Genomic DNA, 72,089 nt, shown 5'->3' on the forward strand with positions numbered 1-72,089 from the left:
GATAAGCAATCGTAAGCTATTGACTTCCTCCAGTCGGCGTTGAATTTTTGCATATCTGTTCCCACCAAGGTGAGACTGTCACACAAAATGTCGATGAATTTCATTACGAATATGCCGCAATCATAACCATTGTCCTGCTTCGGCACCGATCCATCGACTCTGATGGTCCATTTCTTCCCTTCAAGCGCAGTACTGTCTCCAGTGGCATGAAAAAGAATGGGGAGTACATCAGTCATATTCTTCATCTTCTGCTTGTACTTTATTAATGGATTTGTGCTTAAGCTATCCACAATAACGATTTATCTTTCTCTAGGATAGATGACCAGAAAAAATTAATGTGAATTTTCATGATTTATGGGCGCATACACCTGTCCATGATTCAAAAGATAATATATTAGTCAAAACATGATAAAACACAACAATCAGAGATGATGTTCTATGATGAGTGCATTACCCGTTCATCACCAAATCGCTTTTTTATATGATTTATCTCGCTGTTTGGCAATTGCGTAAGTTGTGGTCAGCTCGTCTATTAGCGAGGCCCATTCTGACGCCCATTTAGAGGCCCTGTATGCGATCAAAACTGGCAAACACGCCTCAAGGCTTTGCTGTTACAAACATGATCAAATATTAATATATGTAACTATATATATATATATATAGGATTGCCGAATTAAACAGTTGCTGTAAAGAACGTGTGACAGAACTTGCAATTCTGAGGATATGCAAGTGACAGGTCGGACTGCCTTTTCTCAAGGAAATCAATGTATTTGTCGATAACCTAATCAATAGGATAGTACGAATTAGTCATATATTAATATAACAATTAATTATATGTCAATCAATGCATATAAAGAATAAATTATTAATGATTATCTCGCTATTAACCCGCGCATCCTTCATTCATATCGTACTGAACCATTTCTCCGCTGCTATATCCTTGTTTGCTTCATACTTGTCTTCTGCCTCTTTCACTTCTTGCGTGGATAGTATCCTGAATGGATCCATCTGCAGAGGAAATGGTATCGGAGAAGTAGCAAAGGTTGTTACTTGCTCGGGTTCACGAACCTCCCCAGGGATTGTATTGAATGTAGGTAAGGACAAGTATGAAGAAACCTTGAAATATGACGGCTTTAGTACCCTTTTGGTTCTCCTTTGATAAACAGGATGAGAAGTGGGATCCCTCAAATTGTTGAGTTTTTACTTAGTAATTCTTCATTCACAACCTATTGACCATACGACCATTTAATAGTAGTCTATTTTTTCTCATGATTGTCTAGGTTTAAAGTATTGTCAAGACCACGGCCATTTCATCAGCATAGTCTCTTCTACTTATTTTTCCTTTTGCCAATTAAAAACAATGTAGCATTTCATGAATTGGAATAAGCTTCATATGAAATCGAGATAGAAATTGAGCAAGGAAATACCAAAAATTTTGAGAGACAAACTATCAAAATAAGCGAGACAAACTAGAATTTAAGCGTGGCAAACTGCAAATTGAGGAGGTCAGGGCAAGCATGAAATCCAGTGGGGCAAACATGAAATTTAGTGGGGCAAACTTGAATTTCAGTGGGAAAAACATGAAATTGAGCAGGACAAACATGAAATTGAGCGGGGCAAGCATGAAATTAAGCGGCGTAAACATGAAATAGAGCGGGGCAAACATGAATTTCAGCGGGAAAACATGAATTTTAGCGGGGCAAACATGACATTGAGCGGGGCAAACATGAAATTGAGCGGGCCAAACTTGAAATTGAGCGGGGCAAATATGAAATTCAGCGAGACAAAATGAAATTCAGCGGGAAAAATATGAAATTGAGTGGGGCAAACATGAAATTTAGCAGGCTAAACTGGAAATTGAGCGGGGCAAGCATGAATTTGAGCGGGGTAAACATGAAATTGAGTGGGCCAAACATGAATTCTTAATGTCAACGGGGATCTTATAACTCAAGGCTTGAAAGGTTATATAAGCGATCACATAAGTTTTCGTACGAACTTGGTAAGCCTGTAAGTATCCTTATCGAAGTTATTTTGTTAGGGATTTACAAGCTACCTCTAAGTATCCATAGTTAAGCCCGTAAGCTATTTTGGTGAGCTTGTAAGTATCCTATAGAAGCCTGTATGTTGCTAGCTATTTTGTTAGGAATTTACAAGCTACCTGTTTCGTTACGAATTTACAAACATGACATCTGCTTTACTCTATTGTCCAAACTGCTATGGTACAATATCATGTATTGGAAACTGAGTCAATAACCTTATTAAATTGAGCAGGGCAAACATGAATTTCAGCGAGGAAAACATGAATTTCAGTGCCGCAAACATGACATTGAGCGGGGCAAACATGAAATTGAGCGGGGCAAACTTGAAATTGAGCGGGGCAAACATGAAAATCAAGGGGGTAAACATGAAATTGAGCGGAGGAAACACGAAATCCAGCGGGGAAGACATGAAATTCAGCGGGGCAAACATGAAATTCAGTGGGCCAAACTGAAAATTAAGCGGGGCAAACATGATATTCAGTGGGGGCAATCTGATTATTGAGCGGGGCAAACTGATAATTGATTGGGACAAACTTAACAGATAATTTCATGGCTTGAGACCCATAATCTAAACACGTCCAATGTTCAAATTGACCACACCACATGAAAATTTTGCATTGAACTTCTACTGTTGAAAATTTCTTAGGAGCCACAGAAGTTTTGAATCAAGCCAATAATTGTTACTTGTTCGGGTTCACGAACCTCCCTAGGGGTTGTATCGAATGTAGACAAGGATAAGTACGGAGAAACCTTGTAATATGACGGTTTCAGTACCCTTCTGGTTCTCCTTTAATAAACGGGATGAGAAGTGGGATCCCTCAAATTGTTGAGTTTTTACTTAGTAATTCTTCATTCACAACTTATTGACCATACGACCATTTAATAGTAGTCTATTTTTTCTCATGATTGTCTAGGTCTAAAGTATTGTCAAGACCATGACCATTTCATCAGCATAGACCATCTTTAGTAGTCTCTCCTACTTATTTTTCCTTTTGCCAATTGAAAACAATGTAACATTTCATGAATTGGAATAAGCTTCATATAAAATCGAGATAGAAATTGAGTGAGGAAATACCAAAAATTTTGAGAGACAAACTATCAAAATAAGCGAGACAAACTAGGATTTGAGCGTGGCAAACTGCAAATTGAGCGGGGCATGGCAAGCATGAAATTTAGTGAGGCAAACATGAAATTCAGCGGGGCAAACTTGAATTTCAGTGGGAGTACATGAAATTGAGTGGGGTAAACATGAAATTGAGCGGGCCAAACTAGAAATTGAGCGGGGCAAATATGAATTTCAGGGGAAAAACATGAATTTCAGCGGGGCAAACATGACATTAAGCGGTGCAAATATGAAATTTAGCGAGCCAAACTTGAAATTGAGCGGGGCAAACATGAAATTAAGCTGGGCAAACATGAAATTCAGCGGGAAAAACATGAAATTGAGTGGGGCAAACATGAAATTTAGCGGGCCAAACTGGAAATTGAGCGGGGCAAGCATGAAATTCAACGGGGTAAACATGAAATTGAGCAGGCCAAACATGGATTCTTAATGTCAATAGGGATCTTACAACTCAAGGCTTGAAAGGTTATATAAGCGATCACATGAGTCTTCATACGAACTTGGTAAGCCTGTAAGCTACTTCTAAGTATCCATAGTTAAGCCCGTAAGCTATTTTGGTAAGATTGTAAGTATCCTTATGGAAGCCTGTAAGTATCCATAGAGATCTTACATTCATGTTGCTAGCTATTTTGTTAGGAATCTACAAGCTATTTGTTTCGTTACGAATTTACAAACATGACATATGCTTTAGTCTATTACTCAAACTACTATGGTACAATATCATGTATTGGAAACCGAGTCGATAACCTTATTAAATTGAGCGGGGCAAACTTGAATTTCAGCAGAGAAAACATGAATTTCAGCAGAGAAAACATGAATTTCAGCGCGGCAAACATGACATTGAGCAGGGAAAACATGAAATTCAGCGGGCCAAACTTGAAATTCAGCTGGGGAAACATGAAATTCAGTGAGGGAAACATGAAATTCAGTGGGCCAAACTAAAAATTGAGTGGGGCAAACATGAAATTGAGCGGGGCAAACATGATATTCAGCTGGGCAATTTGATAATTGCGCGGGGCAAACTGATAATTGATTGGGACAAACTTAACAGATAATTTCACGGCTTGAGACCCATAATCTAAACACATCCAATGTTCAAATTGACCAAACCACCTGAAAATTTTGCATTGAACTTTTACTGTTGAAAATTTCTTAGGGGCCACAAAAGTTTTGAATCAAGCTTATAATTGTGTTTTCTAGTAATCCATGTCTGTATGATCTTATGAACAGGATTGATAGCGAACAAACATCACTGTTCGGCCTAGTATAATTTGGATGGTGGAAATCATTATCCACACTATTTCCCGTGGTATGATCCATTTGATCTTTTCATATGCTTCAATTCGAGGCTCAACCCCTTAAATTAGATGGAAAAACGGATGTACTACATACATTCAAGGTGGGCTCAACTGAGTTTAGTTGGAAAAACGGATGCACTACATACATTTGGGGCTCAACCCCTTCAATTAGGTGGAAATCATTATCCCCATTGTTTCCCGTGGATATACTACATATAGTCAAGGTGGGCCCTACTGAGTTTACTCACTACGATAGGAGCGTACTAAGTAACTTAGTATGCAATCTGATTTCGCTGGCTACACCCCACAATCATGCTCATCCAACAAACAATATATTAAAATATACATGTAGTGTGTGCTTTCTTCACTGGATCGACCATTTTTAGAAGATAACAAAATGCTGATATATGGAGAGAATGCAATACAATGCTGATAAAGAAGGGGTCCTCAAAAAATAGATTTTTTTTTTTGTCTTTCTTAGTGGAAACAGAGAGAGGAGAGGAAAGGGGGTGAAAGTGAAACAGTACAAGCAAGGGGTTGGAAGAGGAGGGGTATTTTCGTCCGAATATTTTTGGCCGTACGTTGAAGTCTAAGTTCGTATGGTAAGTTTGTTTTGCTTCCGAAAAACCACTGGATGAAAGGTGGGGTCCACAGTCATAAATTTCTCCTTTTTCTCGCGCGAATCGCTTCCGCGTTTCTTACATTCATCTTCTCCTCCGTTGTTGTCTACCCCGTAAGCGACCCCCTCTCTTGCTTTCTCTCTCTCTCTCTCTGAAGCCCTAACTCCTTCAGTTCCCTTCTCATTCCAACTACAAACTTCGATTCCAGAATCCGATTTCAATAGCACGAAATCATATATCTCTCCTTTCGAATCTCTTTTCTCTTCCTCAGGAAAATTAATTTCGTTTTTTTTTTTTTTGTGGGCGGGGTGGATTTTTTTTTTTTTTGAGAAAGGGATAGAAATCCAACGGAGAGAAGCTATGTCGGAGAAATTCTCGCCGACCCTGCGCCTCAGCGATCTCAACGACTTCATTGCTCCGTCGCAAGCCTGCATCGTTTCGCTGAAGGCGGCCGCGTCGAGGCCGGAGAGATCAGAGGTATGTGATTATGTAGTTAGGGTTAGAGAAAAAATGAAACTCTGGCGGAGTGTGATGGATGATACGCAGCCGCTTAGAACCGTGGTAATTACAGTACCTAGTGTTCTGAACCAAATTAAGCTTATTTCATTATCTGATTATCGGATTTTGGTGTGCATTTGTTTGGACGGTTAAAAATGAAATATATCCAACGTTCTGATTTCCACAAAAGTGGCTCTGAATCAGAGGTTAGGATTGTGATTGTTCAACCTGTTAGTGGCCCTTAAATCAATGATTAAGGACAAGAAACAGCAGCAGTCCATATTTTATGGGGAAAAGATCAAATAGTAGATGGAAACATGGTTTATGTACAGAAATAAAGATGCTTTATTCTCAGTGAATTCGGTAACCACCACAAACAATTCCATAGAATAGAAGGAGAGAACCATAATAAATTATGTGGGCTGAAATTTTTGCTATGTTACGTTCAATTAGAACAAGAAAACAAAAAAAAAAGTCAATTGCTATTGAAAATATCATCTAAAATTATAAAAAAGGTCAATGGCTATTGAAAATATCATAAAATTAAAGATGAGTGTTGTAGATGCGATTGAAATGTATGGAGTGAAATAGTGCGGCGAAGATGAGGACGGCCATGGCGATGACGACGACGACCATGGATGACCCCATACAAGTAGACCTAACAGATAACAGCACGGCCATTACTATATCCTCGGCCGAAAATGGAAAGGAAAGTCAGAAGGGGAAGAAGATGGACGAATGGATACAGGTAGGAAGAAAGAAACAGGATCAAGGGAAACGAAGCTCCCGTTACGACTCTTTTCCAACCCTTTTCGTCAAAGGCTACCCCCCACTTCTGGTTTCCTTTAAATCTCCAAAGGGTTTTTGGCCGTGCAAGGGCAGTCATGGACGTGATAATGCCCAGAGACAAAGATAGCAGAGAATACAGGGGTTTCGCACTTATCAGGATGAGCTCGGAGGAAGAGCTATCCCTAGCTGTTTCGATGTTACACGGCCAGAGCTTCGGAGGAGAAAAACTGCTAGTGCAACGTGCTAGATTTGGGCCGGAAAGGAAAGTTACAAAGGGAAAAAGATCAGCTAGATCGGCACGTCAAGCTATGCCGGACACAAACAACTCTCTGCAACCAATGGCGTCATACTGGGATGTGCTGGTGAAACATCCTGTTGAGAGAGGAATTGCGAATGTTCAGACAGATACCGAGAAAAAAGGAGAAAGGATGAAGGATTTAAGCGAACCAAAGGAAGCATGCAAGATTAAGATCAGTGCAGAGCGCATAGCTCAATCAAAGGAGTTGCAGGATTCCGTGGTGATAATAACGAGAAAAGGGGCTTCTCTACCCCAGGTCAAGGAATGGGTGAACAGTGTCTGCAGAATCCGAGCTGCTCAGTTCTCCATCAAACCAATAGGGTATAATGAACTTTGGGTTAAGCTCACGTCGAGCCTGAATCCGGATATTCTCAGAATTGTAGGGGCTCTTCACAACGATGGACATGTTCGTTCCGTCCTCAACTGGGACGAATTCTCCATCTTTGGGTATGAGGAGGTGTGGATCCTCATAGGGGGGATTCCTTTAGAACTCTGGTACGACGAATTTTTCATTCTGGTGGCGAAAGAGTTAGGGCAGCTGTTAGAGTTGGATTAGAAAACAAAGCTTGGGGAGGAAATGGGAGTTGCAAGGATGAGGATCAGAAGGAAGAAAGGTGAACCTAATCCCCTTCAGATCAAGGTAATCGTTGAGGACAGGGAGATTTTTCTCCCAATCTAGCTGGAGGATAAATCCTCCCAATCCCCAAGATGGGGTGATTTATGGTGTGCCAAGGAACTTCTCGCCTCCAACTATTGTCCCAGAGCGGAGCATGAAGGTTCTTCTCTTCAGTATTCTCGTAGAGTACCAAACTATGTGGCAGCGCCTTTGCAGACGGGAATTAATGGTTCGGGTAGTCCTTTCTCTCCTGGCCAGATGCGTGGAGCCCATACGCCCGTCCATCTTGCTAGAGGAACTGATCGTGCGACAGGCGGCACGATATCTTTATCTCGAATGACGTCCCCGCCAAAAGACGTTTCTGAGATTTACATCCACCATCCATCGGGCGGGAGCAAAGGCGAGATGGTGACACGTGGACACCTACTCCCGGAAGACGCGTCGTGGAAGGATCGCGAATCCCTTGAGGCTCGGAAGTGCCATTCGGATAGCGGACCCATATCCGCTATTTCAGTTCGGTCGGGTAGTGGTCCTTCGGGTCCATCGAGTAGTTTTAAATACCCTTTAGGTCTGAGGGTATACGGATCCATGGAGTTAGGCCTGGCATTCTTCAATTTAAACTTTCCCCTTTTACCTAATCAGCCGACAGATAGATTACATCCCCCACCTATCCCGACCGACGCCCTCATCCTTCACCCAGCCCCTTACGGAGAATCGATTCACTACGAAGAACACCATCAGCCGGAGCTACCCCTCCCACAACCCCATTCTAGTCCAAGGAAGATGATCTTGGGAGCCGAAATCGATCAAGGCTCCTTCTATTCCGAAAATCTGCCATCACAGGAGTCTGCTCCATCCTCTCCCGTGTCCTCAGCATACCGCTAGTCCGATCACGGTCTCCTTGATCTGTTCCAGGAGCATCCAGACCTAGAGGTTCTTGAGGCGGAACCTCTCCACACTAGAGGGGGAGTGATTTCGACATGCATGGAAGGCACTTCCCAGTAGCTGAAAGGTGCTAGATGTGAAGACGTTATTGAGAAGATTCCGAACAAGAAATGGATAAAAGACGCTATGGGACATGTGGGCAGAGCTTTAGGGCTATCCTTTGGGGATTGTCCGGAGGACTGCATAGCGTTATTCCAATGTGTTGAAGCCAGTGGTAGACCCCTTGCAGAGTAGAAATCTCCCAAGGTGCGAAGATTAACGCCAAGCTCCAACAGGAAAGTGCAGAGTAATCGCAGCAACAGGGAATTGCAAAACTTATTAATAGGGCAAGGATATTCAGTCACTCCTTCGAAAAGGATCTCCTGCCAGGGTACTCGAGGAAGCTCGGTTTCCAAATGAAGTTGATCTCTTGGAACGTTCGGGGTGTGGGGTCCAAATAGAAAAGAAGCATCATCAAGGACACCTGCGACAAATATAAACCAGATATTATCTGCTTTCAGGAAACCAAGTGCTTCAACTTCAATGACAGACTGATGAGTTCTCTCTGGCGGGCCACAGATGTGAATTGGGTGCCTAAGGATTCTATGGGCAGTGTAGGAGGTATTCTCGTAGCTTGGAAGACATCTATTTGGCAGGTCCTCAGCAGCTGGACTGGTAACTTCTCTGTCTCGGTTATCCTTCAGCATATTAAGTATGGCTTCACTTGTTCTTTTTCCTTTGTTTATGGGCCAAGTCAGGACGGGGACAAAAAAGCTTTCTGGGAAGAGCTATCCCTCTCCAAGTAGAAATTTGTGGGTGCGTGTTGTATAGCCGGGGACTTCAATGTTTTTAGGAACAGTTAGGAAAAGTCGCATGGCAGATCGTCTTCTCCAGCCATGAAGTAGTTCTCTGATTGGATCGATGAAGAGGAGCTTGTCGACTTACCCCTTCTTGGTGCTAGATTCACCTGGTCTAATGGGAGAGAGTCCCCAATTATGTGCAGGCTAGATAGGTTTCTTGTCTCAACTGAGTGGTTAGATCAATTCCCTTCAACTGCTCAGACTGTGCTCCCCAGAACCACATCCGGTCACAGTCCAATATCCCTCGAAGTAGGGGAGCAGAACTGGGGGCTAAAGCTTTTTCGTTTTGATCTTTCATGGCTCAATATCAAGGGTTTTACCACCAAGATTGCTGACTAGTGGAAAGGCTTCAAGGTTCAAGGCTTTGCTGACTTTAGATTGTCTGTCAAGTTGAAGATGTTCAAGAAAGAGATAAAAGAGTGGCATAGGAGTGATATCCAGAACAGAGATCTCGATTCTGCTAAGCTTCTAGCTGACCTGTTAGCCTTAGATGCGCAGTTGGAATCAGGCAGGTTCTCTCTAGATTTGCAGGCCAGAAGAGTGCATTTGATTCAGGAAATGGCTGATAGAATTATTCAAAAATAAATCTCATGGAAACAAAAGGCGTGTCTGAAATGGCTGAAGGAAGGCGACAGGAATACTCGTTTCTTCCATATGATGGCAAATTGGCACGCATCAAATAACAGAATCAGCAGTATTTTGGTGGAAGGGGTTTGAATTGAGGACAAAGACGACATTTCCGACAATATGATATCGTACTTCAGGTCGCTTCTCAATGGAAAACAGTGGTGCAGACCAAAGCTTGATGATATATACTTCAATGTTATCTTGGAAGAGGAAGCATCTTCCCTCGAAGGCCTTTTTACGAAAGAGGAGATAAAGCGGGCTGTGGATGCTCTTGGAGCTGATAAGGCCCCAGGCCCGGATGGCTTTCCGATTGCTTTCTTTGCTCACTTTTGGGAAGTGATCAAAGCAGATGTCTTAGAGTTTTTCAAAGAGTTCCATAAAAGAGGCAAGATCTCTACTAGCCTAGGGGCAACTTTTATTGCGTTGATTCCGAAGTTGGCAGGTGCCGTGTCTCTCAAGGACTTCGGGCCCATTAGTTTGTTGGGGGGCCCATACAAGATTTTGGCAAAGGTTTTGGCTACTCGCCTGGCAAAGGTCATAGGGAATCTAATTTCAAAAAATCAGTGTGCGTTCAGTGCAGGAAGGCAGATTATAGATGCAACTTTAAGTGCCAATGAAATTCTGGATTCTAGTGCTAGATCGGGTCGAAAGTATATTGCTTACAAGTTAGACATCGAAAAAGCCTACGATCATGTAGACTGGGTCTTCCTGCAGTAATTGTTAAAGCGTATGGGGTTTGGGGACAAATGGAGGGATTGGATGAGAGAATGCACAGGATCAGCCCATTTTTCTATCTTATTAAATGTCTCTCCTAAAGGTTTCTTCAAAAGCAATAGAGGCCTTAGGCAGGGAGATCCTCTCTCCCCTTTCTTATTTCTTTTAGCGGGGGAGGCTTTGTCTAGAATGCTTTCGAAAGGGCAAGAGGAAGGTCTTCTATGTGGGATCGAAATCAATGGCTTGTCGCGCCCAATCACGCACATCCAATTCACAGATGATTCCCTCGTTTTTTCTGAAGCGTCGAATGAGAAGGTGGTCAACTTGGCCACTACCATCCGCTGCTTTCAAGCTATCTTCGGCCTCAAGGTGAATATGGCTAAATCCAAGATTTTTGGGATCAACCTGGAAAGTGAGGAGGTGGATAGCTTCGCTCTATCTCTTGGCTGCTCCGCAGACTCGTTGCCGTCTTCATTTGTGGGCTTACTGCTATGCATCGGAAAACCTCCTATTTCTTCTTGGGACAAAGTCATTTGTAGATTTCAGTCCATTCTCTTGAGATGGAAGAGCCGATATTTGTCTTTAGGTAGTTGTCTCACGCTAATCAAAGCCGCTCTTTCAAACCTGCCCGTTTATTTCATGTCTCTTCTGAAATGCCCGGCTACGGTTAGAAAGTCGATCGACAAATTGAGATGAGATTTTCTTTGGTAAGGAAAGGAAGTAGGTAAGAAATTCCATCTTCTTAAGTGGTCGGAGGTTTGTACCCAACTGTCACAAGGCAGAGCAGGGGTTAAAGACCTCAAAGATATGAACAAAGCTCTCCTTGGGAAGTGGATTTGGAGGCTTGGGGCTGAAGAAGGCAGTCTTTGGTGTTCCATTATAAGGAGTAGATATGACAGCTGTTCTGATGGTTGGTGGGTGAAAGAGTTATCGTCTAACAAAGTCACTCACATATGGCAGGAGATTATGAGAATGAAAAAGGAAGTCCTCCCAAACATTGGTTTCCTGCTTGGCAATGGTGAAAAAAATCCATTTTTGGGACGATGTTTGGATAGGAGATCAACAGCTAAAACTCAGGTTCCCCCTTTCCTATTGGATTGCGACGTCCAAAAATGGTTTCGTTGTTGATTTCCTCTACGTAGCTGGGGGGAAATTTGTCTGGAATGTGACCTGTAGAAGAAGTCTCGAAGACTGGGAGGTTTCTGATTATAGCAGGGAAAAAGAAAATTCTGACCATTGACAATCTCAAGAAGAAAGGTATGGTCCTTCCCAATATATGTCTATGCTGTATGCACTTGGAAGAGACTGTAGATCACCTTCTGCTTCACTATCAGTTCATCCAATCCATCTGGGCAGAGATTATGAACAATTTTAACTTATTTTGGTGTTTCCTGGGAGAGGCAAATCACTTCCTCCTAGTGTGGCACAGGATGTACTTTGTTAAGACAAAAACCACAATATGGAGAATGGTGGTCCTAGCAGTTTGGTGGTCAATGTGGGGGGAAAGAAACAATAGATGCTTCAGAAATCTCTCCAATTCGGCTGGGTCTGTGGCATCTTCGGCTAAGCGTCTTATCATTGAATGGGCTCTGAATGTTAAGGATCTGTCGGGTCTCGATTTCTTGTTCTTAGGCGTGTAATTTGAGGCCCGCTTTCTCAGCAGCCTCCCCTTTTGTTTTCTCTCTCTTAATGAAATCTCTTCATCTTTCAGATATATATATATATATACACACACACATATATATCATAAAATTTTTGAACTCTAAGCGCAACTCTAAAATTCAGTTTTATTATTTCAATACATTCCTAACTCAACTCACTACCACACATGGACCTTCTGGAACTTCCACTTCTGAAAAAATAGAGGAAATTTGTGATATTCTGGCAGAGTTTGATAAATGATTTGCAGGTGCTTATAACTTACTTAGAAATTGCATATGCGGAATACCCAGTTCCAATCAAACCGTCCAATTTATACAAGGTTTTTGTTTTGGAAGGATGAACTTTATTAAAACTCCCGAAAGGCGAAAACAAGAAAACATAAAGGAGAAGTAGAAAAAAGTAGAGAACAGTAAATATTATCCCCCTCTTGCGGAGATTGTCCATGGTAAATATTGTATTTCTGCCCACTAACCAAGCAGAAGGCCCTCAAGCCAGATGTCATCCCAGAACTTCACCTTGCCCCCATAGCCAAGTGAGAATCCTATCTCAGGAAGAACCTTGCATGCCTTTCGAGAGATGGATTTCCAGTAGTAAGAGGCCCTGTACAAGGCCGACTCTTTGGTCTATCTACCTGAATTAGAGATACCATATTTGTCCACAATAACCTTTCTCCATAGGTTGTCCTCCTCAACCCTGAACCTCTCCATGCACACTTTCCCAAGAGCACAGAGTTAACCTCCAACATTTTGATATCGGCCCCTGCCTCATCAAAAGGTCTGCACACCTTGTCCCATCCGTGCAGCATGTCGATCCTCTGGAGGACAGACTTAGGGCAACGAAAATAGATAGAAGGTAGACAGGAAGATTAGTAAGTGTCATTTGATGTAATTCTGCCACCTGAAAAAAGCAGTTTCCCCTTCCAAGGCACCAACTTTCTTTCCATCCTCTCAATGACCATGTCCCAAAGAATTCACATGGTCATTGAGAGGATTCACTTTCAATGTTGAGTGAAAAGAATTCACTTTCTTCTTGTTGAGTGGGCTTTCAATGTGTTTCTTATCAGCGACTGATAATCTGTTTTCGTTTTCTTAGGTGTTGGCCCACTAACTCAGGGGGTCAATTTCCTCTTTTGTAATCCTTTTTTCTTAATATAAATCTTCTGTTACTCTTCAAAAAGAAAAGAAAAGACCATGTCCCGAAGGAAAGAGGCTGCTTTACTGAGATACAAAGGAAGGCCCAAGTAGGTTGTAGGGAATGAACCAGCCTGACATCCCGACATGCCCACTAGGGACGCAACATCCCCATCCTCCAAATTGACCCCCAAGAGTTCAGATTAGATTTGGCCAGATTCACTTTGAGACCAGAAACTAGTTCAAAGCACCGAATTTTTTTTTACATAAGTTAACAAACTTGGCCACCTCCACTTCATAGAAGAGAAGAGTGTTGTCTGCGAATAGTAGATGGGAAAACAGGGAAGCAACATTAGAGACCTAAAAACCCTGAAATAGGCCCACTGCTTGACACCTGATAAGCATCTGACTGAGAGCCCTAGACAACAATAAAAAGAAATGGGGAAAGGTGGTCCCCCTGACGGAGGCCCCTAGATGTTTGGAAATATCTTACTAAAAGGTTTAAGGTTGTCCACAATAACCTTTACACAAGTTTACTCGTATCATAGACTTAAAATTACACTCATTTGACAATCTTATTATTAGATCTTTGAACATTTGTTGGGCGATAAAAAATGAGAAGTATGTAATGATCTTATTTCAACAAACAAGTGTCCACAAATCAAAGGTTGGGATTGTGCAACTAAACTAATTTTTGGACTATAACTTAGTGACACTGAGTTCCACACTTTTGCCTGTTTAATATGACCTACTGCTTACCATGTGTACCATTTTGAAGTGCCTGTGTATTACTGTATTAAGTGTCATACACAGCCTTCAACCGGAGTATCAAATCACCTCCCAACAATTATATACGTAAAGGCTTGTGTGTAAAACTTGCTACAAATAAATCCACCTACGTTTCCAAAGGTCAACCAATTCATAATTCGACTTTCACCCCACAACAGCTCAAACATTGCACCAAAATAATTGTTTGTGTCCACTGTACATGTTGGACATGACTCAAAATCGATACTAGTTGTACATATTCTAGGATAGTTGCAGGAAGTGTTCTAAATGAACCGTATTGTTTGAATATATGATAATTTTCTCATATTCTTGTCAAGTTTGTGCACACGTCTATTATAAGAATTCTACGGGAAAGGTACTTTATTGTGGTATAGCTATTTCAAAAATATTTCAAAAATAAAAATTGTAAATTTTAACAATGTCATTAATGTTAGCATGCTAGAAAGATTAAAATATAATACCTCTGGTTAATAAACCTAAACCATGATAGAAAGGGTCGAGTAGTTCATCTTGAAACTGAACATGACCATTATGTTACAAATGGGACACCCAAATCCTCCGCATGCGTACCTTAAACTTTTGAGAAATGCAAAGTTGTATCCTTGTTACCTTATGTCTTCATATCATATAACACATTTGGTATAATCATTAAGGACCACCTTTTACTATTTTATCCCTCTCCTAGGTGAGGTGCATATGCACTAATGATGTTAATTATCCCCTTTCCTGAAACCAATTGAACTTATGTAATTCTATTGTTCATACTTTTAACCTTTAGAGTTTTATTCCCTGAGTATTTGTCTCCAAGTATTTGTAATCCTATTCCCCATTCCTTGTAGTCATCTAATCTGTTTGGTTTTTGCTTATTTCTGTTGTCTCCTGCATGCGTGCCATATTAATCCTCCCTTTTACTTTATCCACCAAGGCTATACTCTTAACCGATAAAGTTCGAACCCTATGCTTGAAGTGGTGAGGCAAATTCTCCTCACCATGGACTTCTTTACTGACACTTGTCCATGCTAGTGTGGGAACCCATGGCCACTGTTGCACAACCACGAATCATTGCAGAACATTAATCTTGGGGAGCACCCTAGCACACCCTTCAACACTTTCCACGACAACTGAGTTCAAGTCGTGGCAACTTGCTCCCAAGGAATGGATTAGCCAATCACCCTTGCAGACCATCTGGTTCCACCACAACGGGGTTTACAAGTTGTGGCATGTTGCTTCTAGAAAATGCTTTATCTTGATTAAGATTGGAAATAGTTCTTGTAATTTTCTCTTGCTCAGTAGAAGTTTGACAACCAGTTGGGCACCCGGCATCACTCCTCCTTTACTCTGGCTGGGGACCAGCTGCTGCCTAGCTACCAAGCATTGGTACACGAGAATATAACCTTTTTTTGCCTTCCAGCTGAAGATATTAAAAATAAAATACCTTGAAGGGGAAGTGCATGAGATGTTTTTGTAACATCAGTTGTCCAACACATGCTCATATCATTGAAGCTGTCAGTGGATTGGATGAGCTTCTTTCTGGAAGTCCATGGTTATGCATTTCAGTAATCAGTGTGATAGTCATGTTTTATACGAGTCTTTCATGAAGTGTCAATCACATTGAAGCGAATACCAAGCATGTTGAAGTGGATTTTTACTTCGTATGGGATAAGGATTCTGAAGTAAAATCTTTTTTTGGTGTTGTCGGACAAACAACGGCAACATGTCTTGTAGGTAAGATCATTTGCAGCTATATTATAAAGGACTAAATGAAGAAATGATTTCATAGTTAGCAAATTGGGAATGTTGGCTTGAGCCGCTTGATGCTTACAAACTGGCACGATTTTTTTTCTTTTTTATTTTTGAAGAGCAATGCAATTTCATTAAAGAGGAAAGAGATACAACAAAAAGATAACAGGAAAAACCAGAAACTAGGGACACTGAGATAGCGAACCAGCTACACACCTAGGAACAAAAGATTACAACCCCTGAGTTTGTCTACATTAGAAGCCCATTCTATAATAAACTGATTCACTCTACGGAGGAGGGACAGAGAAGAGTGAGACTCATTTCTGAAGCATCTGTTGTTCCTCTCTTCCCAAACTTTCCACCAAACAGCCAACCAAGCAATCTTCCAAATAGGGGATAAAATTTTTTAATTAACATTCTTTAGTTGATTACAAACTGGCATGATTATGCTAGAAGTAAATGTTCTGGCATTAGGTCACAAAGCAAAGCTATAGGCAACGGAATTACATCTTTTCATAAACCAAAATAGAGAATTAAGATAGAATTGCTAACCAATTACAGAAACTCAGTAGGAGACTAGATTTTTCAATTGGATGCACCAAATTCCAATAAAATTGAATTGAGATCAATTCTAATGCCTCTCGCGGAGTCATCCAACATTTAAGGCATCACACTTTAAAGAGAAGTGTCAGTTGCATGCTTTGAGAAGGAGAATAAACTGAAACTTTAGTGAACCAAATGGTCCAAATCCAAACATATTTGTGTAGACATATGTAGGCTTTTTATGACAACTTTTCTAGTTTAACTTTAATTCTAACTAAGATAGCTTGCTAAACAAGGACTAGAAAGAAACTAAACAGCTGCTAATTAGGAAACTAAGAGTTCTACTGCTAAATTTGCTAAACTGCTCAAGAGTGTTGTAGTATGGTGCTTTGCACACCATGTCTATTAGTGGGGCCCATAGTCTGATTGGACTTCTAATTAGGCACACATGATATGATCAGAATTGTTCATGGTAGATGTTTGTGATCGATGCCTGGATGCATCAGTTCCCATTGGGTTGGAAAGATCTCACCCTTGAGTTCGATTCCCGTGCAACCCATTGCTATCTAGCCTTTATCATGTCTTTTTCTGCTTTGGTGGGAGTTCGATTTGGAGATTCGCTTATCGGTGATGCCCAATTCCCATCGTATTCTGTTTTGGGCCACATCAGTTCTTATTGCGCTTCACTGCTGTTGTTTGTGAGCTGTAGGATCGTAATCATCTTTCTTAAAGTGTGTTGGTGTAACACAATAGAAGTGTCTGCTCTCACCGTTATACAACGATGAAGGTCCACCTATCAGATTGGCTCAATCATCACTGGATTCCAAAACATGTCACGTTTTTCTATTTTTCCATCCGATTGCAGTCCAGAATTGATTTTGTGGTCTCAGTCTCATTCTTAGAATTTGTACCACCAGTGTAGATCATTGGGGCATGCTCAATGCATTCATACCCGCTAATCTGGCTGTTAATTCATCCATCAATTAATTCTTTCATCTATCTGGCCATCAATCTATCCTCTGAGCCATGTTCTTATCGATCGCTGGATCCATCCCCAGATTCATCCACTGACACTTCAGTTTCTCCATCGCCTAATGGAACTTGTGATCTCATGCACAGTCTTCATTGTGAATCTCTCCTCATGCTTCAAGAATGAATGATTATTCTCCTTTGCATTATGGATGTCACCTCCAGACTCCAGTATGTTTGTATTCACAGTTTTCGAGAAGAACATGCAATGGTTCAGGGAATGACCTTGTGCTACATCTTCAGAAGTTTCTTCAAAGTAGTGTGACAAATAGGGCTGTCAATGGGCCCGGCTTGGGCCAGGAAAAATCAAAATTTTGAATAGGCCCAGCCTGAACAGTTCAAAATCCGGGCTAAAGCCAACCCCAGGCCCGGCCTGTTGACTGCACTAGCGAAGAAAGGTAATATTGAGTTGGTTGTCTTTCACACACTGGAAAATAACCCAAATTTGTCAGTTTTTTATTGCCTCCTTGGAGATGAGATGAAAATTTCACTAACAATCCTTGCATGTATCACTTCCTTGGAGATGAGATGAATTTTTCACTAACAATCCTTGTGTGTGCGATAATACCTCTGACCCTAAATAGATGACCTTGTGAGACCACAGGGTTTGGTTGAACTGCTATGTGAAGGGACTGATGTAAGGGGAATGGGATGATGGATTAAAAGGTGATGGTTGTTTTAGGACTATGTTTTGGTAGTTGATGATGGCAGTAGTGATGGGGTTAAGCAAGAGAATGGGTGTGGAGTGTGGACAATAGATACAATGAGAACTGTTGTGAGAATATTTCTTTAGGCTTGGACTGTTAGCCTGAATATTGATTGGCTAGATAGGGGATAAATACAGGTTGGTGATTTTTGACAGGGGAATGGATTATGGAAGGGAGGGCAAACTGATAGAGGGATGATGTTCTGATGAAAATGGAAGATGGGCTGTAATGGGTTCTGATTTGAGGCAGCATATGTTGGGCTGGTGTGGGACACAAAAGTGATGGATGGAAAGTGATTGGCGAAGATCAATGGATCAGTGGAAAGGCAATAAGAGAAAAAGAAAAAGAAAAGGCGCATCTGGGTACGAGTCATGGAAAGTCCTGGCACCTATGCTATGGAAGGAGGGAATTTTGGCAGTGATGCAAATCTTGCAGAAGATCTCTTGCAAGCGAGGAGCTGATGCAGGAATTTTTATGCAACAGAAAATGCTGCAACATATGCATGATAGAAGAAAAACTGAACTCAGTTGTAGATCACTCAACAGTTCAATCAGACCCAGTGATCAATAATCAGACAGAAGGATCGATGGCCTGACCTGCTCAATAATCAGTATTCAATCAGATTTCAGACTGAATGATCAGTAATCAGACTGAAGGCACCTTTCCAAAAAAAAAAAAGTAATCAGACTGAAGGTTCAATGACCTGAGACCTGATTAGTTAATAAATGCTGTCCAATGGAAAAAGAAATCACATTCCCAAAGTATCTGAAGCAAGGTTACCTGATTGTGGGTCGGCGTGGCACGTGGTACAGGAACGTGTACATTACTTCCTCCATACGTTGTATGCTAGCAGTAGGATCATGTGCATCACCCCAATGCATACACTGTATGCAATAATTTTATATTTGAGCTCATATACACATGAAATGATGAATGTTATTGTTATGGACCCCGCATGGTTAGTGTTATATTATAACTAAGTAAAGACATAAATTTCTAATTGTAAATTTGCATTTACTTAATTCAGATCACCAAAAATAGTGATCCGGATTGCAAATGATCCATAATCCGGAATGCTCGATCCAGAATGTAAAATGCAGGGGGTTTTGTATTTTAGGTAACATTGATCAGTTGTACAGATACTCACAAAGGGACTGAAATTACTAAAAACTTATATCAATAACCAATGAGTCAATTGAATTAGTAGCATGGAAATCATTACTGTGTTACATCACAGTAGCAGTATCGTAGCATGGTATTGGAGTGCATACATGCCCTTTTTACAGCCGTGTAAATCAATGGGGCTCATAGTCTGATCAGATCAATATTACATAAATTCCTAACACCTCTGTGTTTTCCTGTCCAAATCCTGCAATCCAGAACATTGGTCACATGTGATCTGGATCACCTTTTTCCCCACTTGAAATTATGATTCTATATTCCTAGTGTCAGTTAAGTTGCAATGTAAATTCATATTTTGGATGAAGACATACACTTTGACTTATGCAATAAATGCATATGATATAATACTATGCATGTGAGATCTATAATAATAGCGTTCACCGTTTCAAATATAAATTACAATATCAACTAATAATAAACTTTATCACATATACTTAGTGTGTGAACTCCAGCGATCCACATGATCTTACCCCTAACACAGTGTATTGGAGGAAGTAGCGTACTGCACACCCATTCCTGTGCCACATACCAGAGTGATCCACAATCCAGATAAACTTGATCAGACTTCAAGTCAGGCCCATGGGATCTGATCAGATGAACTTTGGGGGCTGATTATGAACAGTTAGGCCTTGTCTGTCAGTGGCAGATCTTCAAACTCAGGGACCTGATGCATCAGGCTGTTTAAGCTTTTAGATTCATCTGAGAAATTTTTATTTTATTATTTTTTTAATTTCATCTGAGACAGTCTGTTCAATGTCTTACATAATTACATTTGCCGTGTATTATTTTTTTGAACTCTATACAAATTACCAGTGCAATTTTTGTGCTGAACTGAATTGAGTTGAATGACCTGTTATTTGGGTTCTTGGGTTTTGTCAGTTGCTCTTTTGCATTATCACATGCTTGTGTCAAAACAGGGTCAAAGCTAGTGTTAATTGTTGTTGGCCATCTTTGATTGTTTTGTCCGCATCTTCTTTTTACAGAGCCTAGAGAAGGTTGCGCCTCTTGCCAAACCATCAAATGCAAAACCGGTTAAAATTTCACTGAAGGACTGCTTGGCATGCAGGTGGAGCATTTATCCCTCTTTTCATTTCAAAGTAGTATTATCAGCACCATAGATTAGTTTTGGTGTGCATTAATTGCAGTTAATGACTGGGCAAAGGAGTGAAGTGTGAATATGCATGAACAATACAACATTTATAGTTAATGACTACATATCCTTTTATCTTCCCTACTTTTTAGTTTCTATCTCCTTTTGTTTTCGATAGAACAGTGCGCAATGTAGTCAGACTCTCTACCTTCTATGTTATCTTCTTTGAGCTTTATGCCTAGCTAGTTAGACCGGGCTCTGGTACTACTTTGGTTCTGGAGTCCTGCAAGTTGCATTTTGCTCCTATCTGATGCAGTGTTGTTGTTTTGATTCGTGTGAACTAAGAATGTCTGGTGTTACAGATTCTTTGCTGGAACCAGTTTCATTTGTTTTAGTTTATTAGATTGTCCATAACCATATGCTTCCTAAACTTTTATTTTATTTTATTTTTTATAATGGTTATTGGCATAAAGTATTTGTTCTTTATCCTGCAGTGGTTGCATAACATCCGCAGAGACAGTTATGCTTGAGAAGCAGAGCTTGGATGAGTTTCTTTCTCATCTAGAATCAGATAATGCTGTTATTGTCTCTCTCTCCCCTCAGTCAAGGGCTTCATTAGCTGCTTTCTTTGACCTTTCACCACCTCAGGTAACATAAGACACCTGCTTATCTTATATATTCCTCATAGTTCTATTTTTATCAACTACGGATTTATAGTTTGAAATCAGTTTTGGTGTGTATCGTATCGTTCACCACCGATACAGGGTTGTATCGCTCCATATCCCCCCCTTTATTGGGTTGTTTTGGGCCGTATCATTCATGGACAATGCCGGTAAGTATCAGTTGATATGCATACAGTTTCGGATGATACTCTAAACATTGCTTTGGATAATGATGTCTTCATTATGGTGGGTGGAGTCATGCATTTCATAGAAATCTTCCTTTGTTGCTGCTGCTGCTGAAAGCATGCATGGTAAATGTGTTTTCACAATTCCTTTGAAGTGATATTTCAGAGATGTCTTGTAAAAATTTCCGTAGTTTTTGTTTCACTCAAACGAAGCTGTCTTCTGTTGATTTCACATGCAAGTCGCATATTTTGGTCTATGCTTATCATGTTCAAGTCTGGATTGAATTCTAATTTCTAAATCAAAATAACTGATGCTACACTTTTAAGTTGGTTCTTTCTGCTTTTCTAGTGTTTGGATGGTTTCTGTGCAAAGGTCTTGGTTATAGAATTACTATCTTCTCTCACCAAAGTTCCTTTTCTGTCATTATCTGCTGGTTAACTTCCAAAGTGACAATAAGGAGACAGCCCTCTTAAGTCATTTCTTCATGTCATTTCTGCAATTGTTGGCTCACAAGTGTCCACTCTTTCACATTCTCTGCAAGGACTGGCCTGCCTTTGTTGTAGATAGATCTGATCTGCACTCTCATTTCATGGAAAAGGAACAGACATTGTTATAGTTTTGACATCTTCTTCTGGGACATGTATGTTTCTAGTACAATCAAAATTATATGCTGCTCAAACTACAACTTTATTTTACTTTTCAGGTTTTTAGGAAACTCACGACATTTTTTAAGTCTCTGGGAGTAAAGGCTGTATTTGATACAAGCAGCAGTAGAGATTTATCCCTAGTAGAAACTTGTAATGAGTTTATTATGCGATACAACCAACACCATTCAACTGGTGGCAAGGGATTTGAATCAGCCCTTCCCATGCTTTCCTCAGCATGTCCAGGTACTTTCCACCACCTAACATTTTCACTGTTTCATCAAGACAATAGTCTCAAGGCAGTTTTTTTTTTTCTTCTTTTTTTGCAAGTTCTATTTCTTTATATATTACTTTAGCTCTTATCAAGAATGCATCCATTTGTATTCAGATTCCAAGGTGGAAGTTATGTTGCTTTGCAGGAAACATGATGGCTTCTCACTTTTGACTTTTGATTGCCAAATTCTTCAAAACCATTGATAATGCATCCTGCTCCATGAAAATACACATGAGAGATGGATGACCATAAGCAGCAACTATGAACTATAATTTCATTAGGATGTGATGGACAGTGATTCTCATTGAGTCTCTCTTTTTCATTGTCTGCACTCCACTTGTTGAACTTTAGAATAGAAACATTTTTTTTTTTTTTTGGTTAGCTTGTTAGTACACCCCACTGTCAGTTCACACACACTTCACCCCCCCCCCCCCCCCCACCACTAGGGATCGATACCAAGACCTCAGTGTTGAAACGAGGTACTTTAGAATAGAAACATGATACCCATCTTCAGTGGTTCTTTGACTAGGTGATTCTTGTAACTTGCAAATGCTGAAACCATGTCTGAGTGGCTAAAATTGGATAATCAATTCCTTTACAGCTATTAGAAATAAGATGTGTGTTTGCACAGAAATATTATAATATTATTCCCACATCTGCAATATCAGAACTTGTTGTACTCTTTCATGATTAGGGCTTATGGGTAATGTCAGATTTGACATATGATATGATGGTACATGATTCATGGATGTTTGCGATCTAATAATTTGAATGTCCCAGATTGTCCCTTTTGATGGCCAATTGTGTCATCAGGCCCATCAAAGTGTTCAGATTGTAGACCTCATCCAGATCAGACCCATCCAACCATTCGGGTTGAAGATCAGGTTTGTTCAGCATTCCAAATTGGATATATGGATCATAGCAATGCTCCAGATTGATTCGACTGATGATCTGGCCCAGATAAAGGGCCTCAATGACAAATCAATACCAATTCAATGGTCCGAGTGGACCGTGGGACACACAGATCCAATTAGATTACTTTGATTGGTGATCAGTTGGCTATCAGGCCCAGTTGTCCAGAGGTTTGTAGTTTGTACAGATCATGCATCCCAAAACAGCCTATATGATTGGAATATAGAGAAGTTTAATGATGTTTGTACTCTTTTTGTTTAGTTCATTATTTAAATGTTCTCCTTCATTGGAAGTTGAGTTGGGTTAGGCGATTGTTAGTGTTCCAATGAGGTATAAGCAAGAGAGTTCTAGAGACCTTTCTAGAATAATGTAGGGAAGATGTGTAACATGTATAAAGACAATAGAGCGAATCGTATGATGCTATGGAAAATGACACATTTGAATATTGATTGAATGTTGATTTGTAGCCTGCTATCCCCTTCCTGTTTGCGATAGTGGCGCAATGTCTTAGCAGGTTTTTCTCTAGAGCTGAGCACTGCAGGTTCATCAATGGTTTTCAGGTGGATTCTTCAAGCACGTTGATTTCCCATCTTCAATTTGCTGACAACATGTTAGTGTTATGCAAGGCCTCTTTAGATCAAGTAGCCATCTAAAGAGTGTGCTTCGATGCTTTGAGGTGGTTTTGGGTTTGAGAGTAAACCTAGGAAGGTGTCATGTTTGGCATCAAGGTGGAGGAAGATCTATGTCAACTTGCTGCTTTAGTTGGATCGACTCTGTCCTTCCTGTTGCTTTAGTTTAGCCTCCCTTTGGGGGCCAATCTGTTTGTCGCATCCATGTGTGACCCAGTGCTGGAGATAATTGACAGAAACTGGCATCATAGAAGAAAGGTTTTCTGTCTTTGGGAGTCTCGTTTCCTTACCAAAGTGTCATTAGTCAATGTAAGAGGGAGGGACATCGAGTCCAAAAATTGAAAGACGAGGGGGGCCTAGTTATAGGCAGGATTAGAGAGAGGAACTAGAGTCTATTATGCAAACGTTGTTGGAGATTCGGCTCTGGAAAACGAGCTCTATGGAGAACAATGGTGAGTGAGAAGTATAGGGTTTGAAACATATATTTGGATATAGGTCTTTGTGTTAGAGTTCCCAGCCTAAAGCAAGAGTGAGCCTTAGCATAGGTAAGATTAGCGAGAGGAACCTAAGTATTTTATTCAAATGGTGGAGTTCTAGTTCCGAAAAACAAGTGATCTAACCACTTGGATGCAGGAGATTATTAACAGATGAACCAAAGTAAGTCAAATATAATACCATGCCATTCTACCGTGATTAAAAGAGTACCAAATAGATAATGAAATTCAGATTTACGTTAATTCACAATCCCACACAAGCATAAACCACATAAACATGAAAATCTAAGGCCCAATGAGAGATTGGAACTCTCATGTTAGCATAGGTATGGTTATAATTCAATGGGCAGATTTGCGCAATTCTAGGGTTAGGGTTTCAAGGGGTTTTGGAATTTTGGGGAAAATGGGAGAGTTGGGATTTGAGAATTAAGGATTTTCGGGTTTTGCAAGGAATTGGGAAATTAGGGTTTCGAAAGGAATTGGGAATTAGGGTTTTATGCTAGGGTTTATAAGATAGGAAGTTGGATTGAAGAAGGGGAAGAAAATGGAGGGTAGGGGCAAACCATACGGTCATACAACCCCATCCGTATGTGTGGGGCTGGTTTTGATGGGTTGGGTTTGGTGGAGTGATGGCTAGGACAAGATGGATTTAGGTAATGGGTTTAGGTTTCGAAGGAAACGGTAAAGGGATTTAGGGTTTATAGAAGAAAAGTGGAAGAGAAAATGATTTGAGAAGAAGATGAGAATTTTCACAAAAAAAAAAAAAAAACTTTAGAAGAGAATAGGGGCCTGTTTGGGAGCGTGGATTTGGAACCCTTTGGATTTGAAATCCTCCTATTGTGTTTGGCACCCTGGATTGGGAATCAACTTTAATCAAAAGTAGCTATGCATGGTATATTTACAGGGGTTTGAATTTAATTACTAAATCAACTTTAATGTCTCTAATTAGTGATGTATGTAATGTTTGACACAATGGTTGTAATAAGCCCGCTGAAATATATGCTTTGCTTGAAAATGATGAAATTCCAAGTCTTGGATGGGCCACAAGCACAAGATCATGTTTGAGTGACTAACCAACAATTTTTAACCGTTGATTTACATGGACAATGTTTGGACGGTGTTGATCATTGTAGTAAAGTAATTATAGCGATGCAATTGATAATCTGATTGTTATGGGATACCATTAGTGGGCCAGGTGCCTAATAGAATAATAGTCTGGTGACACACATGTTACACATGCAACTCTTGAAAGGATTTAAAATGTAATCCAAGCTCTCACCGTGGATTTCATACACCCTATTTGAGGGGATTTGAAACCCCCAATTACTTTATGGTGCCAAACAACCAGGGGATTTGAAATCCCCTCAAATCCCCCTAAATCCATGGTGCAAACGACCCTGAAGATAGAGATGAGATGGATAACTAGGCTTCACACCTTTAGATTGACACCAAGTAGTCTCTTTTCACAAGAGAATCTCAAATTACATGAGAGAGAGCTTTTTCAAGTAGAAGAGTTGTTTTTCATTCCACCATTATGGGCTAGGCTTGGATGCCCCCACGCATAGTTTCAACATGTGTTTTAACAAAAATACTTCTCACTTAAAAAAACATACCTCACGTCCCATGATGCAATAAACTGAAAATAACTCATCCTAAACTATAAATTACCATAAAAAAATATAAAATCAGTTAATCCTAATACTAATGACTAAAGTGATCGAGGATCACAATGATCCAACTGCCTGATCGAAGGATCCACATGATCCAAAACTCATCAAATAAGCAACCCGCATGCATCTTTCTAGTGTAGGGTCTTCGAAGATGCACAATCATGCGTGCAGGGTCCAAGTCCTCTGTGTGGCCCACCTGGGCCCATGTACAAGTCATCAAGCCAAAGTGAAGGCTGAGCAGATCTCTTCCTCCCTTGATGTACTGTAAATGGTCGGATGTCCTCATCAACAAGCTTTATGGACGAGTGGTTACCGAGAAGTATAGGGCTTTACAAATAATTTTGGATATATTTCCTTACCTTTACAAGGTTTTTGGAGTGGTGATCGAGAAGGATAGGCCAACCAGTCTGGAGCCCGCCTTGTCGACAAAATATGATGGATGATGAGATCTTCGATTTTACAAGGTTGTTGGATCTTCTAAAGGAGTCCAGCCCTTAAATCCTTGAGTTGGATTCCATACTTTGGACGGTTCATTGTTTAGGCAAATTTTCAGTTTGGTCTCTCCATGGACTGATTTCTCCTCCTCCTCCTCCTTCCTCTGGCCTTCTACATCCTTATCACCAGTGGTTCTATGGAGCTCCCCCTCATGTGGCTTGTTTTGTATGGTTGGTGGGTCGGAAGAGGGTGCTTACTATTGACAACTTGCAGAGGGGTCGCTCATCCTCCCCAGTAGTTGTGTCATGTGTATGGATGATGCATAATCCATTAACAAATTTTTTTTTTTTTTTTTTTCTTCATTGTGAATTCGCAAGAAAGGTTTGGGATTACATCTTGTTCGAGCTCCGTACGGTTTGGGTCATGCCGAGGTTGATGGAGGAAGCGATGTTGGCCTAGCACGGGGGAGGAGTCAGGAAACTCAGAAAAGCTAGCTGACGGTTAACTTTAATGGCAATGCTTTGGGCTATTTGGGGAGCCAGGAACGGTCGTTGGTTTCAGAACGAACGAGTGGATGTTGATGTCACAGTCAGAAAAATCCAACGGCTTATAGCTAGTTGGGACACCTGCGGAGTGGCTCCTTGGGCTTTCTCTTTTCACTTCTTGTTTTTGTTCTCTTGTATTCTTTACTTGCTTCCGTGAGTCTTTAGTAAATTGTTGTTACCTCTATAAAAAGAAATTCCCTTCCGTAGGAGTTCCCTGCTCTAAAGTGTGGGAGGTATCCTAATGATGGACAACTTAAAGCCTTGTGCAAGGTTTTGTGTGAAGGAGGTAGATTTGTGAAAGGCGTCAAAGTTTGCTTTTGGGAAGATCCTTAAATAGAGTAGACTACCACCATCATCTAAGCCTTATCCCAACTAAATTGGTTAGAAGATAGATTGTTTGCAGAACAATCCTTGAGGTTGTACTTGATAGTGTTAAAGCGTAACTCTCTAGTAAAAGAGTTCTCTGAGTCTATTGGTATTGAACATTTTATTCACAGAAGAAACATGAAAGAGGAGTTCATCAATTTTCGGCTTCTGCTGGATTCTCTTGATTTGGTAGTTTTGGTGCCTAATGAGGACTGTAGTAGATGAAATAGGGACACTTCTACAAATTTCTCATTGAAGTCTACCTTCCACAAGGCGACAAAGGTGGATTCTTCTTTTGTAGGTTTAGAGGCAAGAGGAGGCTCCACCAAGTATGGTGGCTTTTTCTTGAGCGGCTGTTAGAGATAAACTTTTAACAATCGACCACAAGAGTAGAGGTTGTTCCAGGCCTAGCAGATGTGTCATGTGCAAGGCTGAGGACTGAGCCTGTTCATGACCTCTTCCTTCACTGTTGAGTGGCATCTGAATTATGGTGTCAATTCTTCTCTCTCTCTCTTTTTGGCATATAGTTGCACAAAGCATGAAGCGAAGCAGCAACAAATTCAGGTGTGGGAGTGGGGAAGCGTTTCTTTCAAAATGTAAACAAGGATAAATAGGTGGGAAGTGGGAGCGGGAGTGAGAGCTGAAGTAGGGATTCGAAGCGGTTGCGGTACCAGTTAGAAGGATCCTGCGACTAAGGTTTCGCATGTAATGGATACTGAAGGAGAGGCTTTAAGAGACTTTCAGCAGTTTGTATAGTGGCCCTATCAAGGAAAAATGAAAGGTTATTGGTGTTTGCTTTTGTCAGCCACGTGCTTGGAGATTTAGAATGGGTATAAACACACTTTCATCTTCAAGGGAATTGGATCTTGATAGCCGGATTATTCGATAAAATCAAAGCTAATGTTATCAAGCGAGCAGTCCTTTCCCCTAAAATATTAAGGGTTGTTTGATTCCACATTTGTGTTTGGAGCATATTTGCACAACGCAAGAAGCTAATTGGCAACAAATTCAGGTGTATGAGTAGGGAAGCGTCTCTTTCAATATGTAAACAAGTATAAATAGGTGGGAAGCAGGAGTGGGAGGGAGAGTTCGAATCGGGAATTCAAAGCGGAAGTGACACCTAGTTAGAAGGATCCTGCAATTAAGGTTTAGAGTGGAGAAATGGAATGCTATTGGTCTAAGCTTTTGTGGGGCGAGCTTGGTTGGTTGTCTTGTGGGCCGGCAATCTTGTTTGTTGGGCTTAGCCTCAAGCCTTTCGTTAAATATTTATTTTAATCTTATGAGGTTAGAGGGCCTTTTTTGGGTCTTTCTGTTGAAAGCCAGTTGGTCTTTTATTGGGGTGATGCAGGACCGATGCATGAATTGAGTAACATGTGAGATCAAATAGCCGAATTAAGGTGCTTACAAAAAAACACAAACATCGCTATAATCATCACAAATATCCTGAAAATCAAAAGAAAACCATGCATAATCCTAGCCTAAGCTACCAACATCGTAATTTAAGATCATAAATAATTTTATTTTATTTTATTTTATTTTATTATTATTTTTTTTTTTTAAAGGTTCTAATGGATGTAGGGACATCTAATTAGCATAGGATATAGTCTATTTCAAAATAGGAAATTTAATACAACCTAGGGCGAAATTTAGGGTTAGGGTAATTTGAGAAAGTAGGAAAATTGTGAATTTTAGGTTTAGGGTTAGAGTTTGGATTGCCGATGGGTATGGGAAAGTTGGGTTTGGGAGAATGAAAATTTGGGATGAGAGAATTAAGAATATGAAGGAAATACCTGGATGGGGAAAAAAAGAGAAGATGGTGTGGGGATAGATGGAGACCTCGCACCTCCGTTGATAAAGATTAGCCTCACACCAATCTTCCTTTCAAATCGCATGAAGATGGGAGAATAAAGCAAGGGCTTTTCTCTCTCTCTCTCTGTTTTTTTTTTTTTAAATTTTTTTAAAATTTTTTTAAATCACGAAATTCAATGAGGGAGCGGTCACACGCCCTCCTCTTTTATAGATTCAAGAAGTTTCAAAAATTACAAAAATCCCCGTCTTGTGAACTTTAACGAAAATAGCCCTAGTCTAAATAAAATCAACTAAAGCACTCAAATGTATTCAAATATAAAATAATCAAAAACTAAATCTTAAAATATGATAAAGTTTAAAACTGATGTGGACGATCAACAATCAATGACCCGATCATGTGATCCATGCGATCCAATGGTCCGATCGTCACATCCCTCCGATCCAACAGTCTGGATCACTCCATAAAGCAACCCATATGCATCTTCCCAGCATGAGGTCTTCCAGATGCTCACACATGCACATGTGGTCTTCAGCACGATCACAGGTACTCTCATAGCCATAGGGAAATCGGCGCGGCCCGCTTCCTCCTCTGATATGTACGTAAGGGTGTACGTGACATGATGTCCTCCTCATTATGGGGTCCTGTCCTCTTTTTCTGTTTTAATAAATCAGTTTTTGGTTAATTCGATATGCAGTGGATGGTCCCAAATTCTATTGCTCTCTTTGGAAGCTTGGGAATTTGATCCTAGAAGGTTGTAAGGGAGAGATTTTGTGGAATTTGTTATCCTTGGCAATCTTATGGGCCATCTAGAGAGAGGATAGTTGATCTTTTGATAATAAATGAGAGGTGTTTCCAAAGTGGTTGATAGAGTTCAACACTATGTCAGCTTGTGGGCTCTGCTATTAATGGGCTAGCTGTTGTAGATTTCTGCCTTCATGCCCTCTTTTCTTATGAAATTCATTTACTGATAACAAAGGCTTGAAAGCTGAGTACTGGGACAGGCTATGATGATGATGATGATTATTGTTCACTTGGTGTGCCTTGCCTATTTGTGAACGTTCCTCAAAGAATTGTACACCCCAACAACATAGAGCTCATGGATACTAAGCTGTACATGTTTTTCTGAAGTTTTAGACAAATTGTTGCTTCATGATTATCATATCATTGTAGTTATACTATGGTCGTTTCATGTACTGTTGTTCAATTTAATGATCTTTCTATGCATCCAGGTTGGATATGCTATGCTGAAAAAACACTTGGCTCATATATACTGCCTTATATTTCTTCTGTGAAGAGTCCACAACAAGCAATCGGGGCAACCATCAAGCATCACATTTGCCAAAAAATGGGTCTAATGTAAGTTCTGATAGTCCAAATACCACCCTTGTGACTTTGGTGCTTCTCATTACTAGAATATTATATGACATTATTTTTCCAGTTTGGGAGTGAATTTTTGAATTCTTTCCATTCCTCTGTTAGGAAGATTCTGAGAATCTAAGTGCTCTCTTGGCCACCTAAGGCCTTTGAGTCTTTACCGAAACTGCCTAGAGTGACTCTTTACCTTTTATTGGGTGAGGGTGGGGGTTATTTTGAACTTTTATAAGGTCATGCTTGATGCAGGCGCACACAATCCCCTAAATGTGCAGTGCCAATCAAATCAAAATCGTGCAGATCACCTTTTGAGTCGTACAATTCAAATTGAATCATACCCTAAACTATTAGATCAGGGGAATTATAAGTCCATATCTGTCTCCATTTTACAATGGATGAAAAAATGATCCACGGTATCCTCTTTCCCCAACACCTGAAATGTATGCTTCAGAAGACTTGGTTACTCTTTCTAAAGTTATCAAGCATGAGGATCTTATTCATCATTGCTATCAACCATGGTTGTTAATATCTTACTGCGTATAATTTGAATCGTATGAGTCAATCAAATCTTATGGGAAATTATTTGAAACTTATTCAAAACGAATCATGTCCTAAACAATTCAGTTCAGGGGAATGAATTGTTTTTTGGGGGATCTGTATGATGAATGATAAGACGATCCTTGTCTGTCTCCATCTTACAACGAATGAAAAGATGATCCACGGTTTCCTTTTCCTCCAACACATGAAACATATGCTTCCAAACAGTTGGTAACTCTTTCTAATATTATCAAGCACGAGTATCTTATTCATCATCGCTGTCAACTGTTGTTGTTAAAATCTTACTGCATATGATTTGAATCTTATGATTCAATTCACATCTTATGGGAAACTATTTGAGTCTTAATTTAATCCCAAAAGCCCTAGCTGAATCCTATGATTTACTGGTAATCGTACTATTTTACTTAAATTGTATGGTTCAATGAAAAAAATGAAAAAGAAAAAGAAAAAAGCAAGGGTCATGGTTGTGGGCGCTAAACCATGGCTAATAAATTTGCTAATTTTTTCCCTTATTTTTTCATTCCAAAGTTATTTGGGGCCTTTTGAGTCTAATACCATCCCTTGCACTTGCATTAAGCAGTTGTGTGGGCATTTTTGAGTTTTGTATCTTTTACAGCATACATGGCTGACTCCAATGGTGATGGCTATAGCAGAACTGAAGATGTTAATGCAACTGACATCATTTGACTATTTGACATAGATACATATATTTGAGTGTTTATCTTTCATTCATCTGGGGATTTTACCTTTGGTACTTAAAACTTGGAAGTTAGAAGCCAAAATACATGTGAATTATCTTTTTTCTAAACAAAAACAGATAATTTGTTGCCGTATTATGCTGATATTATGCAGATTCCTTGGTGTGGCATTAAAACATAGAATATTTGATCATATCCAACTATTCAAGGTGTTCCAAAACGGTAGCGGTGGCCGTAACAGCCACCACCATTACTGTTATGATACGGGCCGTTACGGCCGTTATGGCCTTTTCTTGTTGTTTGAAAAAACTGTTACAAGACCGTTACAAGGCCGTTATGGGACCGTTACGGTCCGTTACAGGGCTGTTACAGGCTGCTATGGACTGTTACAGCCTGTTTTTTTCTATAACGGCCATTACAGCCTTTTCAACCTTGTAACGCGTAATGGTTATGACTGTTACCGTTACGTAACGGCTGTTATGGCCATTACGTAACCGATTTTGAATACCTTGCAACTATTTTATATTTTGATATTATTCTTCTTCTGTATTTTTCTATATTTTATAAAACAAAATTGTAAAAATACTTAGGATCTTGCAATTTATGATTACAGATCTGATATGGCTTTTAGAACATTGCATCTGACTAATTGCTTCCACTTCAGATGAGAATGATATTGCCCTAAACCTTCACAAGAAATGAAACCTCACACCTAGGTGCCACAAGAGCACCAAGAACAATGTGAAAGAGAAGTTTCCAAAGAAGAACGTTTCCACACGTGAGTATTTGCTTCCAATGTTCCAGAAATCTTCAGCATGAGTCTTTGACAAGTTTTAATCAGTTCTGTCATCTTTAAGGTTCCTCCTAAAACTCACAATCCAAAACAACTACCTGGAGAAACTCCTGGCAGCGTTTAAGTAGCAGTCGTAAGTGGTAACACCATAAATATTGGGAATTTACATTCAAGAGTTCCTCTTCCAACCCAAGCATGGCCCAAAACTTCACATGGTCCCCATCACCAACCAGGTACTGAATCCTTTGTTGGATAGATGATCCTCTAGCTAGAAAAATTCCTTCCTTCCCTATCAGATGTATTCTTAGACTTGCTTATGGCCTTTCCGGACTTCAGATGCAACTCTCAAAACACAAACTAGACCAACCTTATTTTGTTCCTTGATACTTAACCAATGTTCACTAGTTCATGAACGAATTTAGCAAAATGATGTAGGACAAAAAGAAATTGCATGTGTATATGCCTATGTATGAAGGGAAGAGATCTAGTCCACCAGGGAGGAAGTCCCATGCCGTACATGTGGCATATGTTTATGATGATCCAAACCGTTCATTCATCGGGGCGACCATGAATTGAGTAATAGATCAAAAATCACATTGACTGTAAAATATTTTTTTGAAGAGCACATTGACTGGAAAATCCTTGCCATTAAAAAAATAAAATTGCAGAGCAGAAATAGTAAAATCTGGTAACTAAATTTTGTATGACGTTTTGGCATGGTTAGGATTGTCCGATGATTGTGATTTTTGGTTTATTGTCCATTTAGAGAGCCTTATGGTGAATGACCTTTTCAGATCAAAATACACATGCCAAGCATATGGTATGAACCTAGGAGGACAAATACCATCCTCCCTAGAGGACTGGATCTCTTCCCACGTATACATGTATGTGAACTAAAAAATATGGAACCACAGCTAAATGTCTATCTACATAACTGATATAGAAGTACACATCAATTTGTGTACATGTATACATTTATGTGAACTAAAAAATATGGAACCACAGCTAAATGTCTAACTACATAACTGATATAGAAGTTCACATCAATTTGTGTAAGTGATATAAAAGAGTAAACTACTCTCTCTCTCTCTCTCTCCATCAACTCTTCCCTCTCTCTAACTAATCCCCACCCTTAAAAAAAATCTTAGTCAAAAACCCCTCCTCTCTCTTTTTGCTCAACCTCAGCCCTCATCAATTGATGACATTGATCAATTCCTCCCCCTCCCCCTCCCCCTCCCCCTGAATATCCCTATATTAATGTCTTAATGCAATTATTCACATTTTCATAACGAACATTTTTGTTCTTTCAAAAACAAGTTTAATTCACGGTTTAACAAGAAAAAATACCTAGTTTTTTGTGATCTTTTGAATTATACAAAGTCCAAAATTTTAATGCAATACGTTCTAGTAACTTATCATGACCTCTGAAGCACATGCAGTTAGTCCTGGGACCTCCACCATTACTACTTGCTTAAGAGAGTCCAATTTCTTTCATAGCCAACTCAGCCCTCATTCTTGGCTTTTGAAAATCTTTCCAATTTATGATATGGAACTTATGACCTGTTTGGCTGTTTCCTTGCCTTCCCAACAGAAGTACCTTTGAAGTTTTTCCAATTTCTTACCTACCTTTTCCTGAATATTGGTTCTGGTCCCCGGCCATGGGTCAGGTATGAGCCTGATTTTGAACTTTGATTAATAAACAGGTTGGACCAAAGCCTATGTTTTGCAGAATTTTCTATTCAAGCCCAACCTGAGCCAGAGAATAGGCCCGCTTATGATGTTAATGTGTGGGCTTGGGCTTGAAATTGAAGGCCCAGTTACTAAATGGTCCAGGCTCTGACCTGACTTTTTGGCCCTATTAATATTGGGTTGGGCTCATGTTGACCTTGACCCCACAGGCACCCAGCTAATTGCCAGACTTAATTATGATTTATAAATTATAATAAATGATAAACCAGCTGTTTATCCACTGCCTTTTCACTCAAAGGATTTGGTGGAAGACTCTTTCTGTGTTTAAGATGGGAGTGGTGATGCTTCGATGGTGGATCTTCTAATGCTTTGTCATGGTAGTGGCAAGGGAGACTAGGAATCTGTTGTTATGACGCTCTATTTACTAGTTGTTCTTCCTTGGGGCATAGTGGTGGGAGCATAACTATCACACTTCCAAAATAAGGTTAGCCAGGTGGTAGTAGTCTTCCTCAGAGTTGGAGGATATGTAGCCGAGTGGGCCTAACTGCAGAATTTTACGAATCTTTGTGGGGTCCTTTTCCTTTCTTTTAATAAAATTTCATTTGCCTTGGAAAAAAAAAATGATAAACCAGAACATTAGTCAATATTCAGTTGATAAGTGTGATTCTCCCTCTCAAAGAGAAATCCTCATTTCCATTCTATTAATTTCCTCTTATTCTTTCAACAACCACATCTCCCAAAGAGACAACTCCATCTCCACTCTAGCAACTTTCCGTTTTCCCACCTGTATCTCACAGTGACATGTCGCAAGCCCCCCTCGAGCAAGGTAGTTTATTGGTAATTTCTCATTGTGCAACTCAACCAATCTTCCACCAGTTGAATGTTTATCCCATGTGCCACAACAATGACAATGACGCTTTTCCTGGTATTGACCCTTAGCATGGAAGCCATTTCAAAAAATGTTGCAACTTCTTTGATGTTCTTAGTTTGCTTGGTAGTCTTCGAACCTTGCAGGTAATGAGGTGTTGTTGACAGCCCCCAGCTTCTGATTTGGCATTCAGGCTAAGTCTGTGCCTGCTTTTCCTATATCGAGCTGAATTCCTGCCACATATTCTGCCCCATGCTAAGCTTGGGCCTAGGTTCCTTGCATTTCAGGTCTGGATTGGCCTTGGTCTGGCCCAGTTGCAACCAACCTGGGTGTTTATTTCGGCACTGTCCGCATGCATTTCTCTATGTTGGTATTAGGGCGATGAGTATGCATGCAGGACATGGCATGCATATTTGTGTATGAGCTCCAATGAGTGCACAATTTTTGTGTGTTAATGAGGTGGCAATGGTGGAAAAGAGAATAAAGTGGATAAATCTGCATCAGCATTAGGGGTGTGACTCAGGTGGATTGGGTCGGGTTCAGGGTCAACGTGATCCCGAACAGACCTCAAGAGGATCCAACCCGCAATCTAACCTGACCTGGATTCAAAACCAAGGTTCCCAACTCGAACATAACCTGAGTTCCTTTATATCCGACCCAACCCCACCCAAATACATGTGATTATTCCCAATCCGAATTTGCTCAACCTGAACTCAACCAGCAGAACTTGACAACCCGAGCCGAACTCAGGTTGGGTCAATCGGGTTCGGGTCAACTCAAACCCAAGTTGCAGCCCTAATCAGCATTCCTGCCATTAATTGCATAATAAATGTGTAATGGTGGATGACAATTGATTTTCTGTTTTCCAACTTGGGGCAGTTGCATAACCATCCTTCGGACCACCTTTAAACTAACATTAAGGTAACTAAACTACGTGGGTATAACTCTAATGGGAGCAAAATGGCTAATTGTATGGTACTCCACTTTATTTATATGTTATCATATATTTAAGGAAGTCAGGGACTTGGGATCTTGATATTCTGTAGAAATTTTCCTTTCCAATATTCACTTTGAGCTTATCATTTTCATGACTCCATGACTGGAGCTATTGTCCACTTTGACATGATTGAGCTGCTGGGTCGTCATCTTGCTGCTCTGTGGAATAAGCTTTCCTTTTTAGTAAGGAATTAATCTGATCAAGAAGAGAATCTCATACTTCCCAACACAAGACCCTAGGATGCTGAGCTTGAAGGCTCACAAGTGTCGTGTAGCTCTTATACCTTCTCTCATTATCCTCAGTCCTTGATAGAGTGGAATGGCAGAACAGGATTCTTGTCGCCAGACCCAATTTATTGGGACAAGGCTTAGATGATGACGACGACATATGGCTCAATGGACTGGTGCTTTCAATGTTTCTTTCAGTGTGCTTCATAAGGCTTTGCATCTCTGATTACGAAAAGTTGTCCATTGTTTCTTTCAGTGTGCTTCATAAGACTTTGCATCTCTGATTACGAAAAGTTGTCCATTGCGCAACAATTGTCGAAATTCTTGGGTTTCAGAGGGTCACGGCCCACAATTTCTTGCAATTCAGTTCATGTTTCTTCCCAGTACTCATGACACGGTGGGCAGTGCTTCCAATTTTTTGTTGATTGCACTTCTTAAGTAAATTGTGAATGTTTGACAGGCCGGAGAAAATCTACCATGTAACAGTGATGCCCTGTTATGATAAGAAGCTTGAAGCTGCTAGAGATGATTTTGTATTTTCAGTGGAACATCAAGGAGAAACTGGTTATGATGATGCAGGCCCAAGGATTCCAGAGGTAGACTCAGTTTTGACATCAGGAGAAGTATTGGAATTGATACAGGTGAAGATACGCATGCTAATTATTCTATCAGCATTTCATATTTTCAGTTGATGGATAAGGGTGTGTTTGTCGGCACAAATATAATGAAATATCATGATATTTCATGATATTTGGTTGGTGCAACCAAACTCAGCCTAAACATATCTGTCAGGGAAGTTATATTTGTTTTTTGTAACGAAGGAAATTGTTATTGGGTTTGCTGCAGCTGAAATCCGTCAATTTGAAGGCATTGGAAGAATCGCCTCTCGATAGACTGTAATGCTTTTGGTTACTCTTGCTTGAGAATTCTGTGCATGCACCATGGAGTTAGTTTCTTGAAAAATGCACTCAACATTTTAAATAATTTTCCACAGACTAACAAACGTGGATGAAGAAGGGCGACTTTTTGGTGTTCCTGGAGGCTCTGGAGGTTATGCAGATACGGTTTTTCGCCATGCTGCTACAACGCTTTTTGGGAGGGAAATTAAAGGGCCTCTTGACTTCAAGATATTGCGGAATTCAGATTTTCGGGAAGTAAATCTAGAAGTGAGTGGCAATCTTCTCTCTGTTGATCTAAACTCTAGTTTGATACAGTGTTCTCAGGTTTTCATCTTGTACAAGTTGGGTGTATGGTTCAGTAGTCAAATCATTGATATGGCCTAGCCTCACTTTGGATGGCCCATACACTGTGAATTTCCCATATGGGAAAATTCTAACCCTTCGATTGTTGTCCAACAAACAGACAGTTAAGAAAGAAAATAATGCAAAAAAGTCCACATGCAAGCAAAAAAGGCCAAAGATTCAATCGGTAGGGTCTTCCAATCGGGCCATGTGCAGTGGGTGCCATTGTATCAGCAGTTTGGGCCCCACTTACTCAAACTGAAAATCCAAGTGCACTGAAAAATTCTTGGGCTGAATTGCTGTATAATAGCTCATAATTTTATGTTTAATATAACATTTCAGCTAATTCAATTATAAATTCAGGTTGAAGGTAAAACAGTTTTAAGATTCGCACTTTGTTATGGCTTCCGGAACCTGCAGAATATTGTAAGGAAGATTAAAATTAAGAAATGCGAGTATGATTTTGTGGAGGTTATGGCATGCCCTTCAGGTATTTCCTTTTTCTTGTTTAAGCATTTTACTGTGGATTATCAAATCACGACCTTAGTCGGTCAGGTATCCTTTTCATAAGCGGGATAAGTGTTTATCTGATTCTGATTCCCATTAACAGGCTGTCTCAACGGTGGAGGTCAAATCAAACCAAAGACAGGACAATCTGCCAAAGATGTTATTCAAACATTAGAAGATGTATATATGGAAAATGTAAGTCCATTCTCTGAGCATCTGATTTATCTTTATCATTTTACACGCACAACCTTGGGATTGCATCATCTTTTATAAGGGGTGCACTCCTGTGGTACCGAGCAGAAGTGGGCCCACGTGATGTATTCACATCATCCATCCTTCCATTGGATGGGACACGTCACATTACCACCAGGGGCCAAAAATCACCTCAAAAGGAAACTCAGGTGGACCAGAGGACAGGGGGGCTTCCATATTATTTGTGTGGGGTACCCACCATGTTGCATATACATAATCCAGGCCATCTAAGACCCTTCATCTGCCCTGGATGAAGGGTCAGAAAAAAATTAGGCTGTTCTGCAAGTCAGGGAGGGCCTGGCGAGAATCAATTGTAGGCATCCCCTCCGACCTTGTTCCCTGTTCTGTGGCCCACCATACTTTTGGATCAATCTAATTTTCAGGCCCTTCGGGTAAACTGAGGGATTGCATCCGATGGATGGGCTGGATGTGATACCCACATGGACCCCAAATCTGCCTGGTGCCACCATAAGCTTACAGCACCAGGGGAGCACCTCATCATATGATATGCCAGAAGATTATGCTATTTATGCTTTATATATCTATAGGCTTTTAATTGTTCTTGCAGCTGTATATATAGGCACGCATTGGGTGTGCTTGGGTGCTCATGGGTTTCTAAGGATGACAGGATGTGATGCCATCAATTGTTGTTGATATAAAGAGCGGGACCTTCCCTCTCTATCTCAACCGCCATTTTGAGGGACAATGTAGAAAAATACTAGCATGCCTTATGTGGAAGCTATTTTCCTTGCTGCTCCAAACACCTTGGTGCATTGGGTATGGACGGGGAGCCTCAGTGCTCCCTCAATTTTGGACAACTGTTTAATTTCACATATGCATCAAGGTTAGGGGTGTACATCGAGTCGAACCAAGTCAAGCTGGCCTCAGCTCGACTCGGCTCGGCCACTAGCTGACCTCAGCTTGAACTCGGCTCGGCTCAGTTTGGTCAGCAGCTCGGGCCGAGTTCGAGCTAATATCGAACCGAATTTGTCATTGAGGCATTTTCACAAACACCTAGACTGCACCTTCAAAATCTCACTGTATTTGAGATAGCAGCAATGGTTTTACAGGTATTTTATCAAACACCTTCTATGCAACATAAAAATCAAGAAAAAAAGAGTGTTGGTTTCATATACATACTTTCTTTGCCACTAGTCACACTTCTTTGAGTCATTTCATCAAACACTTGGTGAGCAACATCAATATCATAGTAACCGAGTCACCGAACTGGTTTGATCCGAGTTTGATTCAACCTGGGTTTGATTCGACTCAAGTCGAGCTGGGGCCAGCTCGAACTCATTTTCGAGCTTAAAAAATCAGCTCGACTCGGCTCGAACTCAGCTTCGAACCGAGTCAAATCGAGCTTTTTCGAGTTGAGTCGAGCGAGCTAACCGAGCTAGCTCTGTTCGTGTACACCCCTAATCAAGGTTCGTTTTTCTTATATAAAAATAAGACGTGGTCCCTCTCCTTTGTGTCTTGTAATGGGAAACGCTTGCAAAATGACAAGTGTGATGGAATGATGAATTTAATGTACGCAAGCAATTTTCTGAGCTATAATGGTGTGGTGTGTTATGGATTATAATGCCGTTTTCACTTTTCAGTAGCAAAAAATAAAAAATAAAATAAAATTTCCGGCGAGCTCTCTCTCTTGCACATATATTCTGCATAAATCATGCACAAACCTTCTGCTGCTGAACAATGGTGGAGGGCATTACCCTCTCTCTCTCTCTCTCTCTCTTTTTCTGGCATTAATCTCTCTCTCATGCACGAACCTACCTTCTAGAGTTTGTCTGAACAATGGGCTTCGTTAATCCTTCACCAATGGTGGAGGGCATTATCTTCAGCATGCCCATCAATCTTGGCCATCCATTAGAATGGTCGAGGACTTGGATAGGCTGGATGCTCATTAAACCTTTAGCAACAATACATTCTTTATCTATCCAATTCATAGGCATTGTGGGTAGCTTTCTCATCTATCCAATTCATGGACATTGTGGATAACTTTCTCATGTGCTGAATAATCCAGTTGATATGGGTTTTGGGCGGCAGCCTATCCAACTGGATGCCTCTGAGCACATTCACTGATGGGTGTTGGCAGAGGCTAGTACCTTTCACCACCGTGGGGAATTTTTTAACAAAACACAAACTTATAATGCAGTGCAGAGTGCCTGTAAATAAACTGACATTCTGCGACATATTTTTCAGGTTTTGGTAGCGGACCCTTATGAGAATCCGCTGGTGAAGAACTTATACGCCGAATGGTTGGGCAATCCTGGTTCGGAGAAGGCTAAAAGGCACATACACACTGAATATCACCCCATTTTAAAAAGCATCACTTCACAGCTGCACAACTGGTGAGATGTTATTTACACTGTTCGTCCTATCTTTGCCAATGGCAGGCTTCATCGCAACGTGCCCTCTCCGCGCTCATCCCCACATGCTGCAGAAGGCCCGTTAATGGGGCATCATCACTACCTATAAAGTAAACACATCATCTTACAACCGGTGGGGTATGCCATTTTTTTTTTTTTGCAGAAGGGAATCAATCATTTATATGTATGTGCATGTATTATTATGATGTATGTGCTTCACGTGTATATACATCACAAAATGTATATTCTTTGCATTCCAAGATCGCCGTGTGGCCCACCTTTCTTGTCATAGATGTAACAGGTGGAATCTTGCAGAGTAGATTTTGAACAGATCGGTCTGAGACTGGGTCTACTTTGTATTTTGAAAATGAATAATGGTTTTGGAAGCTCTATTAATTTCTTAGATGGTTCTTGTTGAGGTTGACTTTGACTCTTAACCGGTGCGCTGGATCAGGAAGGGATCATACCAGACATGTGACAGTGCAGATGGATCGAAGCCATCATTCTAGCAAGTCATCTCCTTAGACTTACCTAATTGATAGTCTCGCTAAACAGATAATCCTAGCCCTCGGATACAGCAAAACCAATTTGTCTTCAAAGTTCAGTTTTATTTTTTTCCAACTGTGGACCATTTATGGTAAGGATCCAGCATCTGGATGTTCTGGATACACCCACACCACATGCCATGTGTACCGCCTGTCAAAGGATAGCCGATGCGCCCACCAGAATAACAGCAGTTGTTCCAAATGTGGAGCCGAATAGGAGAACTGAGTTAGCTTGGTTAACTTCCTTGCCTCTACTTGGAAAAGCTCGACTTGACTCGGTTTGAAATTGGGTTTGATCTAAATATGTTTAAATTAAAAATATATATTATCTATATATTAAAAATCCTAAAACCTAAACTCAAACTCAGCTCATAGCTGGAACTCTCGTGGAAAGACTGAGCTCAAGTTCAGCTTGAGCTGCTAACTTAGCTGAGTTGAGCTGGCCAATCAGGCTCGAGGACTGAGCCAAGCCAAGTTCAAGCTAGTGGAGCTTGCTGGCCAAGCCGAATTGAGCTGGGCCAAGCTTGACTAGATTCAGCTTATCTACAGATCTATGATAAGGTGGCCCTCACAGGATCCCATTTCCAGGAGCTTGAGGTCGACTTCACCATAGCTGATGTAAAGTTCACCTCTACGGACATTATCATGATGTGTGTCAGCCGTCCACCTTCTCCATCAGACGTTCCCCTCCCTATAAGAGAGCACAGCCCAAAATCCAGCTTGATTCAAGAATTGGGGTTGGCCACACGGCAGGAAACTGTTAAGAGGGTGGAATGGATGCCCACCCATCAGTTGGTCCGGGCCAAACTGTAGTTCAGATACTTGACAGATACGTTGTGTGCGTCCAACCAAATTTCAGACCATTCCAAAACTGAGGTCTGCTATGCCAAGGGCCCGTTTGGCCAGTCGGATTGGAAGGGATTGGATGGTATTGGAAGGGATTGGAAGTTAAATCCCGGGATATAGTGACAATCCACTGACAACACCATCATTACCTTTAAATCCCATCCAATCCACCCTAATCCGCTCAAATTTGCCTGGGATGTGTTTGGTTTGAGGGATTGGAAGCGATGGAAAGATTTAATCCTAGGATTGGCTGGGTGTGCCAAACAGACTGGATATAGCAAACTAGGGATAGAGCAATCCAAGACAATCCACTGACAACACCATCATTACCTAAAAATCCATGCCATCCACCCTAGTACCATTCAATCCCTTCCAATCCACCCGGCCAAACGGCCCCCAAGTGATTTAGGATGTTTTAGGCATGATTTTGCACCGTTCCAGATGGTCTAATCCCCACCTGAATTCGGTTTATGGCTGCTCTTTGAGACATCCCATCGCCTGAATGGAACTCACCAGATGCATGGTTCAAATCATCCACATAACGTGGTGGGACCCACATAAGTCTCAAAGTTTGGATGATGATCCTAATCTTAACATACACTATTTACGTACCATCCATCAGGATGATACTAATCTTCCAATCCATGCTTAGGAAATAGGAGATCCATATTATCATATTACCAATAGACTAATCATTGATCTAGACCATCCATAGTGTGGACATCACCCTTGATTACTCATTTGTCTCAAAAAGTCACTTTGGCCGTGTGATTCTAACCGTCTAATCAATTCCCAAGGAAATGGATGGTATATATTTTCTTTTATCATACTGTAAATGGTGTGATATAGATAACACGTGAGCCCTAAGTTTCGAAACCCATCAACCTCAAAATTAATTTGGTTGGATGATCCTAGCCATCCAATATATTGGCCACATTGCAAACGGTTTGATCATTGACTTAGAGCCTTCCATCCTTGTTAAAAATCACTTTGGTCAAATGATCCTAACCATCAAGTGTTTTTCCCACCTATGATGGCTAATCCCTCCCTTGAGAGAGGCCAATCTCCAATGAAAATCAAACACTACAATTCTTTATAGTTTTGGACCATTGAGACCATGACCAGGCGTTTGGAATATACGGCAAATTGATATTAGAATTCCCAAATCCGAATACTCCCTTGCAAACAGTCCACCCATCCCGTGGGCCTATCTTGTTTAATAAACATGGACAGTCCACACTGTCCATCCGTTTTTTCCAGCTCATTTTAGGGCATGGTCCACACGTCGCCCATTCAACTCTCGTCAAGGAGACAATACGGTAGAGCTGGAAGAGGTAACACGGTATAGCCATCTCTCTACAGGACACGTGGCAGGTTTATGCATTGATCAGGTCCATTCATAGCTTACGCTCAAAATAAATCCCTATAATCATATCCATTAGATTTTCTACGATTGCCCTACTGGACATTTAACATTTAACTTTTTTCCTGCCGTTAATTTAATGGACACATATTATATAAATATGATTGTATAATAGGTTTAAAATTTTCATAAATAGACCATCTATGATATTTTCCTGCATATGAACGGTTCAGATTTTCTATATAACCCTTCCACCTATACCTTATAGTGACGGATCTACCGTATTCCGATACTTCTGGCTCCATCGTATCATCTCCCATCCCGTTTCCATTGGCAGCAGGAACATGGTTTCATTTTCTTCTCTTTGCATTCGGACTGCGTCCTGGAAGCTGCTGCCAGGACGGACTGGGTCGAGGCAGGGGTCTGTGGGGCCCACATGGATGAATGTGTTTTATCCACGCCGTTAATTATTTGTTTCAGATCATTTTAGAGTATTAACGTTAAAATGAGATAGATCAAAGGCTCAAATGGACCACACCAAATGAAGCAGCAGTGATAGTGACGTCCACCGTTGAAACCTTCTTAGTGCCCCACCGTAATATCTATTTTCCATCCAACCTGTTTATAAGGTCACATATACTTATATGAAGGGACCCACAGGGAAATACACAGATATCAGATTCATCAAAACTTCTTCGGCTCGTAGGAAATTTTTAACGGTGAATGTTCAATATCAACCTTGTGGTCCAAATGAGGGTTGAATCTAGCTTTTTTTTTTTTTAAGATATTCTAAAATTATATTAAAAAATGGATGGACGGAGTAGATATAGTATATACGTCACTGCGGGTCCCACAGAGCCTCTACCTGGACCGAGTCCGCAGGGTAGGACCCAGTCCGCGGACGCGGACTGGATACTACCCCTCGTCACAGGCAGGGCTCTGAGGGGCCAACGTGATCTACGTGATTTATCCACACCGTCCATTCTTTTTTCCATTTCATTTTATGATAAGTTCTCAAAAATTGAGGCAGATCCAACGGTCAAATGGACCACAAGGTGGAGATTGAACGCTCACCACTAAAAAATTCTTGAGATCTGTAGAAGTTTTGATCAAGATGATATCTATGTTTTCTCTTAATCCAGGTCTATGCAAACTAATGAACAGGTCGGATGGAAAATGTACATCACGGTGGGCCCTAGGAAGGTTTCAACGGTGGACGTCATGTGATAGCCACTCGAGCCAGCCTCATTTTTTGGCCTACATCCTAAAATGATATGGAAAAAATGTATGAACGGTGTGGATAAAATCTATACATCACGATGGACCCCACAAAGCTCGGGACAGGTGGGGATAGCTCCCAATCCGCGTCCGCAATCCGCGTCCTCTTTCTATGGTCAGACGAGAAAACCAAGAAAGTTATTTGGTACTCTGGCAGCGTAGGACGCTTAATACGCAGGCGGTTGGAAATTGTACAATGGCATGCATTAGATCAAATTAAACCGGGTAAATCGTGGTATCTATTGTCTGTAATTCACATTCCTAATCTCATATTGGTTGAGTAATTCTAACCTCTGATTTATGGACACTTGTTTGTTGAAATAGGACGGGTGGATTTGTTTCACTTTCAGCCGTCCAATAAGTGTCCAATAATCTGATATTCAGATAATCAAACAAGGGTAATGTTTGATTCATTATATATCTAAACTATTACCCATAATTTAGACAATTTACGAATGCAATTTCTAGAAAAAATTAATTCTAAGTACCCGCGTATCATTCATCCCACTCGGCCAGAGTATGATGGACCATACGCATGCATTCAGAATCGGTGCTCTGGCAGAGTGTGATGGACCATTCGCATGCATTCAGAATCGTGCACGTATCACACGTGTGACCCAAATTAAACCGTCGAAATCTTGGGACCCGCTGTAGATGTCTTGTAATCGCAAGATGGCGGTGATGAAAGGATTTTGATCATTGATTAGCAGAGATTCATTTGTTGAATCCTGGCTGTTAATCACTCTTTCATAGTGGCCGTCTGATAGATGTTAATGTTCATATACATCTCGACGGATCATAAAACTACCCAGGGAGCGTTTAAGGCCAACCTGCCACTGAAATATCATATCCCATCCACTAGAATGGTTGGGCCCACCTTGAAGATCCATTTGGTGCCAAACGTAATCCGATCCATTCATCAGGTGGGCAACACGTGCACATCTAGACAATCCATCGGTCAGCCGGACTAGGTGGGTGTTACACTTACTGTGGGGGAAGACCTAGATGAACGGAAAATACAATATCAGCTCGATCTAGAACTTTTGTGGCCCACAAAACGTTTTTAATGGTCATTAATTACTGTTTCTAGTGGTATGGTCCACCTGAGATTTTTATCTTTGGAAGGTTTGGGAAAACGTACTAAAATGAGATGGAAAAACAGATGGGCGGCGTGGATATACTAAATATACATCAAGGTAGGCCCCAAGCGGTTAGGGCAACACCCACTAAAGTGTTCTCAATGGAGAACAAACCTCATGATCTAACATTTCGAAAAAATTTAAATTAATCATTTTAATTTTCAGTTACTAACATATCAGAAATGGGTCCCATGTTTTGGATGGTCTAGTTTTATCAAATGTCTGCCACGTGTCTTGTTTGTAGTGCATGAGTATGAAGCATGCTACACTGCCAGAGTATCAGAGCTTTTCTTAACTGGGCCTGGCTATAAGTAGGGGGAGTCGCAGATCTGGAAAAGGTCTGGACTCGTCGTTTCGGTTTTAGACCCTTTCAAACGACTTTCATCTCTCTCGCTCTCTCCAGAAAATGGTAAAATGCTCTCTTTCAAAACCCTAGATTTCCGTACGTTTTTGTACGATTTTCGGAAATCAGATTCCGTTTGGTTCTCGTTTTTTCTTGATTTTTACTGATCTTGCATGTTATGATCTCTCCGTGTTGAAAAATCAGGATTGTGATGGTTCGATTTCGGAATTCTTCGGAAATCGTTGGGTCGGATCTCAGATTTCTCTTACTATAGATTGATTTTGTTTGTTTTGATCTCCGTGCGCGTGGGACTGATGAGTTCTTTCTTCTAATTCATTTTTTTTTTTTTTTAAATTGATTGCAATTTTCTTGTCGTAGATTGTTTTTTGATTTCGTATGTTTATGATGTCTCTGCGTTGAGGGATTAGGTTTTCGAATGCCGATTTCGGAAATGATGTATTTTTCTTCGGGAATTGATGGGGTTGACTGTTTGATTTTCTGATTTTATAGCTTGATTTTTCGAGCTTCGATCTTTCTGCCTTTGGAAAATTGCTGTGTTTCTTGAAATCGCTGAGTGAGGTTTTTCATCGCGGAAATTGTGGCTTGGTTAATCTTGTCTGGATCTCTCTGCAATGAGATATTGGAGCGTACTGCATTGATTTTGTATTGATCTATTTTCCTATGAAGATCATTCCATTGAACCTTTCTTGTTGGGAATTGTAGCTTGATTTGGCATCATTTTTACGTTTTTGTTGAAAATCAGGATTCACTGTGGTGATTTATGTCATTTTGGAAAGGATGTGTTTATATATATATATATATAGAAATTGTTGGATTGAAACTTTTCCTCTTTGGGAATTATGCATTGATTTGTCTTGTTTCGATCTCTGTTTTGATAATTGGGGTTCATGTATTTCGGAAATGATGATGTGTTTCATCAATGGTAATAGTGATTAACCATTTATTCTCTGATTTTATAGCTTGTATTTGCTTGGTTTGATTTCTCTGCTCTGAAAATTTTCAGTATTTGGCACTGCACTCTGAAGTTACATTTTGTTTTTCTTGAAATTATTGGTCAAACAATGTCTTCTCTGTGTTTATAGCATGAATTTGATCTATGCACATACGTTTTCTTCATTGGCAATTTATCCAGATTGTATGTGGCATCAAAAATCCAAACTGAAATCATCAAACTTCTCTCAATTAATATTGATGTTTTTCTAGTTAAAAGTTGAAAACTACTCAGTTAAAATGGGAACTTATATGAACCTTGTATTGACCAACTTCATACCAATTTAAACCAAGAAAAAGATCCCCGCCAAATGCATGATGTGCGAAAAATGATTTGCACAATTCTCATCAGTCTATCTTATACCATTTCAATCATTGAAATGTTATGCGTTGGTGATAGTACCTGTAATTTGTTCGAAAAATCATTACATTAATATGCATAAGAACTTTGATTGCTAGTGAACTAATGAATGAAAGTCCTATTCTGAATGAGAAAAGAAAATTGGAAACCAGGTTAATATGGGACTATCTGCTTGGCTCAATGCTCGCAAGATGGTTCATGGTCTTACTAGTTGAAAACCTTGTATCTTTAGTTGTGGATTGAAGCATTTTTCTTTCTCCCTGGGACACTGTTTCCTAATGGCCAATATTGATGGTGATTTCCAAAAGAAGGAATTTGCAAATCTTGTAGTGCCCACAATGCTTGCCATGCAGCTCCTTTCCTACAATACGCTAAATTTCAAAATTGATTCTTTTTCCAAAATTCAATCACTACCGTTTTGACTAAGAAATCCCGACGAACATGAAACAAAGCTTGCTATGCATGCCCTAACTTTTTTCTTTTTATCCAAACTTTCGTTAAAAGTGGTGCATATTTTTGGAACTGTACTTATCTCATGTTTGCCCATGCTGGAGGAACTGTAGAGGGAGCCATTTTTCTTTACTATAGAAGAGTTCCCTAGATTGTGGAATGTGCATATTGACAAATTGTTTCAGTAATGCATGCGCATTTTCACATTGGGCTTGAGTGGCCTGTGGGATGTGGGGGCACACTCGGGGTGGGCAGCTCATGTGAGGCGGAACCTATGTGATTTGGGGCCCATGAGGGGGCAGAACCCATGGATTTGGTGCCCACGAGGAGAGTCCGGCCAATGATCTAACCCATGGATGTGGGGCCTGTGCTATGAGATAAAGGGATTAATTTGCCATGCTCTATCAATTCGAACTTTTAGAGCAAGTGGTTAATTGTCCTAAATCATTCATATAACAAAATAGAACTATATCACAATGCATCACAAGCATGGTTATTTTATTTTATTTTTGCAGTTACTCGCATTTGCTGTTATAATTAACATGCAATGTTGTTTAGTGCTATATTTAAAGCAACTTTTTCATTAGCTATATAATGGTAGCTGCTATGATTATATCCAATGGTTTAGCTATGTGCTAGTTTTCAGGGTGCATTTGGGTTTACTGCCTAGTGCAGAGTCATTTTTGAGATGAGAACATGACATGCCCATTCTTATCTCAAATGTGATGCTTGTTGGGAAAAGTGCTTTACTGCGTTTATAAACTTGCTTGGGAAGCCTGTTAGCCATGATTTGGCAGCCTAAATTATTAATTTACAGCATTTTCCACCTCCTTTGAAATTGATTGAGTTCATGATTTTGTCCATTCTTGATGAATTGTGGGCATTTGTGATGATTTATCTTTCTTTGACTTACTCCTTATTGCTGGGAGAAGGCTAAGGTGATGATGATGATGTCTTGTGTGACTGACAGACGACTTCAAGGCGCCTTGCTGACAGAAAAATTGCAAAGTTTCAGAAAAATATCACCAAGAGGGGATCTGTTCCTGAAACAACAGTAAAGAAAGGAAATGACTACCCTGTTGGGCCGATTGTGCTGGGGTTCTTTGTTTTTGTCGTCATCGGATCATGTATGCCTCTTCCCTTGGTTTTATTTTATTTTATTTTTTTATTTAAATAAAAAATCTTTCTTGTCTTATATTTTATCTAAATTATGCTTTTGATAATTTGGTATGTATCTTATGCATTTGTAATTTATGTTTTTAAAGCACAAAATAGGGTTCTTATCATATAAGATCTCATCTCTCTTAACTGATAAAAAAGAGCTCATATATCTTATCCAGATTTCCTGAGCTCTATAATGGTGACACTTGCATCTGTTCTTTCAAATTTCAGTCAGATGTGATCACATTAGGTTGCAGCTCACCTTAAACATACAGATCAACAAAAGGTGATTAGACAGTGAAGGAAATTTTAAGTGATTTTTTTCTTAGAAGTTTGGGTATAAGGAAATCCATATTCAAGGAAATAATTGATCTATCCATGACACGTAGGTGCATTTTGGTTATTTAGCTCAAACATGAGAAACCTGAATAGAAGTTGGGGCAGTTTTAAGTTATTTACCATATCTCCTATTAAAAAAGTTACATTATTTTAGTTTAGTAAGTTGTGAGATTCTTCCTAGATGTGTTTTTAATGAACGAAAACTGCTGCCACGCATGATTGAATTGCAGACTTTTCTAAAAGTAGTTCAATATGTGTGTTTTTGGGATAAGTGGGCTAATATTTTATTAGGGTCTTATTGGTTGAATATGAGGAAGGTAGTGATCTTCTCCTAGAGTGTTTTCTGTTGGAGCAATACTTCTAAGTGTTGGGTTTTTCACAGAGATTTTTTAGCTCTAGTTCAGCAAAAGTAACCAAGTTTTGAGCTGTAAAACCTCTGCATTTTGGTAACTAGTATTGGTCCTCACTGTTGTTTTACTTACTAGAAAAAAGGCACATGCAATGCATGTGAGAAAGTTAAAATAGATGCAAAGGGGAGTTCAAATCTGTGTTAGGATTGGGTGTAATGATCATGTTTACTTCTAACCATTCATTTGATAATCATAAGATTTGGCGGTTAGGAATCACTTGATTGCATCATCATCATCTAACCCCAATCCCAATTAATTGGGATTGGCTACATGAATCCTGTTCTACCATTCCACTCTATCAAGGACCATATCCTCAGTTAAACCAAAGGTCATCAAGTCTTTTCTTACTCTTTTTTTTTTTTTTTTTTTTGTTTTTAAAAATGATAACGGGGTGTCCCTGCCCCTTTAAGGTGAGAGTATTCCTTGTGGATTCACGCAATCACCCGCCAATCACATGCATTGGGTAATCTATGGGGAGGGGAATCGAACTCATGTTTGTGGGGAGCAAACCCATGCCCGAAGCTGTTCGCCCAAACCCGTGATGAGTAGTCTTTTCTTACTATCTCCACCCACGTTCTTTTGAGCCTTCCCCTTGCCCATTTAATTCCTTCTACTTGAACCAACTCACTGCTAACTAGCTAACTGGTGCAATTTGGTCTCCGTTGCAAATCTTAATTCCATTCAAATGCATTCATTTTGAATCAGCTATGCTCATCCTGTGAACATATTTCTTGACTGATCAACAATCTGTCCCTAAAGAATGACTAGCCTTATAGCTATATCCTATAAAATCTCCCCTTTAATTTGATTGGTATACGGAAATCACATAAAGCTCTAGAGGTTCATCTCCACTTCATCCACCCACCTCTAATTCTATAAGCAACATCCATCCTTGTTAGCAATATCCATACTTGAAAATGCAGTCTTCAAGGAGAATTCCTGAAGTCACACATCCTTCAAAATCAGATCTTCTCTTCATTTCCCAGCCTTTATTAAACTTCTGCTTCATAAAGATAACCCTTTTCCATAATTCCAATGCCTTGTAAGAAGCTATCCCCCCGGTTGACCATCCCCATCTTGGCACTCCATACTTGTTAGCTATAATTTCTTTCCATAAGTCACCTTCCTTTGGCCCAAATATCCAAAGGCATTTTCCCAACAAAGCTAGGTGCATTGACTCCAAATCCATAATGTCCGCACATCCCTCATAAAACTTATAAAACTTGCCCTACCCCACCAAATTGATTTTCTTCTTGTCTTCCAACCCTTGCCACAAGAAGTCATATGCCTTAGTCGTTCCAATCTAGCTAGCACCACATTTTGGCAATTGACAATTCAACTTTGATAAGGGTGATCCGGCTGCCAAGAGATAAGTATCTACTCTTACGCCTTGAAAACTTCATTTCTACCTCTGTCCCACAAGTGTTTGGCCAGCTTCCCAATGGAAAGGGTCATTTCGAGGTATGTGGAGGGGAAGGAATGTGTCACACAACCAAAGATCCTCGCCATTGGCTCGACCTCTCTTGTATGCATAAGGATTTCCAGCATCTCGCTCTTGGCAATGTTGACTTTCAACCCCGACACAGTTTCAAAGTACCAAATAGTCATTCTCAACCTATCCACAATAACTGAATCGGCTTCGTAGAAGAGAATCGTCGTCTGTGAATTGGAGATGAGAGAGTGGGGAATTCAATCCTCCCACCATAAACCCCACGGAAGTGACCCCCCTGCCCTCTAACTAACATTTTGCCAATGCTTCTGCTACCATAAAGAGAGAGGGAGAGCGAGTCACCTATCATAAGCCTCTCGAGCTTCTAAAGAAGCCTTTGGAAGAACCATTAACCAAAACTGAGAACCTTGCTGAGCTGATACATTCCCTAATCCAGCACCTCCACTTTCACAACCAATCCAGTCAAACATATAGTCCACAAAGTCCTGACCAACATGGTCGTAAGCCTTTTCAATGTCCAACTTACAGAGGATTCCTTTTAGACCCTCATTGTATCTAGTGTCAATGCACTCGTGCAGTCAGTGCACTGTCGAAAATTTATTGCCCCAACATGAATGCATTTTGATTCTTGGAAATGACACTTGCCAGGACGGCACGAAACCTGAAAACTAGGACTTTGCTGAGAATCTTGTACAGTCCTATTAAGGATTGGTCTGAAGTCTCTCATGCATTCCGCACCAGTGACCTTAAGAATAATGGCAATTAAGGATACCCCAATCTTTGCCTACAAACACCTTTCGAAGAGTTCTATCATGAAGCTCATTACGTCACTCTTAATGGCTTTTCAAAAATAGTAAAATATTTGAAAAAACGCCAGGAGGAATCCATTTGGACCTAGGTTCTTTTGTCCCTATCCAAGAAATTCATGGCGGCCTTTCCTTCCCCCTCAAAGAAGGGCTTCTTAAGCGAGTTCGCAAAGTTCCTGAGCCTTAGGTACCGGCGCCCGAGGCACGCCATCTGTACTACGACTATCGCCATGCCTCACTTCTCTCCCAACCTAGGCACCACCCTTTGACATAGGACCCGAGAAACCATAAATGCAACCACACGTCTACATCTCGCAAAATGGCTTGCCACCGGGCCAACCCTCACTAAACAAAGCTTCTACAATAAGGAGATTTAGCAACACTCCCCACACTTGGTACCATGTCTCCTCCCAGCTGAATGACGACCTTTCAACCCATTTACAAAGTTTCTCCACCAAACTGTCCCTAAACAAAGCTCTTGTAATAAGGAGCTTATCGATTTCCACCTGCGGACTTAAGGAAATCCAAACTTCAATGTTCACAACCCCAAGTGTAGGGTCAAGATGTAGTAATAATCTTGGTGAGACCGAGGTCGAATCCACAAGGACTAATCTTGTACGAATTTTGAAAGTAACTAGAACTAGAACTGGAAGAAGATGTAAATCTAAATTTGAAAATATTTAAAAGAATAATTGTGAATTTATAATTGAAACTTGTGAATTTAAAGATGAGAACTAGGGTGTCAAGTATCCACTTGTAGCAATTGGGAGACGATCTTGCATAATTCAAGAGGTCCAACTGGAATCAGAGTCCTATCTTATCCAGTTGGAGAAAGAAGAGACGGTCAGATCTCTGAACTTCTCATGAACCTATTCTTAACAGATGAGAGTTGTGAGGATTGGAAGTGATTCCATCACTCAATCATGCCTAGGAGACAATGGTAAACAATAGGATTTACCAATCCCACAACCAATCATGGGAGAATTGTGAAGATTAGAAAGGATTCCATCACCCTATTATGCCCAAGGGACGATGGTGAACAACGGGACTTACTAATTTCACAATCTCAAATCAGGAAAAAAAAGATATTCAAAAGCAATTGCAGATCTATTGTAATTTGTCACAACAAACCATTGAAAATTAAAAATATTCCTTATAATCAAACTAGAATCCAAGAGAGTTCAACAAAACATAAATCAAAACAAAGCAAACATCCCATTCACGCTACAAGCTTCACCTCTTAGCCCTAGCTAAAAGTTTTAGCTAACCATAGACATGATTGAACTAAAGACTCTTAAACAAAACATCAACTAAGGAAGAAGAAACTCTCGGATGATGGCTCAACCCTTTTTGCTCTACTCCTCAAACCCTAGAAGATGCTTTGGAGCATCATAGGAACTCCTATTTATAGTTGGGGAACTTTAACTTAAGCATCAAGTTGGAAAAGTTCGAAAATCGCTTCAAATTTACGCAGTCCGCACAAAATCTGCGTAACCCTCGACTAGTCGAGGACAGTCTTCAACTGGTCGAGGTTCACTTTCAACTGGTCGAGGATGACGGGAATTTAAAGGATAATGTTGCTAGAGTTCGAGTCGCGGATTCCTAGGCTAGTCAAGCAGGAGCTAGGACTGGTTGAAGCTTAGACTAGTTGAGGATCACAAAAATTCACTTCAAAACTTCGATTCTCATCATTCCTCACTTGGTTTCCTTAGATCTTTAGCATGTGAATTTTTCAATCTTGGTCTCCTAAGATTTGGTGATTCTTGAGCATTAAATCCATACTTTTAACATTCTTTTTAGTTCAAGCTCTCAGATTCAACAACACAAGCATGTATAAAATATACCATTAAGCAGTATCATGTTCATAAAACCAAGATATAATTGGGGATAAATATGCAATATTTGACACTCAACATTCATCATCAGACTTCAGAGAGGTCTGAGAATGCAATGTTCTTCTTTCACTCCTCTCTCTATGCCAACCATCACTTCACATCTTTGATATAAGCTTCGCCCTTCACCTGTGCCACCAGTCCATTAGAGCACTTTCCATGTGTTTTCCTACACCTTCTGTACTATCACCATAGGCCCATTGACTACGTCATCCTTCCACAACTACCTCTCCTCCTTACTCCCCTTCTCTACTTGAAGGGTCCCTTCTCCCAGCTCTGTCTTGATAGCCTCCTCCTCCTCACCACATCCCTGTACAAGGTACCATCCCTAGCGGCATTCTCCACTCCTCTCCCAGCCCTTGAGTTCCCTTCTCCTCCTTCCCCTTCTCTGCCATATCCCATCTTCATCTCTGTCTTCTTTGCAACTTGATGGTTCACCCTCTCCAGACCATACCCGGCCCTTTGGTTCGAGATCTTCTCCCCCTCGATTTTTCTTCCGTGCAGAGTCTTCGCCATAGCGGACACCTCCCCTTTCTCCAACTTAAGGAATTTTAGCCTTTTGATTCGCCCTTACCCCTTTGATCCTCGTAGCACCACCTCCCTTATTGGCGCCATCCTTCCGAAAACCCTCTTGAAATTGAGCTCCATCCACCCCTTGTGGAAATTCTCCACAAAGAGGGAGAGGTCCTGCTTGTGCTTAACTCTCCTTCCCCTTTGAATTCCTCTTCCATTCTCCTCCCACAATCCCCCTCTTCGACAACATCCTCCCTAGAAGCAAACTTCCCTCTGCTCCCTGATGCTTTTCCCCATTTCCCTTCATGTATCCCTCAACTTCCTTTCCCCGTCCTTTCTTCCCAGCAGGTGCATCTTCCCAGCGTTGCCCTCTTGAGCGACAACAATCTTCGGCCTTCTCGCATATTCCCTACGATCAGTGTTCAAGTTGTCCGTATCGCTACAAGTTTCGCTGGCCAGAGATAAAGATATAATATCGTTATTGCCAATAATATTGCCGATAATCGGAAATGCGAGGGAAAATGGGGAAACACGGGAAAAACTGTATAATTTTCAGTTAAACTTCAGGACATGCCTAAATACATATATTTGGATATTTAGGAATAAAAAATTGTAAAAAGAATACATTACATAAAAGTTTTTATTTAATAGGACCCAAAAAGCATGCACTGCCGTAAGAAATCACTCCAATAGTGACACCTTATCTAAGCATAGAGAGTAGATTAGGTGTGGCCATGGCTTCACCCAATAGGATTTGGCCTTGATCAATGGTTTGTGACACCTTATCAACAGTTTGTGACACCTTATCAACGGTTTGGATGATCAATAAAACAATATGGTGGACCTTGGCAAGTTTTCTAGGGATAGGAATGTGGGTGGCACCCTGACCATGGGTCCACCTTAATGTATGCATTGTATATCCACATGGTCCATCCTTTTTGCCAACTCATTTGAGTGCACAAGCCCAATAATGAAGCATATCCAAATCTCAAGTGGACCACACCGCAAGAAAAACACACATAAATATCAGTTTGATCCAAAACTTTTATTGCCCCAAGAGGTTTTCAACCACACGCAGTTAGTCCTCACTGTTTCCTGTGTTGTGGTCCACTTGAGCATTTAATCTGTCTCACCAATACCAATATATATGTGTTTTATCTACACCGTCCATATGTTTTTAAAGATTATTTTATGGCTTGGGCCAAAAGATAAGACCGATCCACTTCTCAACTGGACCACACCACAAGAAACAGTGGTGACCGAAAGCCCACCATTAAATACTTCCCAAGGCCCACTGTAATGTTTATTTTCCATACATCCCATTGATAGCGCATAAAGTCCTAGATGAAAGGAAACAACAAGTATTAGCTTCATCCAAAACTTTTGTGACATGCAATTTTTTTTTTTTAATTATAAATAATGGTGAGCATTCAATCACCACTGATTCCCGTGGTGTGCTCCACATGAGATTTGGATATGCTAATTTTTTGGCTCATGTCCTAAAATTATCTGAAAAAATGAATGAACGGCATGGCTAAACACATACATCATGGTGGGTCTCACAAAGCACCGTTCACTAGCTACTGCCTAAAAGCATCAGTTGGCAATGTGTCCTTCGTGGGAGCGGATTAGATGTTACACAGATACATGTGGGTGTTATCCTTACTGTGTGGGGCCCACTGTCATCCTTTTTAGAAATCCACTCCATTTATTCGTTTCACCATATCATTTTAGTACAGTCTCAAAAATGAAGTAGATCCAAATCTCAAGTGGACCACACCAAGGGAAACAATACTGATTGAATCTTGCCATCAGAAACTTCTCAGGGGCCCACTGAAAGTTTTTGATCAAGCTGATAATTATGGTTTTGCTTCATCCCAATCTGTGTGACCTAAGCAAGAGGTTGGATGGCAAAAAAAACATTACAATAACCCTAGGAAGTTTTTAATGGGCCCTACGAAGTTTTTAATGGTGGGCATTTAATCACCATTGTTTCCCTTGGTGTGGTCCACTTGAGATGTGGATCTGCCTCATTTTTTTGGCTCATGCCCTAAAATTATATTTGGCAAATAAATGGACAGTATCGATAAAATATAACATATCATGATGAGCCCATGGAGCACCAAGCCACCGACTTAAACAAGTTGCATGCCTGCGACCTTGCAGGGAAGTGGGAGTAAATCAACACACTGAGCGTACTTAGTCAACTTTGTGGGGTCCACCATGATTTATGTATTTTATGCACTATGTACATCCATTTTAACAGATAATTTTAGGGCTTGATCCCAGAGATGAAGTATATCCTAGGGTTAAGTGGACCACACCATAGGAAACAATGTGAATTGAGCATCTACCGTTGAAAAATTCTTAGGGGCCACAAACGTTTTGGATTGGTGTCATTTTTTTGTTTTACCTTCATCCATGTATGTGTGATCTTATGAACAACGTGGATGACTAATAAAAATCACTGTGGGCCCTAGTAAGGTTTCAACAACAGGAATCATTGTTCCTACTGCTTTTTGTAATGTGGTCCACTTGAGCTTTGGATTTGCCTATTTTTGGGCTTATTACCTAAAATGATCTCGCCAAATGGTGGATTGCGTGTATATAACACATACATCATGGTGGGGCCCACAGAACTTAGTGACGTCCAGACGCCACCGAGATTGGCCCGCACACCATACTACCAACTAATCCACTCCACGTAAAAGGCTTTGAGAAGCCAAAACCTTAAAATCCCGAAAAACCTCTCCGAGATCCTTGAGATTTTGCAGATTCTTCGCCAAAACTGTTATTCCATTTGAAATTTATGATCTATTCGAAAAAACGATCAGCAATCCTCAAAATCCAAAAAGTTTCCCCTTTTCTTCCCCCTTTTTTTATTTTTTTTATTTTTTTATTTTTTTTTTCTATTTTTGGGGATTTACAGTCTCCCGATATTATCGGCGTCAAAAAGGGGTTGTTTGCCACAGTTATATTGTGGCAGGGTAAGTAGTTACAACAATTTCTCACTGACAACTGTATTTTTCACAAAAAAAAAAAACACGATAAAATTGCCGAAAAATCACCGATATTAGGAAGAGAAATGAAAGAAGCGAGTTTCAATGTCGCAACTCCGGCGACACCGATATTATCGATTTCTCGCCCATAATATGAACACTGCCTACGATGCCCCGATCTTCTTCTCCCACGAATCTTTCCCTTCGATGTCGATGTATAACTTCTCATGAACCTCCTGCCCCTTGAAGCGTCGACTCACCCTTGCTGATCTTTGTTGTGACTAGCCTCACAATTGACCTCATGAATATTCGAGCCATGATATCGAATATGGTCATTTTGGGGTACTTATTGGTTAACAATCCTAACTAATTCCCCGCGTTTCCACTCCTATTGTCACTAAAATTGCATTCCACATTATGTTTTTTAGTCTGGATGATTTCAAAACCTTTAGATGCTTAAGCATCCATCTGCAGTTCTAGATTGATTGTGTTTACCCCTCCCTCGTCTTGTTAATCAAACCATGTCAACTGTAAACAACATACACCATGGGACCTTATTTTGTATTTGCCTTGTTAATTTGTCCATGATTAGTGCAAAAATTTAGGAACGGTGGGGCCACTCACAGGTGCGTAGTAGGCACGCGCACACACACAAACAAAGAGAGAGGGAGGGAGGGAGGGATTTGATCATGGGGATCCACCGCCCAATAGTTAAAAAACTCTATTTAATAACTAAATTAATATTATTTTTAAATATCACACACACACATATGCATACATTTGGTGCTTGGCTCATTGGTTAGAGATCTTGCACTCTCAGTAAGGTCTTGGTATCAAAACCCCCTTCTTACCTTTTCATGAAAAGCCCAGCTCGTTTGCTAAAGATCTTGCAATCTCTGTAAAACCCTTCTCACCTTTCCATGAAAAACCCAGCTTGAGTGAGTGACTCACTTCAAGTCAAGTCGAGTCATCAAATTGACTCGACAAGTCACGCCAAGTCAAAGCCGAGTCATGTTCACAAGTGAGCTTCACGGTGATTCTCCTGGAAAATCTTTCCGACTTGGCTGAGTTGTCGAGTCACCGAGCTTCGGGACTATGGGAGTGACAGGACCATGATTCTGCAGCCAATTAACGTCCTTCAAGTGGGAATGAAGGCCGCACACCTGCTACTGCATTTCTTGGAAGTGAATCATAGTCTAAAAGGGATCCTTTGTTCTGATTCATCCTTAGACATCTTATAACATTTGATCCTACTTCTTGAGAGGTCTGGTCCATTCATCGGGTAAAAATCAGGGTAGTATATTCACCATTTGAATCTGACTTATTTTCTAACCACTCATATTTCTAATATAAGTTTGACCTCATCAGTGTAAAAACATCATTTTTGTTCCACGGCATGTTCACATGGTATATCTGATGAATGGCCTGAATCTTGGACACATCTTTGCCCTTCGCACATGAGGGTCTCCTCGCCAAGCTATTCCAAAATGGTTATGTAACGGCTGTTATGGAAAAATCGATCCGTAACGGTCCTGTAATGGGCGCTGTAACGGTCCGTTAGGGGGCCAAACTAGGTTTTTCCAAAGAGAGAGAGAGAGAGAGAGAGAGAGAGAGAGAGAGAGAGAGAGAGATTGTAATGGCCCATATCATAACAGTTCCGGAGGTGGCTGTTACGGCCATGTTACCTTTATGGAATACCTTGCTCCTCACTGAGTCACAGTCCTATGTTGTTTAGAGCCTGCTGCATTGATTCTCGTTGTAAAGATTTGAGCGCATGCTTCCATCTTGGATGTCCTGTGAACTCTTCTGCTTTGATGATAAAAACATTGAATGCTTAGGGTCACTTGGCACTTTGGATATGACCTTTCACTTGAGAATCCTAATCCAGGATTTTCCATTTTGTAAGATTTCCATTGTTATCAGTTATGTTTGACAACCTGGATTTTCAGAGTGGCCACTTCACAGAGACGAGAGAACAGTCGTGATAGTTGGAAAGGATTTCAAAATCCAAGATTTTCAACTCCCACCTCTTGGATTTTAGAAAGCAGCCCTTTCGAAGATTTTCGATCCTAGCTGGATTTGAAATCCAGGATTTTTCAAGGTGCCAAATATGATTTAGATTGAAAATCCTGGATTTCAAATAGTAATTTGCTCAAAATCCATGCTGCCAAACGACCCAGTAGATGAACAGAAACTGATTGGAATTCTCCTTTTTCAATCGGAAACTTCATGAAAGCAGCTTGATGTTGAAAGGATATGTTGACTAATCCCCATCTTATTTCATTGTTTTGTTTTGTTTTGTTTTGTTTGTTTTGGCAGCCCTGTTTCAGATAATTAGGACAGCCACAAGTGGTGGGATGGCCTGAGGCGCATGGCTGTGAGCAAAAGCTTTCTACTGGGAAGCAAGTAATGTTCGATTCTACACCCCCTCCCAGCTTGACTTGGTCACTGAATATGTTAGAGAGAGAGAGAGAAAGAGAGAGGATGACTTAGGTATGTTTCAATTACACTAAGAAAACGAATAAGTGGTATTTTCCACAGGAATCTAGATCCTGCTATTGCTATTTGCCTACCATTTATTTTATTTTATTTTGGAGCGCCGTGAATGTCCTTGATATTATTGAAGTTTGTACTTTTTTTATATTAGTTTTTTCTTACTTAGGCTAGAGCCTGCCATTACCAAAGTTCGCCCAATTGCTTCTGTGGTGGATGGCACACCTGGTTCAATGGCAGCATGGCACGCATTACCTCATGGATAAGCCATATGCCCCAATAATTGCATGGATTGCTTGATCCCAACCTTCCAGTCAACCAACCTGGTTTTTGCAAGACCAGTCCCCACTTCTACTTTAGGTGACAGCTCAAATCAAGCAATATCTGATTGTCGGAGTTAAAGAGTTTTACTTAGGTGGCACCATTACTTGCATTCCGTTCCGCTTGGCACTCACCAGTCTATTCACGATGCACGAATGAAAACAATCCCACGACCTGTTTGGGTTGGTGAAAAGGAATCCTGAGAAGGAAGCGTGTTGGCAAAGAACAGACCACGGTAACCTGCTTTTCTAGACTGATATGATTTCTATGGAAATGGTAAAAGGTCAAATCTCTTTAACCCTGAAAAATATAAATTTAATGTTTTTTTTTTTTGGGAAATGTTTTTCCTTGTTTCCTGAGGAAAACTGTGGAAATGGAAATCAAAATTTACACCAATCCAAGTAACTCTCGAGTTGTTTTTTTCTTTCAAAAGTGATAATTTTATTTATAATGAAGAAAATTAAAGAGTACATGGCAAAACTGCCCCCTAAGCATGACCGTTTATCAACTGGATGACCCGCTATCCGACCCAGAACTGATCAAGGGCATCTGAGGGATTTGTGGGGATTTTAGTATGTTTTTGGTTTGTTTGGGAGCAAGGATGCCTCTCTGCAGGCCTCTGCTACTGTTGCTTGGATCCAATGACATTCTATGTGTCGCTTGAAGGATTTGGATATGGATTCCACCAAAAGCCCAATCCAACTTCAAAGCTGATTGTAAAATCCTCGATTCCACGGGTTTAAGAAATCCAATAGGATTCCACAGGATTCTAAAATAAATGCTGCCAAACGAACCCTTACAAGAACAACAGCAACATTCAGTCAAGAGTCTACAGAGTTGGAGAAATTTCTTTAAAAATGCTTCTCCACTGGGAGAGATGTGTCGTCGAACATTCTAGCATTTGGCTCCTAAATGCCCCAAAAGGATTTAAAAGAGAGACGCATCCTCCACCATCTCTCTTTTCCATATTCTTGAATGGGGCTGTTCTTCCACTGTTCCATAGTTCCCGTGGAGGGATTGAAATAGCACTAGTTTCCAAAGCAGCCTCTCTGGCCGCCTGGCAGTGCAGAGTAAATGGTCTAATGATTCCTTGATGCGCTCTCAGCCATTTGATTGATGGACCTATTCATTCTCACTGCAGTATCCTCATTCATCCTTATTCCAGTGGGTATGCCGACTTGCTGATGATTGGTCTGACTACCTCTCTGCATGGGCACGGGCTTTTGGGGATATGGGAAGAAGTGTCTGAAAGCGACTTTTGGCGCTGCCAGGACAATCGCACCGTCAGTCCTCTCTGAAAGTCCTTTTCGTGCTCATCATGCCCTGGACTCTTGCTACATTGGTTGTCAAACATGAGGTGGCAAACTAGCATTTAATGCGCATCTACATTCATGCAAGTAATCATTGATAATCGATAATTTTTGGGAATACGGTCTTTATTTTATTTTCTTCCACTGTCAATAGTTGTGATGGACAACTTTTCTGGCATCCAAATGGTCCGTCAAACTGTTGAATCGTGGTCCTTTTATTTTTGGGGTGATCTAGATCATTGCTTCAAATCATTCAGACCAGTGATTTATCCACGTCCGTTCATCACACAGGAACTCTCTTCAAGTGTGTTACACACATGCCTAATGCTTTAAATAATAATAATAATAATAATAATAATAATAATCAAGCGGCTTAAGTGCATCAGGGGTTTTTTGGGAGCGTGAATCGGTGGTAACTGGTCAGTTTGGGAGTTGGATGTAAATTGGCAAAATACGGTTAATTTCACATGGATTGGATTTTATGTAATTGCCGAAGTGATGCTATTCAAATACATGCTCCCCAAATGGCAATGCATATCGAATGCATTATAAAAGCAAATAATCATTATTCATTTATAGCCATTTATTCTGAACTGAATTTACTGCAATCTTAGAGCTGTCATACAACCCTTTTTAAAAAAAAAAAGTAAAAAAAGAGTGGAAAAATTAGCTGCAATCTGCACCGTACATTATCTGACCATCTTGGGTTACAAGTCCAGTTCAAAATAATATTTGATATAGAAATAAAGAGAAGAAGCTTCTTAAGACCAGACGCGTGTACAAAGCGGCACATCTACACGACACGGTATGCCCTTACGTGGTACATGGGAGTGAGATTGAAGACGTCCATCAGTTGCTCAACCTCTTAGATGACCTAGAAACACTGGGCCAGGTTGTTTCCATCAAATGTGCTATTATGATTAACAAAATATCCTGATTTTTGGGCCAGATAATCAATGAAGCGGGGCAAGAACAATGGACGGTCTGGATCTCAAGCTCGTGCACTGCGCTGGCAGATATGGTGGCATGTAGATGGGCTGAGTTATATACACGCATGATGTTCTCAAGAAAAGCTCGGAGAAACAAAAGAATTCTTATTAAAGATATTTTAAAAAAAAAAAAAAAAAACTGCTGTATGGGGCCACACGCACTTATCCTACGCCCCTCCAAAATCCTGTCTGTCTACGTCCTCGCCGCTCGTGTTTCCACCCAAAAACCCTACCCCTGCACGTGCCAGTGCTGCACGCGCGCGAGGTCCATTCCATGCATCAGGTAGGCACACATACACATCGCATATGTACGGACTGCATCCATTCTATACACGTGTGGCCGGCGTGATGACCCGCAACAGACCACCACACGGAGGTGGGCCCCACTCGACTGCGCCAGCCGAATAGGCACGTGCGCGCCAACTTGGTGCGTCCTCGCCTCGCCCGTGTATCGATCCCAAAAGCCTCCTCCAAAGCCGTGCCGGTGTGACACGTGCCGGACATCCAGGCCATACATCAGGTGACCATCGCGTTCGGACTGATGTCCTCCCTATCCAACGGTCTTCGCCAGCCCGATTCCTGCAACAGACCTCGACAAGTGCTGTGGGCCCACTAGACCAAATAAGCACGAGCGCGCCAAATGGACACGAGGAGAGGGGCTACCCTCCAACTCCCCGACTAACATACGCCGTGGGTGCGGACACTGTTACCGTACGCCCACCCACCATTGCATGCGAAGGAGACAACAAGATGGAAGGAATCCAAAGCCCGAGAAAGAAAGAGAGAGAGAGAGAGGAGAGAGAGAGAGAGAGAGATGAAATATAATATCAGACGTTGACGGGCTCGCAGAGAAATCTGAGGGAGGAAGGGGCCCCACCGAGGCGCTCGTAGCAGTCAATGGAGAAGAGGGAAAGCGAGAGGCGGACCTCGTCACGGGTCCATGCAGACCGACCGGACCGGGTTCGGGAGAGGCGGTCGAGGAAGGGGCGGAAGCAGACGGTGAATAGTTGACGGTAGCCGCCTAGAGCTCGAACGACAGGACGGAGGGAGGGAGGATGGAGTGAGAGGTGGCGGGAGAGGATAAGGTTCTCCCAGAGAGAGTCATGAAGGGAGATGGTTCTCCAGAGTCGGCATACACAAGCTGATATGGCGAGGGAACGTGGGTCCAGACGTTTAAGGACCTCCACCAGGATGTCTTCATGGTCGTTGATCATGAAGATGGTCGGCCACTTCTTCTTCTGATGCTTTTGCTGGTACTGCTCTTCTACAACAACCATGTTTTATAATATGAGAGAGAGAGAGAGAGGGAAGGGAATTTGTATTTGTAGGAGGGAAAGAAGGAGAAGGGTGGGATTTGACTTGAGAGAGAGAGAGAGAGAGAGAGAGAGAGAGGGTATCGAGGGAAAGAAGAGATGGGGCCAAGGAGGAAGTTCCAAGCCTATAACTGAGACTGATGCTTCCCCACGTATATATACAGAGAGAGAGACACCTAGTTGTACGTTTTACTGTAGGCGTGTGGGGCCACCGTGGCGTTTGCATCACATCTCGCCTATCTGCCAAGATTGTCCGACCGTGAAATTGGGATGTCCCCAACAATCAGGTCCATACAACTATTAGGTGGGCTACACTTAAAAAAATCATGAACAAAACCACCCAATAAAAATAAAAAAATAAAAAAAAAACCTCCACATTCACATCGGCCATCTCGTTTCAATGGTTGGATTGGGCTGATTTTTGAGGCATTCCATTTTCACGGTGGGACAGCCTTATTGGATGGGTGAGATGTCATGCATATAAATATAAATACCATGGTGGTCCCACACGCCAACTAATTGGATGATCTGTTATTTATCCTTGGCATGCATTTCTCATGTATGCATGTCTGCAGGCGTGTATTAGAGAGATACGAGAAGCTCTCAAAATCCAACCCCTTGGACAACCATTTACGGTCGACGCCCAGTTGATAACTTCCAAGCTTTCACGTGAGTGCAACATCTAATATCATCCACCCAATAGGTTGGCCCCACCGTGAGGATTGTCTGAGCAAAAATCAGCTACATTCGCTCATTGATTGTATCTATCCATTTATCAGTATTTAGACATTGTTTTCAATGGTGTGGTCCACTCTAGGAGTAGATAGCCTGAATTTAAAAAAAAAACAAAAAAAAAGTAAATCCACTTGTCAGGACTAACCTATTGGAAGGGTTGGATCTCCCATTCACTTAATAAGTTAAGCCTTATCCCAATTAATAGGTTTAGCTATCTGAATCATGTTTGATAATTCCACCCTATCAAGCGTCCACCTTCGATTACACCATAAGTCTTTGCTCTTGCCCCGGTGGTAGACTCTCAGGAGTTTCAACACCTGGTCAAGGGTTCAAGTACCCATAGGTGGTGAAATCCAACTACGGCGTGAGTGTGTGGTGGTGTGTGCCGTGTGTTAAAAAAAAAATCAAGTCTTTTCGTATTCATATCCTTTCAACGATTTTCCTAGCCCTTTCAAGCTTTCAACTTGTACAAAATCACACCTTCTAACTTTCTCTGTCTTAAATTATTTATTGGTACTACTCTCGGGTTCCTCAAATGTAGTTATTTCCAATTTTATATTTCCACGTCTTTTCATCATTCATCTCAACATCTTCATTTCAGCTGTACACATTCTATGAATATGTTTTATTTATTTATTTATTTTACTTTTTATCATTCGTCTCACCTTCTTCATTTCAGCTGTACACATTCTATGAATATGTTTTATTTATTTATTTTATTGCACAACACTAGGGCTGAAAGTGGGTTGGTGCTCAACCCTAGCCCAACCCAAGGTTCCTATACCTCAACCCTAACTCAACCCAACCTCGGGTTGGGAATTCTCAACCCAAGCCTAACCCAAGTAGGCCCGGTTAGGTTGGTCGGGTGGATATATGCTAATATTTTAGTGATTACATTAGTCTATTATATTTTCAATACATGTATTATTTTTTATACCTATGATTTTATTAATTATATACGTAGTTATTTATCATAAAGAACTTCATCTTTTTTTATATAAACAAATAACCTAAAATATAGGACAACTATTCATTTAAAACTCTGTTGTGTAGTGCACAATTTATTTGGGAGAGAGAAATCCGGCGTAATAACTTGAGTCATCAAAATTGATGTGGACCAATGAAACCAGACGACATTGGAATTTCTTGTGCCCTCAACACAAATGATCTGCACTCAATTATAATATATAAGTAACTTATATATTGATCGGGTTCGGGTTGGCTCAGACAACCCGAGACCTCAACCTGAGCCCAACTCAAGTTTTATCAGGTTGGTGTTTGTATGGCCCAAGCCTGAGACCAAACCTAATACATCCTACTCGAGCCCAACCCAATGTCGAGTCAGTCATGGGTCGGTCCAGTTGAACCCGCCTGACTTTCAGCCCTACCTAACACTTCGCCTCCTAAAGCATGGTTGACTTAAAATTTTCATTTCAATTTGAGTAGTACATTGTGATCATATGATCTAGAAGCATATTTCCATTTCTTCCACCTGATTGAATTTTATAGGCAATGTCTTTAGTCTTTCCACTCATGAATTATTGACAAATAGGTATTGAAGTGGTCATTCTGGAAAATTTGCTGGTCAACTATCTTACTAATTCCTCTTTTCACCACTAGTTGTATTAAAATTGCACTAAATATACTCTACTTTAATGTGGCTATTATTAAAAAAATTAAATTCTAAAGCATTCCTCTATAAATCTAGCTTTGTTGTTATTCCCTCTCTCATCCTATCAATCAAAATTTTGTGCAAACAACATACACTTAAGATTTCTATTACTTGTGGGCTCCATGTGAGCAGCAGTTTGAATAATCTAACTATAGGATATTTGGACTGAGCATGCAGGTGGGCAGAATAATAGTTGTGATCAATTTTAAAAACGTAATTGGGTAGTGTGCTTGAACTTTGCTGCTTGAACTTTGCTATGTATTTAGAGTATGTCTAATAAACATGAATCCTTGAGTATTTCAGCTAAATATGGTCTCCTACGACTCTTGTAACATCAAGACTCTAGGAATTGTGATGGCTTAAACCATTCTAGTCCTCTTTTGTATAAATACATATCTTATTCCCCTCAAATACATATGCACAGGAAACTTAAATCTTAAAATAGGGTTTCTACACAAGTCCAATTGCAGCTATTTTAGAAGGATGTATAGTGCTAAAGATTAAAGTCCAAGCAAAAAAGACTCAAGTTGTTAGATGGATCTAAACTGTTGATTGTGTCTAATGGCCTTCTTAATTATGAATTAGAGGGGTTGTTAGCTCATTTTCTTCTAAAATTAGGTGGATCCCTAGTCAATGAGTAGTTATCTTTGGCTTTCTAAAGATTCCAAAAATCATGTAGATATATACTGTCAAATCCTATCGGCCGACTCATCCAAACCTTTTAATTTTTATGCATCCACTAAATAAATGTTTGGCGTCCATCAAATGGATGGTTAAAAGTAAAATAGTAAATAATCCAAATTTATGCCCTGTTTGGATAAACAAAATTCAAAACTGCAGAATTGAAAATTTTAATGATTATTTCCACTATTACCATTCATAAATAGATTCCATTTTATTTAGTCTGCAACTAAAAGCTAATGCCTTTGTCAAGGTTAAAAATATTATTATGGGATATATAGTTTTCATTTACACTTAAAAAGGAAAAGCCTTTTCCCCAATAAGGATACCCTCTATACAAACCTATCAAAACATGGTAGGGATATGAGATGTTAAAATTTTTATTGTGTTTGCTATTTTTTAGGTTCTGCTCGACCGACCATTGGTTTAACTATTTGGACGGTCTGGATTGCAATATAATCATGCAATGTGTTTGAAGGGTCACATCCAGATGGTACCCAAAATAAAGTAACACAGGAGTCTACCTCCACTAGCTATGATTGCAATGGCAGGGTAGGAGAGGAACGTGTGCCATTATGCAGGACATTTTGATCCTTGCAAAAGGTGGGCCCCACCAAGAGCCCAGGTTGATCTCTGGCCCAAAATAATAAGCCAGTCTGCTCATCGGGAGTCCCATACTGTACAGAAGCAATGTATGGTTTTTGATTGGACTACAGACCTGCCGATGATCTTATCGGACAGGACATGATGTAGAGCAGGTCACGGACAATTTCATGGCCAAGATGGACCAAAGAAAGCCCAATCGTAAGTGGAAGTGACCTGAACTTGCAAGCTTCGATCAGATGGAGGGGTGAAAATCTATTTTATTTATATTTTCACTGTCTATAATAAGTTTTTCCGTTTTTACTATTTATAATAAGTAAGTTTTAGTTCCATCGTAACTTTTTATTCATTCAATTTAAGAGTTATATCCAACATGAAAAATACTTAGAAAAATTAGGAGAACAAAGTGTTTAGGCCAAATAGGACACTTATTATTTTTTGGCCGAAAACCCTGAACTCTAGTGGAAATTATGACCATCTATAAATAGTAAGTTTACTATTTATAATAAGTCACAATTTAAAAAAGTTCGAGTTGTAGTTTGAATTGGAAACTTGAATTATGAACTCATTTTTTTATCAATTAATTTATTTCGAATTTTATTAAAATTTATTTATAATTTTTATTTCTCCTCAAGAATTTAAGAAATCGGATCGGTGCTGGACCTCATCACGCCCATCCCTGCATAAGGACCAATGTGGCATGTATGACAAGTAGGCCAAACTGATTTTTCCCAGGGCGATCCTTGTGGCCTATTCTCGTTGTACAAGTTATTATCAATACCAAATATTTAATGGATAAGATCTAATTTTGGGGCGTGGTTTAGGTGTATTCCTAACTGTTGTGCCCACTGTGATGTATGCGCCTTACATCCACACCGTCTATCCATTTTTAAAGCTAATTTTAGAGCATGGTCCTAAAAAAATAAAGTAGATCCAAATCTTAGGTGGACCATACAACAGGAAACAGTCGTGATTGAATCCCCATCATTAAAAACTTCATGAGGTGACCGGAATGTTTATCTTCCATCCAACTTGTTGATAAGGTCACAAAGACCTGGATAAAGAGACCACAAAAATATCAGCTTGATCCAAAACTTTTGTGGCCCACAAGAAGTTTTTAACGGTCAATTACCACTGTTTCCTGTATTATGGTCCACCTGAGATATGGATCTACTTCTTTTTTCAGATCATGTCCTGAAATGAGTTTTCAAAACAGATGGACTGCATGGATATAAGGCACATACATCACGGTGGGACCCATGGTCAGGGATCCCACCACGTAGGTGGATCCCCGCGCCCCAAATTTTAGGAGATTTTGGGGCCATGTTCTATCCATGATTAGGGCTATCGGATCAATGGCTTGGATCCTGGCATGTGCACCCAGACTGGGCCCACATGGTCAAATGATCGGAACCATCCATGTGTTGGATTATTTTATATACAGGCCATTGCAGGAGAACGCCTTGAACGGATCATTCAGACAACCACTATGTGTAGATGAATTTAGAACGTTAAAAATAATATTTTCAATGGCCACATTCAATTTGAGTAATCGAAGGTCAGGATCTTTACTAAAGCGTCGTTATGGCACCATAGCTTCGTTGTAATATTAATGAGAAGATGGACCATTTAAATCATAGGATTATCACATCATGTGGATCCATATGGGGGCGACACATGGTGTTGTTACTTAGTCGCGACGGAGGTAAAACAATTTCTATTATTTTTATACTTGCAAAAGTCAATCAATACACCGTCCCAAAAACAGACAGTGGATGAGATCTGTACCATTCATCAAGTGAGCCTTATAATGAATGATGGAGATCAAAACAAGTACAAGGTATACATGCTGATAGCCAAACAACTAAACCAGAACGTTTTCCTTCTCTTTTTTTTTTGGGTTTTCTCACGCTTACCTACCCACACACTGCACTGGAACTCAGGACTAGTCAGTTTTGAAATGCCTAGTATCTACCACTGAGCCATGAATCAACACATCCAACAAGCATTCAACAAGTGCAGCTTGTCATACATAACAACCACACACACACATGCTACTATTAGGTCGACCTCATGAGAGCTTCCCATGGGTTGAAATATGTGGCCCCCACCGTGATCTATGTTGGACATTCATACTGTACATTTGGTAGGTTACTTCATGTTTATGGGATATCCTAAAAATTAACCATATTCAGTGTTTTATTATATTTCTAGCTATTTTGGAAAAAAAGATAATAGGAAAGTGATACGTGGTACTACATCACGGATGAGAATGGATAAAGATCGTCAAGATACTTGGAGTGTTTTTAATGAAATTCTATTCGATATAAATCTAATGTTACATGTTATTAGATGGTCAATAAAGTAACGTGACCTAGTTCTCTAAAGTTTAACAAATGAAGAGAAAAATAGCGTCAAGCAATTTAAGATATGATAAGCAACCGAGAATCTGGTTGACAAAAAAGGAACAATCACAAAAAAGAAAAATGTAACAAAAGAAAGATATAGAGAGAGGCGCTTCAATTATTGTAACTATTGTAGTAATGAAAGAAGCATGTTGACGAATAAGCTATAATAGAGTTATATAAAGAAAAATAGAAATCTATAGAGCAAGACAATCAATATACCAATCCAATCTAATATTAAACAAGTCTATCAAGTTACTTTATCTCAGCTTATCCTAAAAATAACGATAATTTGGATCGAGCCGCTTTATCAATTTGAGCATGCCCACATACACTACACGTGAAATAAAACAAATTGAGCAGATGTGATTAATGGGCTAGATTGGTGAGCCCGTAGCTTTATGAAATCGGATACCGATCGATCATCCAGAATACTCGGAAACCTTGACCGCACACAACCTCAGTCATGCCACAATTGACGGACTCTAACAGTAAGAAAATCTAAATGGATCAAGTTGAAAGTATCCCCAACGCCTCCTGGAGAAAACTATCAAATCCAATCAACAAACATACTACAAGTTGATGGCTACCTGTCGCACTTTTTACCAACCCAAAAGATATATTGGGACTCTGCCGATGCCACAATCATGAAATAATCATGAAATACTGACACATGTCCACTATCGGCTCACCACGAGCCAGAGGTATCCATCCATAAATTCAACACAACAATGGCCATTCCAAGGGGCAGGGATGCACAAAGGACTAGAAAATGACAAGGGGAATCATTGGAGGGCAGAGCCATTGTTGGAAAACCTTCTAGAGCCGATTATACGGTAGCCAAGGTGAGTTGAAGTCTGTGCGTTGCCGTATGGTCGAAGCCGCATACATATAAAGATTAGCTTTGTTCCCCTATCAACTTCGAAAAAATCTTGAATACGCCGTTACTCTTCCTAACTAAAAGCACGAATATTCGAAGTCGAAGAAACTATTGAATTCAAAGAGTAGGGTTGGAATCGAGAATATCCAACAATCCCTATTGTGAAAAAAAGGTATTGGGTCTCTCATTTTTCTTCTCACATCCCAAATCAACTTGTATTCCAGTACACATATTACAAACACATTATCAGTATACACACTCACTCTTCTATTTTATTTTTGCGATCCTCTCTTCTATCTATCTTTTTTTTTTTTTTTTTCATTTTGTTTGCTTACCCTAGATCTTAAATCTTATGAAGTAAGGCTAGGTACTGTTTATTTTATTTTTCGCTTACCTAGATTCTTAAATTCCGCGAAGCACGATTAGATACAATGATGGTGAATTTGCTTTGAATCCTTTAAAAAAATTGTTAAATTCCGTAAAGTAAAGACCATACATCACGTGTGCGGAAAATGGAGCCTAAGCCTTTTTTCTGTGACCGAGGCCCTTACACAAATCTACAGTTGCAGACCAACCATAAGAGTTACTTTAGTTGTGAAATCTTACGATTGCCCAACCTTTTCGAGACTATATGATTTCTGGCCGATCGTAGATTCTAAGCTTTATTTGGTTAGTGGCGACTAAAAGGATTTTTACGGTATACACATCCCTATCTGTAGACTTTTCTTAAAAATTCATATGTACATGTTTGATCTTGATGAAAATTTAACCATAGGTTACTTAACCCAATTGAACCACACATTCTAAATCTCTCCGCCTATGTCAGAGTATCAGACCCTTCATCAAAACTTTTCATTAAATTCGCTAGATGGCCCACCTAATTATCAAACAAAAACTACTAGTACGATCCTTATATCTTTCCCAACAAACTTAGTGGGTTACTTTTTTGCATCGGGTCATATTTGGGCCTATTTTTAAAATCCTTACACTCTCTAAGAAGATCCTTAAGTTTCATAGTTTCTTAAAATTAAAAAGATTGTTATACATTCATCCATACCTGACACCTTAATTATCCATCCTGCATATCACAATCTGTCAATCAATTTGCAAAGCTAACCATACATTAAATTTCCTATACACAAATGGACCTACTGGGCCATTCATTTTGCAATTTTAAGATCATCCAACCGTTTAATTTTTAACCAATTTATTTTCAACTAATTGATTAGAATAGCTAATTTGAACTATTTCTTAGATGATCCAACCAACATTAATTGGATAACTTAAGATCATAATTTGTGAT

The 72,089-nt window shown here is 40.3% G+C and overlaps 3 protein-coding genes across 5 annotated transcripts; 2 read left to right on the forward strand and 1 right to left on the reverse strand.

Annotated features, from left to right (window-relative positions):
• The first annotated feature begins 5,219 nt into the window (after positions 1-5,219).
• Positions 5,220-40,881, forward strand: LOC131229653 (protein NAR1). Of its 3 annotated transcripts, none has more exons than XM_058225640.1 (11): positions 5,220-5,641; positions 20,172-20,254; positions 20,773-20,926; positions 21,830-22,016; positions 30,135-30,261; positions 36,567-36,747; positions 36,953-37,002; positions 37,101-37,272; positions 37,711-37,837; positions 37,958-38,049; positions 40,312-40,881. In XM_058225640.1, the coding sequence occupies exons 1-11, from the start codon at positions 5,441-5,443 to the stop codon at positions 40,462-40,464; spliced, it is 1,527 nt and encodes a 508-aa protein (XP_058081623.1). In that variant the 5' UTR covers positions 5,220-5,440; the 3' UTR covers positions 40,465-40,881. The 3 variants fall into 3 exon arrangements, with proteins under 3 accessions (XP_058081623.1, XP_058081624.1, XP_058081625.1); XM_058225641.1 differs by having other exon boundaries at positions 5,223-5,557; XM_058225642.1 differs by lacking the exon at positions 20,172-20,254 and having other exon boundaries at positions 5,420-5,557.
• A 5,068-nt stretch (positions 40,882-45,949) lies between these two features.
• Positions 45,950-59,959, forward strand: LOC131228760 (uncharacterized). The gene is made up of 3 exons (XM_058224623.1): positions 45,950-46,058; positions 48,785-48,941; positions 59,704-59,959. Exons 1-3 carry the CDS (start codon positions 46,056-46,058, stop codon positions 59,748-59,750), a joined length of 207 nt encoding a protein of 68 aa, XP_058080606.1. The 5' UTR covers positions 45,950-46,055; the 3' UTR covers positions 59,751-59,959.
• A 2,215-nt stretch (positions 59,960-62,174) lies between these two features.
• Positions 62,175-63,774, reverse strand: LOC131229838 (F-box protein SNE). Its single transcript, XM_058225876.1, has one exon. The coding sequence runs from the start codon at positions 63,772-63,774 to the stop codon at positions 63,325-63,327; it is 450 nt and encodes a 149-aa protein (XP_058081859.1). The 3' UTR covers positions 62,175-63,324.
• Positions 63,775-72,089: the final 8,315 nt, after the last annotated feature.

The sequence above is a fragment of the Magnolia sinica genome, chromosome 16 (genome assembly GCF_029962835.1).
Source record: "Magnolia sinica isolate HGM2019 chromosome 16, MsV1, whole genome shotgun sequence".
NCBI classification, from domain to species: domain Eukaryota; kingdom Viridiplantae; phylum Streptophyta; class Magnoliopsida; order Magnoliales; family Magnoliaceae; genus Magnolia; species Magnolia sinica.

Excerpts from the sequence above, each read along its gene's own strand:
- LOC131228760 (XM_058224623.1), top strand. Across the intron at positions 48,942-59,703 it reads TTTTGTCGTCATCGGATCAT|CCCTGTTTCAGATAATTAGG; the intron begins GTATGCCTCTTC and ends TTGTTTTGGCAG.
- LOC131229653 (XM_058225640.1), top strand. The coding sequence starts at position 5,441 with ATGTCGGAGAAATTCTCGCCGACCCTGCGCCTCAGCGATCTCAACGAC. Across the intron at positions 20,255-20,772 it reads AAGGACTGCTTGGCATGCAG|TGGTTGCATAACATCCGCAG; the intron begins GTGGAGCATTTA and ends TTTATCCTGCAG. Across the intron at positions 36,748-36,952 it reads AAGTATTGGAATTGATACAG|CTGAAATCCGTCAATTTGAA; the intron begins GTGAAGATACGC and ends GGTTTGCTGCAG.
- LOC131229838 (XM_058225876.1), bottom strand. The coding sequence starts at position 63,774 with ATGGTTGTTGTAGAAGAGCAGTACCAGCAAAAGCATCAGAAGAAGAAG.